Source organism: Nicotiana tabacum, chromosome 2 (genome assembly GCF_000715075.1).
Source record: "Nicotiana tabacum cultivar K326 chromosome 2, ASM71507v2, whole genome shotgun sequence".
Taxonomy (NCBI): Eukaryota; Viridiplantae; Streptophyta; class Magnoliopsida; order Solanales; family Solanaceae; genus Nicotiana; species Nicotiana tabacum.
In genome coordinates this window covers 27010387-27082475 of record NC_134081.1, presented here as the reverse complement: position 1 = coordinate 27082475, position 72089 = coordinate 27010387, and the positions used below count along the sequence as shown (strand labels likewise).

Sequence of the window (72089 nt, the reverse complement as noted above, 5' to 3'; positions counted from 1 at the left end):
GTACGTTTGGCTTTGGATAATAATGGAAGTGGTAGAATTTTAAAAACTTTTATACATTCTGATTTATATGAAACTCTTCTATATTAGAATACTTAAAAAATATTAGGGTTGGCATATTTTGGGCAAACCCGAAATCCGAATCTTTTGAATTTTTGATTTCGATTTTCGGACGACGGATTGGATTTCGGATTTAACTTTTAAAATTTTTGGATTTTGGATTGGATGTTGGATTTGGTATTTCGGATTTTTGGTTATCCGATTTTTTTTATATTTTATATTTTGTTTATTATCCATATGCAAATAGTAATATCTCCAATACCCTACCCATAAGGCATTATCTCATATATTCAATATTAATTACTAAGTTACTGTCATAGTACTTTCTATTTGGATATGATTTTACTATTGTTAATTTATATCGGCCTTATTAATGTCTTTGTTGCATTTTCTTGATGATAATTTTATTATGAATACAATATTTGGATGATTACAACGAGAATGAAGAACTTTTATAGGCAATTTAACATAAATACTTCATTTGGATATTCATTTTTGTAAGAAGAAGAAACATCTCAACATATAGGTTCAAAACCGAAAATTTAAAATATCCAAGCCGATTAATTTGAAACCGAACTTAAAAAGTCCGATCCAATTCGAGCTTATTTGGATTGAATTTGGATCGTCATTTCTTTAATCTAAAAACCGAAGTCCAAACAGAAATTCTCATATCCAATTCGAATTGCCCGAACACCCACTCCTAAAAAATATAAAGAATATTATTCCACTAATAATAGTATTCTATATTATATTTTAGTTTTCAATGCTTTTAAATTAGCAATTACAATTATTTGAAATATTGAGCAGAAATTAATAACAAATTACTCCAAAATTACCAATTATTCTAACAAGATAATTTATGAGATCTTTTAACTCTCTAAATAATATTAAATTTAGCTGAATATAAGCAAGTTTCTTAACTATACTTATGGATTCTTAAAGAACATTTCAATTGTAGACTTTATTTATGGTATAAACTGATTCTTGTTACAAGAAAAATCAAATTATGGTGGATGTCTACTCTTCCTCCACGATCTTCTCAAATGCTTAATAATATATTCAATGACATATTTCTATGCTTAATGACATATTCAATGACATATTTCTATGCTTAATGACATATTCAATGACATATGTTTCTTCACTTTTCATGCCTATATAAAGGCTTTGTAATAGATAGGAAAATTCACACAATTGAAGAAGAAATAAGAATCTCTCTTCCTCTCTTTCTCTCTATATCTTTTAGCTTGTTTTTCCTTGTTCTATATTGTTACTTTGAGTAATATTTATAATACGTTATCAGCACGAATTAGCTTCTACTCAAGTCCGATCCAGCACACACTAGCTACCACCACTCTGCTTTCTGGTATATTTCTTTTAAAGTTGTCATATCATTGTTATTACGTATGGAGAATTTTCTTTTTCCCAAGGTTGATTACTAATCTGCACATATACCAGTTAATTTAGATTGTAAGATCATTATAAAATTGTTATTAAGATATTATAAGAAAATATAGAATACGTATATTAAATCATTTCATAACAAAACTTTGCCATAATTACAGTTGAGCATTTTCCTCTATTTTTTTCTTAATTCAATTAAGATTTTTTCACAAAAATTTTTGGTTAATTTTATTAATTAAAAAATTTGGTGAATTCTGTTTATATAAATATGAATACCATATTACATGACTTTTTTTTTTCTTGTTTCATAATTACCCAAATTGCTTCTAATTTATCTATTTTTTTTAATGATAGTTTTCATTATGTCGAATTTACCAAAGCTTGAATTTGTCACACTTGACATCTCCGGAAAGAATTATTTATCATGGGTCCTTGATGCTGAAATTTACTTTGCTGCAAAAGCTATTGAAAATACTATTATACAAGGAAATAAAACATCAGATCAGGATAAAGCAAAGGCTATGATTTTCCTTTGTCATCATCTCGATGAAGGGTTAAAGACCGAATACTTAATCCTAAAGGATCCATTTGAATTATGGAGCAGTTTGAAGGAACGATATGACCATCTTAAGGCAACGATATTGCCAAGAGCTCGATATGAATGGATTCACTTACGGTTACAAAATTTTAAAACTGTAAGTGAATATAATTCTGTTGTATTCATGATAACTTCCCAACTTAAATTATGTGGGGAAATTGTGAATGATGAGGATTTACTGGAAAAGACTCTTTCTACTTTTCATGCATCAAAAGTGGTATTACAGCAACAATACCGTGAAAAGGGTTTAAAGAAATATTCTGAATTAATCTCATGCCTCCTGGTGGCTGAACAACATAATACCCTTTTAATAAAAAATCATGAAGTTCGTCCCACTGGATCTGCATCATTTTTCGAAGTGAATATGGTAGCAGCTACTCAAAAGTCTGAAAGAAGATAAAATCATTATTGTGGTCGTGGTCGTGGCCATAGTCGTGGACGTAGACAAGAACATGGAAGGGGACGAAATAATTATCGTCATCATGGAGGAAATAAACAAGAGAACAATAAGGATCCTCAAAATAATTCTTTGAAAGGCAAAGTTAATATTTGCCACAGGTGTGGTATGAAAGGTCATTGGGCACGTGTTTGTCATACACCTGACCATTTTGTCAAACTTTATCAAGCATCCAATAAAAGAAAAGATAAAAATATGGAGGCACACTTGACTTTTCAAAATGATGATGATAAAGAAGGCCCCTCAAACAAATAAGATGATACTGATGCAAATCTTGCATATAAAGATGATGATTTTGGAGGCCTTGCAAATATTACTCATTTGGAAGCTGGAGACATCTTTGAGGATATTGACTGAGGAATTGATTATTTTACTGGGGAATAAAGCTTTAAGAAAAGTTGTTATTTTCATATTATGTCTTTATGTAGTTTGTTCTTCTTAAGTGTACTTTCCTAAAGCATCATATATGCTAGTTTCTAGATTCCTCGTGTAATTTCTAATGTTTCATTTATTTATAATCTTTCGTATTTTTTATGATGTACTTTTGTTTATTTATGAAGAATATGAAAATTTCCCGGTCTTCAGTTAGATCCAAGATCAATAAAGATGACATATGTCTTTTGGATAGTGTTACAACACATACTATTTTAAGAGATACAATGTAATGACCCAACCGGTCATTTTAACTTTTAGAATCACGTTCCTCTAAATAAAACTCCTCGTATGTGATTTTATTAATTTATGACTTGCGGGGATGGTTGGTTCGGGATTTGAAAGTATTCGGGTTGAAATCGGAACACTTGGTTCCTTAAGTTGGCCTTAAAATGCTAAGTTTGACTTCGGTCATCATTTTGAGAAAATGACCCCGGAATAAAATTTTGATGATTCCAACAGCTCCGTATGGTGATTTTGGACTTAGGATCATGTTCGGAATTTTATTTGGAAGTCCGTAGTTAAATTAGGCTTGAAATGGCTAAAATAAAAATCTAAGCTTGGAAGTTTGACCGGGGAGTTGAATTTTTGATATCGGGGTCGGAATCCAGTTCCGAAAATTTTTATAGCTCCGTTATGTCATTTATGACTTGTGTGCAACATTTGAGGTCAATCGGACTTGATTTGATAGGTTCCGGCGTCGTTTGTAAAAATGGAAAGTTTCAAATTTATTAGGCTTGAATCTATATGTGATTCGTATTTTTAGTGTTGTTGGATGTGATTTGAGAACTCGACTAAGTTTGTATGATGTATTAGGACTTGTTGGTATATTTGGTTGAGGTCCCGAGGGGCTCGGGGTGAGTTTCAGATGCTTAAAGGATAAAAAAATAGGACTTATATAGCTACTGCAAAAGCTGTTGCAAATGCCCAGAAATCGAGCCCAGAAATTGAGGGCCATGATCGAAGGCAGGCTCGAGGGAAGGCTCGAGGGCCATGATCGAAGACATGTTCGAGGGAAGGCTCGAGGGCCATGATTGAAGGCAGGCTCGAAGGCCCAGGATCGAGGGCTATGACCAAGGCCAATGATCGAAGGCCCAAGATCGATGGCTATGACCGAGGCTGTGATGACCCAAAATATCATCTTTAAATTTAATAAGTAATTATGTATTCTAAGACCTCGAAAAGTACAATTTATCATTCTTCGACTTGCGTGCATAGTCCGTATAATTTTTCGAAAAGTTTTTATGTGAAAAATAAATTAAAATGGGAAATAGAGCTTTAAAACTCAACTGAGTTGACTTTGGTTAATATTTTTAGCAAATAAATCCGGATCAGTATTTTGACAGTTCCCGTAGCTCCGTATCGTGATTTGGGACTTGGGCGTATGCCCGGAATTTAATTTGGAGGTCTCTAGCTCAAGTTATGACCATTTAACGGGACTAGCAATTTAAAGGCTAAATATTCCAAGTTTGACCGCGGGGTTGACTTTTTGATATCGGAGCCGGAATCCGATTCTGGAAATTTGAACAGCTCTGTTATGTCATTTATGACTTGTGTGCCAAATTTAAAGTTATTCCGGATTTATTTAATATGTTTTGGCACGAGATTTGCAAATTTAAAGGTTTAAATCTCAAAGTTTGAATCGGGGTGTGAATTGTAATTTCAGTGTTGTTTGACGTGATACGAGACCCCGAGTAAGTCCGTATTATATTATTAGACTTGTTGGTATATTCGTACGGGGTTCCGAGTACCCCGAGAGTAAAACGGATTGAAATTGGATCAAGAATTGGACTTAAGCAAAATCTATATTTTTGCCTTCTCTGATAATCGCACATGCGGATTTTTGACTGCAGGTGCGAGCTCGCAGAAGTGAGACTTCCATCGCAGATGCGGTCTTCGCAGGTGCGGCCCTTTTGTGCAGAAGCGGACGTCGCAGGTGCGATATTTTTGTCCGCACATGCGGAACCCCGCCTGGCAGCAAATGCGAAAATGCTAGGCAGAATACATAAAATCGTGTCTTAGCCATTTTTACTCATTTTTTAATTTTAAGTCTCGGATTTGGGCGATTTCAAGGAGGATTTTTACGAATTTGAATTGGGTAAATGTTCTTTAACCAAAGGTGATTATATTTCATAAATCCATATCTATATTCATCATTTATCTCGGATTTAGATGGAAGAAATTGGAATTTTTGTAAAACTTTCCAAACACGAAAAATTAAGATTTGAAGGTCCATTTGATATCGGAATTGGACAAATTTTGTATGGTGTAACTCGTATGGGAACGGGTGTTCGAATTTCATGAGTTTTTCAGGAATTTGAGACGTGGGTCCCACTGCCGAATATTTTAATAAATTTCAGATTTTTATCCGAAAAATTTATAAATTCATATGGAATTAATTCCTATGATTAGTATTGAATATATTGAATTGTTTGTGAATAGATTTGAAGCTTTCGGAGGAAAATTGAAAAGAAAAAGCTGTGGTTGAATAATTGATTGAAATTTGCAAAGCGAGGTAAGTGTCGGGGTTAACTTTGACTTGAGGGAATAGAACCCTTAAATTGTTTGTTATGTGAATTGCATGTAAACGACGTATAGGCGAAGTGACGAGTGTCTATACGTCGTCAAATTAATTATTTGCTTGCTTACTTGAAAAATCATAAATTATTTTTAATCATAAATTAGTTATGATAATAATTGTTTCTCTCTTATTCTTTGCAAATATAAATTCTTGAATTCCCGCATTAATTGTTACATGATTTTTGAATTATGTGCATTAATTGTTATTTGACATTTAGTATAATAAATATTAAACTGCCTATTTGCTCCCTGATTTCCATAATAATTTACTATTTGTCATTGTTTGCTTCATAATTAAACCATAATTATTGTATGCTAGTTGTCTCGTAATATTATATTAATTGTTACATTTATTGGGAGCACGCGGCAACAGACTTATTAAAAGTCAATATTGGAGGATCGGGTTGCACGCCACAACAGACTTATTAAAAGTCAATATTGGAGGATCGGGTTGCACGCCGCAACAGACTTATTAAAAGTCAATATTGGAGGATCGGGTTGCACGCTGCAACAGACTTATTAAAAGTCAATATTGGAGGATCGGGTTGCACGCCACAACAGACTTATTAAAAAGTCCATATTGGAGGATCGGGTTGCACGCCGCAACAGAACTGAATGTGGATATATTGTGAGAGCGGGTTGCACGCTGCAACAGAAATAATGGAAATGATAATTGGTTATGACTGCTGAGTTGCCTTCAATTATTATAAATGAATTACCTGATTTATTCCTATTATTGTTGTTGTTACTAATATTGCGTACATGTTAATGTAAGTGAACCGCCTTAGCCTCGTCACTACTTCGTCGAGGTTAGGCTCAATACTTACCAGTACATGGGGTCGGTTGTACTGATACTACACTCTGCACTTCTTGTGCAGATTTTAGAATTGGTCCCAGCGGCGTACCATAGACTTACTCGGATTTCAGCTATGAGGGACTTGAGGTATAACTGCATGGCGTTCGTAGTTCTGAAGTCCCCGTTTATTGTACTTTAGTTGTGTGTTTATTTCCAGACAGTTTTATTTTATTCAGACCTTTATTTATATTTATTCTAGAAGCTCGTGCGCTTGTGACACCAATTCTGGGATGGTATTTAGACACCGTTATTATTGTGGATTATTTTAAAATTGCTTCCGCATTTGCTTTCTTGTTATTAATAAATTTAAAAATTGTTTTAAAAATGGATAATGTTATTCTAACGTTGGCTTGCCTAGCAAGTGAAATGTTAGGCGCTATCATGGTCCGGAGGTGGGAATTTCGGGTCGTGACAGTTGGTATCAGAGAACTAGGTTACATAGGTCTCACGAGTCACGAGCAAGCTTAGTAGAGTCTGAAGGATCGGTACGGAGACGTCTGTACTTATCTCTTAGAGGCTATGAAGTTTAGGAACAATATTACTTCTTTCTTATTCTGTCGTGCGATTTTATTCTATCATCGATGATTGAACCATTCTACTCTTATTCTCTCGCAGATGGTGAGAACACGTAATACCTCTACCGATAGACAGGGACCAGAGCCCTCGGTGGCAACTATGGCCAGGGGTAGAGGTCGAGGTCGTGCTAGAGGCTGAGGCAGAGGCCGAGGTAGAGCTCAGTCCAGAGCTCGAGCAGCTGCACCTGTTGTAGAACCTCAAATAGACCTTCAGGAGGAGGTTCCAGTTCAGAATGTACCAGTTGGACCAGTTCAGGTCCCGGAAGGATTCATAGCCACTCTAGTGCTTCAGGACGGTCTAGTCCGATTGGTGAGTATTATGGAGGGTGTGGCCTAGAATGGTACATTTCTAGTGGCACCAACAGTCTCACAAGCTGGGGGAGGAGCACAAACTCCCACTACTCCTGCTCCGGAGCAGATGGCTCCCTAGAATCAGGCTCCAGCAGCCCCGCCAGTTGGGGTAGTTCAGCCAGTTATTGCGGCACAGACCGGTGATAGGCCCGCTATGTCTTTTGAGGCCTTATTGAGACTGGATAGGTTCACTAAGCTTTTTCCAGTTCACTTTAGTGGTACACCTTCTGAGGACCCACAAGATTATCTTGAACGCTGCCATTAGGTGCTGCGGAACATGAGTATAGTTGAGACCAATGGTGTTGATTTTGCTGTATTCCAGATGACGGGTTCCACCAAGAGGTGGTGGAGAGATTATAGATTGACCCGACCAGTCAGATCACCTACACTTACTTGGGAACAGTTCTCTCAACTATTTCTGGAGAAGTTCCTCCCTATCACACTGAGAGAGGAATTTCGCAAGCAATTTGAGCATCTGCAATAGGGCAGTATGACTGTTACTCAGTATGAGTCCAGTTTTGTGTATTTGGCTCGTCATGCTCTCCTTTTACTACCTATGGAGGGAGAGAGAGTGAGAAGGTTCATTGAGGGACTCACTCACCCTATCAGACTTTAGATGGCCAAGGAGACCGGAGGTGAGATTTCTTTTCAGGCGGCTGCTAATGTCGCAAGGAGGATAGAGATGGTTCTTACACAGGAAAGAGGCAAGAGGTCCGATAAGAGGCCTCGTCAATTCGGTGGTTACAGTGGTGCCTCGTCTGGAGGCAGGGGTAATTTTGGTAGGGGTCATCCTCCTAGACCGTTTCATTCAACACTTCATGTATCTCCCGGTGCTTCAGGGAGTCACGGTCCTATTATGCCTTACTCTGGGCAGCCAGTATTCAGTGCACATTCAGCTCCTATCAGTGCACCACCACTCCAGAGTTACTACAGTGGTTATCCGGCCCATCTGGGTCAGCTTCAGCTTCAGCAGCCACGACATCAGGATGAGTGTTATGAGTGTGGGAACATTGGTCACTTCAGGAGGTATTGCCCTAGATTGGTGAGTAACAGGAGGATCGTACACGGTATATTGTGACACATCTCACATTGGGCTTGGTGCAGTATTAATGCAAGATGGCAAGGTAATTGCATATGCATTGCGGCAGTTGAAAGTTCACGAGAAGAATTATCATTTTCATGACTTAGAATTGGCAGCCATTGTTCATGCGTTGAAGATTTGGAGGCATTACCTCTACGGTGTCTCGTGTGAGGTATTTACTGATCATCGTAGCCTCCAGTATCTGTTCAAACAAAAAGATTTTAATTTGAGGCAGAGAAGATGGTTGGAGTTGTTGAAAGACTACGATATTACCATTTTGTATCACCCCGGAAAGACCAATGTAGTGGTCGATGCCTTGAGTAGAAAGGTTGTGAGTATGGGCAGTCTTGCGTATATTTCGGTTGGTGAGAGGCCATTAGCTGCAGATGTTCAGACTTTGGCTAACCAGTTCATGAGGTTAGATGTTTCAGAACCCAGTCGGGTTCTAGCTTGCACAGTCACTCGGTCTTCTTTATATGAGCGCATCAGAGAGAGGCAGTATGATGATCCTTATTTACTTGTCCTTAAGGACATGGTGCGGCACAGTGATGCCAAACAGGTTGTTGTGGGGGAAGATGGAGTTCTGCGAATGCAGGGCCGTATTTGTGTGCCTAATGTGGATGGGCTTCGTGAATTAATTCTTGAAGAGGCACACAGTTCCAGGTATTCTATTCATCCAGGTACCGCAAAAATGTATCAAGATTTGTGGCAACATTATTGGTGGAGAAGAATGAAAAAGATATAATTGCACATGTAGCTCGGTGTCTGAATTGTCAGCAAGTTAAGTGCGAGCATCTAAACATGGTGGTTTGTTTCAGAAGTTAGAAATTTCTGAGTGGAAGTAGGAGCGTATCACAATGGATTTTGTTGTTGGGCTCCCACGGACTCAGAGAAAATTTGACGCAGTTTGGGTCATTGTGGACAGGTTGACCAAGTAAGCCCATTTCATTCCAATGACAGTTACCTATTCTTCAGAGAGGTTAGTTGAAATTTACATTCGTGATATTGTCCGCCTTCACGGTGTGCCTGTGTCTATTATTTCAGATCGAGGTACGCAGTTTACCTCACATTTCTGGAGGGTTGTACAACGTGAGTTAGGCATGCGGGTGGAGTTGAGTACATCATTTCATCCACAGACAGACGGACAATCAGAGTGCACTATTCAGATATTGGAAGATATGCTTCACGTTTGTGTTATAGACTTTGGAGGTTCTTGGGATCATTTCTTACCACTTGTGGAGTTTGCTTATAATAATAGCTACCAGTCGAGCATTCAGATGGCTCCATATGAGGTATTATACGGAAGGCGATGCCGATCGCCAGTTGGTTGGTTTGAACCGGGAGAGGCTCGGTTGTTGGATACCGATTTGGTACAGGATGCCTTGGATAAGGTCAAGATTATTCAGGATCAACTTCGCACAGCTCAGTCTAGGCAAAAGAGTTATGCCTACCGTAAAGTTCGTGATATTGCATTCATGGTTGGAGAACGAATATTGCTCCGGGTTTCACCTATGAAAGGTGTAATGAAGTTCGGAAAGAAGGGCAAGTTGAGCCCTAGGTATATCAGACCCTTTGAAATTCTTGAAAGGGTGGGTGAAGTAGCCTTTAGGCTTGCATTGCCACCTAGTTTATCAACGGTTCATCCGGTGTTCCATGTGTCTATGCTCCCGAAATATCATGGTGATCCGTCCCACGTGTTAGATTTCAGCTCAGTCCAATTGGACAAAGATTTGACTTATGAGGAGGAGCCAGTGGCTATTCTAGCACGGCAGGTCCGACAGTTGAGGTCAAAGAGTTATCCTTCAGTTCGGGTGTAATGGAGAGGTCAGCCGGTAGAGGCATCTACCTGGAGTCCGATTCGGACATGTGGAGTAAATATCCACACCTTTTCTCAAGCTCAGGTACTTTTTCTAACTTCGTTCGAGGAAGAACGTTTGTTTTAGAGGTGGAGAATGTGATGACCCAAAATATCATCTTTAAATTTAATAAGTAATTCTGTGTTTTAAGACCTCAAAAAGCACCATTTATCATTCCTCGATTTGCGTGCGTAGTCCGTACAATTTTTCGAAAAGTTTTTATGTGAAAAATAGATTAAAATGGGAAATAGAGCTTTAAAACTCAACTGAGTTGACTTTGGTCAACATTTTTAGTAAACGGACCCGGGTCAGTATTTTAACAGTTTCTGTAGCTTCGTATCATGATTTGGGACTTGGGCGTATGCCCGGAATTTAATTTGGAGGTCCCTAGCTCAAGTTATGACCATTTAACAGGACTAGCAATTTAAAGGCTAAATATTCCAAGTTTGGCCGCGGGGTTGACTTTTTGATATCGGAGCCGGAATCCGATTCTGGAAATTTGAACAGCTCTGTTACGTCATTTATGACTTGTGTGCCAAATTTGAAGTCATTCCGGATTTATTTAATATGTTTTGGCACGAGATTTGCAAATTTAAAGGTTTAAAACTCAAAGTTTGAATCTGGGTGTGAATTGTAATTTCAGCATTGTTTGACGTGATACGAGGCCCCGAGTAAATCCATATTATGTTATTGGACTTGTTGGTATATTCGTACGGGGTTTTGAGTACCCCGAGAGTGAAACAGATTGAAATCGGATCAAGAATTGGACTTAAGCAAAATCAGTATTTTTGCCTACTTTGATAATCGCACCTGCGGATCTTTGACCGTAGAAGCGAGACTACCATCACAGATGCGGACGTTGCAGGTGCGACATTTTTGTCCGTAGATGCGAAACCTCGCCTGGCAGCCCCACTTCGCAAATGCGAGCTTTGTCTCACAAATGCGAGACCGCAGGTGCTAAAATATAGCCCGCAAATGCGAAAATGCTAGGCAGAATACATAAAATCGGGTCTTAGCCATTTTTACTCATTTTTGAGTTTTAAGTCTCGGATTTGGGCGATTTCAAGGGGGATTTTCACGACTTTGAATTCCTGCATTAATTGAAGGTCCATTTGATATCAGAATTGGACAACTTTTATATGGTTGAACTCGTATCGGAACGGGTGTTCGGATTTCACGAGTTTTTCTGGGATTTGAGACGTGGGTCCCACTGCCGAATATTTTAATGAATTTCGGATTTTTATCCGAAAAATTTATAAATTCATATGGAATTAATTCCTATGATTAGTATTGAATATATTGAATTATTTGTGAATAGATTTGAAGCTTTCGAAGGCAAATTTAAAAGAAAAAGTTGTGGTTGAATAATTGATTGGAATTTGCAAAGCGAGGTAAGTGTTATGGTTAACTTTGACTTGAGGGAATAGAACCCTTAAGTTGTTTATTATGTGAATTATATGTAAATCACGTATAGGCGAGGTGACGAGTGTCTATACGTCGTCAAATTAATTGTTTGTGTGCTTACTTGAAAATCATAAATTATTTTTAATCATAAATTAATTATGATAATAATTATTTTTCTCTTATTCTTTGCAAATATAAATTCTTGAATTCCTGCATTAATTGTTACATGCTATTTGAATTATGTGCATTAATTATTATTTGATATTTAGCATAATAAATATTAAACTGCCTATTTACCCCCTGATTTCCATAATAATTTGCTATTTGTCATTGTTTGCTTCATAATTAAACCATAATTATTGTATGCTAGTTGTCTCATAATTTTATATTAATTGTTACATTTATTGGGAAAATTTATTCTATAAGAATTGGTAAATAAAAATATTTGAGGATCAGGTTGCACGCCGCAACAGACTTATTAAAAGTCAATATTGGAGGATCGGGTTGCACACCGCAACAGACTTATTAAAAGTCAATATTGGAGGATCGGGTTTCACGCCGCAACAGACTTGTTAAAAAGTTAATATTGGAGGATCGGGTTACACGCCGCAACAAACTTGATTAAAATGAATATGTTGGAGGATCGGGTTGCACGCCGCAACAAACTTGATTAAAATGAATATGTTGGAGGAGCGGGTTACACGCCGCAAAAGAACTAAATGTGGATATATTGTGAGAGCGGGTTGCACGCTGTAACAGAAATAATGGAAATGATAATTGGTTATGACTGCTGAGTTGCCTTCAATTATTATAAATGAATTACCTATTTTATTCCTATTATTGTTGTTGTTACTAATATTGCGTACAGGTTAATGTAAGTGAACCGCCTTAGCCTCGTCACTACTTCGTCGAGGTTAGGCTCAGCACTTACCAGTGCATGGTGTCGGTTGTACTGATACTACACTCTGCACTTCTTGTGCAGATTTTGGAGTTGGTCACAGCGTCGTACCATAGACTTGTTCGGATTTCAGCTATCAGAGGAGACTTGAGGTATAACTGCATGGCGTTCGCAGTTCTGAAGTCCCCGTCTATTGTACTTTAGCTGTGTGTTTATTTCCAGACAGCTTTATTTTATTCAGACCTTTATTTGTATTTATTCTAGAGGCTCGTGCACTTGTGACACCAATTCTGGGATGGTATTTAGACACCGTTATTATTGTGGATTATTTCAAAATTGCTTCCGCATTTGCTTCCTTGTTATTAATAATATTAAAAATTATTTAAAAAATGGATAATATTTTTCTAATATTGGCTTGCCTAGCAAGTGAAATGTTAGGCGCCATCACGGTTTGGAGGTGGGAATTTCAGGTCGTGACAGTTGGTATCAGAGCACTATGTTACATAGGTCTCACGAGTCACGAGCAAGCTTAGAGTCTGAAGGATCGGTACGGAGACGCCTGTATTTATCTCTCAGAGGCTATAAAGTTTAGGAACAATATCACTTTTTTCTTATTCTGTCGTGCGATTTTATTCTATCATCGATGATTGAACCATTCTACTCTTATTCCCTCGTAGATGGTGAGAACACACAATACCTCTACCGATGGACAGGGACCAGAACCCCCGGTGGCAACTATAGCCAGGGGTAGAGGTCGAGGTCGTGCTAGAGGCCGAGGTAAAACTCAGTCCAGAGCTCGAGCAGTTGCACCTGTTGAAGAACCTCAAATAGACCTTCAGGAGGAGGTCCCTGTTGAGAATGTACCAGTTGGACCAGTTCAGGTCCCGGAAGGATTCATAGCCACTCCAGTGCTTCAGGATGCTCTAGTCCGATTGGTGAGTCTTATGGAGGGTGTGGCCCAAAATGGTACATTTCCAGTGGCACCAATTGTCTCACAGGCTGGGTGAGGAGCACAAACTCCAACTACTCCCGCTCCGGAGCAGACGGCTCCCCAGAATCAGGCTCCAACAGCCCCGCCAGTTGGGGTAGTTCAGCCAGTTGTTGCGGCACAGACCGGTGATAGGCCCGCCATGTCTTTTGAGGCCTTATTGAGACTGGATAAGTTCACTAAGCTCTTTCCAGTTCACTTCAGTGGTACACCTTCTGAGGACCCACAGGATTATCTTGAACGCTGCCATGAGGTGCTGCGGAACATGGGTATAGTTGAGACCAATGGGGTTGATTTTGCTGTATTCCAGATGACGGGTTCCACCAAGAGGTGGTGGAGAGATTACACATTGACCCGACCAGTCGGATCACCTGCACTTACCTGGGAATAGTTCTCTCAGCTATTTCTGGAGAAGTTCCTCCCTATCACACTGAGAGAGGAATGCCGCAAGCAATTTGAGCATCTACAACAGGGCAGTATGACTGTTACACAGTATGAGTCCCGTTTTGTGTATTTGGCCCGTCATGCTCTCCTTTTACTACCTACGAAGGGAGAGAGAGTGAGGAGGTTCATTGAGGGACTCACTCACCCTATCAGACTTTAGATGGCCAAGGAGACCGGAGGAGAGGTTTTTTTTTCAGGCGGCTGCTAATGTCGCAAGGAGGATCGAGATGGTTCTTGCACAGGAAAGAGGGCATAGGTCCGATAAGAGGCCTCGTCAATTCGATGGTTACAGTGGTGCCTCGTCTGGAGGCAGGGGTAATTTTGGTAGCATCCTGCCAGACCGTTTCATTCAACATTTCATGTATCTCCCGGTGCTTCAGGGAGTCACGGTCCTATTATGCCTTACTCTGGGGAGCCAGTATTCAGTGCACATTTAGCTCCTATCAGTGCACCACCACTCCAGAATTCTACAGTGGTTATCCGGCCCATCTGGGTCAGCTTCAGCTTCAGCAGCCACGACATCAGGATGGGTGTTATGAGTGTGGGAACATTGGTCACATTAGGAGGTATTGCCCTAGATTGGCGAGTAACAGATCTCGACAAGATTATCGTGTCATCATACCGGCACCGGTTACTTCACCGCCTGCTTAGCCAGCTATAGGTAAGGGTCAGGCAGCTAGAGGCGGAGGTCAGGCCATTAGAGGTGGAGGCCAGCCAGTTAGAGGCCGTCCCAGAGACGCAGTTCAGAGTGGTGGGGCCCAGCCCCATTTTTATGCTTTTCCAGCTAGGCCTGAGGCTGAGTCATCTGATGCTGTGATCACAGGTATTATTCCAGTTTGCCATAGAGATGCTTCAGTTCTATTTGATCCAGGATCTACTTATTCCTATATGTCCTCCTATTTTGCTTTATATTTGGTTGTGCGTTGTGATTCTCTGAGTGCTTCTGTGTGTGTATCTACACCGGTGGGAGACTCTGTGGTAGTAGATCATGCCTACCGTTCGTGTGTGGTTACTATTGGTAATCTTGAAACTAGTGTGGATCTTCTACTTCTTGATATGGTAGATTTTGATGTCATCTTGGATATGGATTGGCTGTCTCCTTATCATGCTATATTGGACTTTCATGCCAAGACAGTGACCCTAGATATGCCGGGGTTACCTCGATTAGAGTGGAAAGGAACTCCTGGACATTCTGCCAGCAGGGTTATTTCTTATGTGAAAGCTTGGCGTATGGTAGAGAAAGGGTGTCTAGCCTATTTGGATTATATTCGCGATCCCAGTGTAGATGTCCCTTCTATGGACTCAGTACCAGTTGTTCGTGAATTTTTAGAAGTATTTCCTGCAGATCTACCAGGGATGCCACCGGACAGAGATATTGACTTCTGTATTGACTTGGCTCCACGCACTCAACCCATTTCTATTCCACCATACCGTATGGCCCTACCAGAGTTGAAAGAATTGAAAGAGCAGTTACAAGACTTGCTTGATCAGGGATTCATTAGACCTAGTGTCTCGCCCTGGGGTGCACCAGTATTATTTGTAAAGAAGAAAGATAGCTCGATGCGGATGTGTATAGATTATCGGCAGTTGAACAAGGCCACTATCAAAAACAAATATCCGCTGCCAAGAATTGATGACTTATTTGATCAGCTTCAGGGTGCCAAGGTATTTTTGAAAATTGATTTGAGATCTGGTTACCATCAGTTGAAGATTAGGGCATCTGATGTCCCTAAGACAGCTTTTCGGACTCGGTATGGGCATTACGAGTTCCTAGTGATGTCATTTGGGTTGACAAATGCTCCAACAACTTATTAAAAGTCAATATTGGAGGATCGGGTTGCACGCCGCAACAGACTTGATTAAAATGAATATGTTGGAGGAGCGGGTTGCACGCCGCAACAGAACTGAATGTGGATATATTGTGAGAGCGGGTTGCACGCTGCAACAGAAATAATGGAAATGATAATTGGTTATGACTGCTGAGTTGCCTTCAATTATTATAAATGAATTACCTGATTTATTCCTATTATTGTTGTTGTTACTAATATTGCGTACAGGTTAATGTAAGTGAACCGCCTTAGCCTCGTCACTACTTCGTCAGCACTTACTAGTACATGGGGTCAGTTGTACTGATACTACACTCTGCACTTCTTGTACAGATTTTGGAGTTGGTCCCAGCGGCGTACCATAGACTTGCTCGGATTTCAGCTATCAGAGGAGACTTGAGGTATAACTGCATGGCGTTCGCAGTTCTGAAGTCCCCGTCTATTGTACTTTAGCTATGTGTTTATTTTCAGACAGCTTTATTTTATTCAGACCTTTATTTGTATTTATTCTAGAAGTTCATGCACTTGTGACACCAATTCTGGGATGGTCTTTAGACACCGTTATTATTGTGGATTATTTCAAAATTGCTTCCACATTTTGTTCCTTGTTATTAATAATATTAAAAATTATTTAAAAAATGGATAATGTTATTCTAATATTGGTTTGCCTAGCAAGTGAAATGTTAGGCGCCATCACGGTATGAAGGTGGGAATTTCGGGTCGTGACAGTTGGTATCAGAGCACTATGTTACATAGGTCTCACGAGTCACGAGCAAGCTTAGTAGAGTCTGAAGGATCGGTACGGAGACGTCTTTACTTATCTTTCAGAGGCTATGAAGTTTAGGAACAATATCACTTATTTCTTATTCTTTCGTGCGATCTTATTCTATCATCGATGATTGAACCATTCTACTTTTATTCTCTCGCAGATGGTGAGAACACGCAATACCTCTACCGATGGACAGGGACCAGAACCCCGGTGGCAACTATGGCCAGGGGTATAGGTCAAGGTCGTGCTAGAGGCCGAGGTAGAGGCCGAGGTAGAGCTCAGTCCAGAGCTCGAGCAGCTACACCTGTTGAAGAACCTCAAATAGACCTTCAGGAGGCGGTCCCAGTTCAGAATGTACCAGTTGGACCAGTTCAGGTCCAGGAAGGATTCATAGACACTCTAGTGCTTCAGGACGCTCTAGTCCGATTGGTGAGTCTTATGGAGGGTGTGGACCAGAATGGTACATTTCCGGTGGCACCAGCCGTCTCACAGGCTGGGGGAGGAGCACAAAATCCCACTACTCCCGCTCCGAAGAAGACGGCTCCCCAGAATCAGGCTCCAGCAACCCAGTCAGTTGGGGTAGTTCAGCCAGTTGTTGCGGCACAGACCGGTGATAGGCCCGCCATGTCTTTTGAGGCCTTATTGAGACTGGATAAGTTCACTAAGATCTTTCCAGTTCACTTAAGTGGGACACCTTCTGAGGACCCACAGGATTTTCTTGAACGCTGCCATGAGGTGCTGTGGAACATGGGTATAGTTGAGACCAATGAGGTTGATTTTGCTGTATTCCAGATGACGGGTTCCACCAAGAGGTGGTGGAGAGATTACACATTGACCCGACCAGTCGGATCACCTGCACATACCTGGGAACAGTTCTCTCAGCTATTCTAGAGAAGTTTCTCCCTATCACACTGAGAGAGGAATTCCGCAAGCAATTTGAACGTCTACAATAGGGCAGTATGACTGTTACTCAGTATAAGTCCCGTTTTGTGTATTTGGCCCGTCATGCTCTCCTTTTGCTACCTATGAAGGGAGAGAGAATGAGGAGGTTCATCGTCTGGAGGCAGTGGTAATTTTGGTAGGGGTCATCCTCCCAGACGGTGTCATTCAACACTTCATGTATCTCCCGGTGCTTCAGGGAGTCACGGTCCTATTATGCCTTACTCTAGGCAGCCAGTATTAAGTGCACATTTAGCTCCTATCAGTGCACCACCACTCCAGAGTTACTACAATGGTTATCCGGCCCATCTGGGTCAGCTTCTTCTTCAGCAGCCACGATATCAGGATGGGTGTTATGAGTGTGGGAACATTGGTCACATCAGGAGGTATTGCCCTAGATTCATCATTTATCTCGGATTTAGATGGAAGAAAATGGAATTTTTGCAAAACTTTCCAAAAACAAAAAATTAAGATTTGAAGGTCCATTTGATATCGGAATTGGAAAAATTTTGTATGGTTGAACTCGTATCGGAACGGGTATTCGGATTTTGTGAGTTTTTCTGGGATTTGAGACATGGGTCCCACTACCGAATATTTTAATGAATTTTGGATTTTTATCCGGAACATTTGTAAATTCATATGGAATTAATTCCTATGATTAGTATTGAATATATTGAATTGTTTGTGAATAGATTTGAAGCTTTCGGAGGCAAATTTAAAAGGAAAATTTGTGGTTGAATAATTGATTGGAATTTGCAAAGCGAGGTAAGTGTCGCGGTTAACTTTGACTTGAGGGAATAGAACCCTTAAATTGATCAGTTTCAGGGTGCCAGGGTATTCTCTAAAATTGACTTGCGTTCAGGCTATCACAAGTTGAAGATTCGGGAGCCAGATATCCCGAAGACTACTTTCAGGACACGGTACGGTCATTACGAGTTCCTTGTGATGTCTTTTGGGCTGACCAACGCCCCAGCAACATTTATGCACTTAATGAATGTTGTATTTCAGCCCTATCTTGATTCTTTCATCATTGTGTTTATTGACAACATTCTGATGTATTCCCGGAGTCGGGAAGATCATGAACAACACCTAAGGACTGTGCTTCAGACTTCAAGAGAAAAAAAGTTATATGCAAAATTTTCAAAGTGTGAATTCTAGATTGATTCAGTGGGATTTTTGGGCCATATAGTTTCGTGCGAGGGGATCAAGGTAGATCCGAAGAAGATTGAAGTAGTGCAGAGTTGGTCCAGACCATCCTCAACTACGGAGATCCGGATTTTCCTGGGTTTGGCAGGGTATTTATCGCCGATTTGTAAAGGGTTTCTCTTCTATTGCTGCACCTATGACCAAATTAACCCTGAAGGGTGCTCCGTTCAGGTGGACCAAGGAATGTGAGGAGAGCTTCCAAAAGCTCAAGATAGCTTTGACTACATCCCCAATATTGGTATTACCTACAGGTTCAGGGTCTTATATTATGTATTGTGACGCGTCGCGTATTGGTATTGACGCATTGTTGATGCAAGATGGTAGGGTGATTGCCTACGTGTCCAGATAATTAAAGATACATGAGATGAATTATCTACTCCACGGCCTTGAGTTAGCAGCTATTATTCATGCCTTGAAGATTTGGCGACATTATTTGTACGGTGTCGATTGTGTGGTCTACACCAATCACCAGAGTCTACAACATCTGTTAAAACAAAATGATCTTAATTTGCGACAGCGGAGATGGTTGGAGTTGCTTAAGGATTATGATATCACCATTCTCTATCATCTTGGGAAGGCCAATGTAGTAGCGGATGGCTTGAGTCGTAAGGCGGAGAGTTTGGGCAGCTTAGCACATCTACCAGTAGTAGAGAGGCCTTTAGCCTTGGATGTTCAGGCCTTGGCCAACCAGTTTGTCAGGTTGGATATTTCCGAGCCGAGCCAAGTGTTGGCTTGTATGGTTTCTCAGTCTTCTCTTTATGATCGTGTCAGAGAACGTCAGTACAATGACCCCCATCTGCTTTTCCTTAAGGATAAAGTTCAGCATGATGATGCCAAGGAAGTCACTATTGGAGATGATGATTTATTACTGATGCATGTCAGGCTATGTGTGCCTAATGTAGATGGTTTGCGTGAAATGATTCTCCAGGAGGCTCACAGTTTGCGACATTCCATTCATCCGGGTGCTGCAAAGATGTATCAGGACTTGATACAACACTATTGGTGGAGGCGGATGAAGAAAGACATAGTGGAGTATGTAGCTCGGTGTCTAAATTGTCAACAAGTGAAATATGGGCATCAGCGAGCGGGTGGATTGCTTCAGAAGTTAAAAATTCCGAAGTGGAAATGGGAGCGGATCACTATGGATTTCGTTGTTGGACTCCCACAGACTCAGAGAAAGTTTGATGCAGTTTGGGTGATTATGGATAGGTTGACCAAGTCAGCTCATTTCATTCCTGTGATGACTACCTATTCTTCCGAGCAGTTGGCTCAAGTCTATATCCGCGAGATTGTCACACTTCATGGCGTACCGATATCTATCATCTCTGACCGGGGTACACAGTTTACCTCACGGTTTTGGAGGAATGTACAGCGAGAGTTGGGTACTCGTGTGGAGTTAAGTACATCATTTCACCCTCAGTCGGACGGGCAGTCCGAACGCACTATTCAGATACTGAAGGATATGCTTCGTGCATGTGTGATAGATTTTGGGGGTGCTTGGGATCAGTTATTACCACTTGCGGAGTTTTCTAATAACAACAGTTATCAGTCGAGCATTCAGATGGCTCCGTAAGAGGCCTTATATGGTAGGCGGTACCGGTCTCTAGTGGGTTGGTTCGAACCGGGTGAAACTAGACTATTGGGTATAGACTTGGTTCAGAATGCCTTGGAAAAGGTTAAATTGATTCAGGATCATCTTCGTACTGCCCAATCTAGAAAGAAGAGTTATGCGGATCGGAAGGTTCGTGATGTTTCATTCATGGTTGGTGAGCGGGTCCTGCTCCGGGTTTCTCTTATGAAGGGTGTGATGAGGTTTGGGAAGAAGGGCAAGTTGAGCCCTATGTATATTGGGCCTTTTGAGATTCTTGAAAGAGTTGGAGAGGTGGCTTACAGACTTACACTACCACCTAGCCTCTATGCAGTTCATCCGGTATTCCATGTTTCTATGCTCCGGAAGTATCACGGCGATCTGTCTCATGTGTTAGACTTTAGTTCGATTCGGTTGGACAAGGATCTATCTTATGTGGAGGAACTAGTGGCTATTCTGGACAGGCAAGTTCGAAAGTTGAGGTCAAAGAACATTACTTCCATGAAGGTTCAGTGGAGGGGTCATCCGGTCGAGGAGGCGACTTGGGAGACCGAGCATGATATGCGCATCTGTTATCCTCATCTTTTCACCACTCCAGGTATAATTCTAAACCGTTCGAGGACGAACGTTTGTTTAAGAAGTGAACAATGTAATGACCCAACATGTCATTTTGACTTTTAGAACCCCATTACCCTTAATAAAACTCCCCGTATTGCTTTTATTAATTTATGACTTACGGGGATGGTTGATTCGGGATTTGGAAGTGTTCGGGTTGAAATCGGAATACTTGGTTCCTTAAGTTGGCCTTAAAATGCTAAGTTTGACTTCGGTCAACATTTTGCGAAAATGACCCCGGAATAGAATTTTGATGATTCCAACAGCTCCGTATGGTTATTTTGGACTTAGGAGCGTGTTCGGAATTTTATTTGGAAGTCTGTAGTTAAATTAGGCTTGAAATGGCTAAAATAGGAATCTAGGCTTGGAAGTTTGACCGGTGAGTTGACTTTTTGATATCGGGGTCGAAATCCAGTTCCGAAAATTTTCATAGCTCTGTTATGTCATTTATGACTTGCGTGCAAAATTTGAGATTAATCGGACTTGATTTGATAGGTTTCGGCGTCGTTTGTAGAAATGGAAAGTTTCAAGTTCATTAGGCTTGAATCTATGTGTGATTCATGCTTTTAGTGTTGTTGGATGTGATTTGAGGGCTTAACTAAGTTCGTATGATGTATTAGGACTTATTGGTATATTTGATTGAGGTCCCGAGGGGCTCGGGTGAGTTTCGGATGCTTAATGGATCAAAAATGGGACTTAAACAGCTACTGCAAATGCCTGGAAATCGAGCCCAGAAATCGAGGGCCATGATCGAAGGCAGGCTCGAAGGCCAGTGATCGAAGGCCTAGGAATGAGGCCTAGGATCGAGGGCTATGACCAAGGCCAATGATCGAGGGTTATAACCGAGGCCAGGATCGAGGGCCATAAAGATCGAAGCCATGATCGATACCCAGGATCGATGGCTGCCTCGGCAGTTTATAAAACTGGGGATTTCGTCCCATTTGCCATTTTTGACGAACTTGAGCTTGAGCAGAAGCGATTTTTGGCAGATTTTCAAGGAAAAACATTTGGGGTAAGTGATTCTAACTCGGATTTGGTCAATATACACGAATATATCATTGTTTTTACCATTTAATTAGTGTATTGAGATGGAAATTTGGAAAAATTTTAGAAATCTCATAAAAATAAATTTTTGAGATTTCGGTGTCGATTCAGAGTCGGATTTAAGTGAAACTGGTATGGTTGGACTCGTAATTGAATGGTTTATCGGATTTTGTAACTTCGCCGGATTCCGAGATGTGGGCCCCACGAGCGATTTTTGAACTAATTTCGGATTTTATTGAAAAATATGGTATTTTCTTATGAAATTGATTCCTATAATTTTTGTTGACTGTATCGAATTAATTATGACTAGATTCGAGTCGATCGGAGTCGGAAAGTCGAGGAAAAGGCATACTACTTGGTTAAATTGGAGCAAGTCGAGGTAAATGACTTGTTTAACCTTGTGTGGGGGAAATTTTCCCTAGGATTGATATTGAAGTGATAAATTAAAATGTGTTAAAAGTCGTGTATACGAGGTGACGAGTGTGTACACGGGCTAAATGTGAAAGATTGTGTTTTTAAATTGTGTAGATCGTTGTTGCATATCAATTAAATAATTTTATTTGTTATATTCTTCATCATTGATTTAAATTTTTATACTTTGAATTTGCTTGACCTTTTTCTTGCTAATTGTTTTACTTGTTTAATTGAAACTTGGTTTCTTTTATTTGGTGCATTATTCGAAGGTTGATTTTCTTTAAATTAAATATTATTAATATGAATTATTTGACATTTTAAATTTAGAATTTACGCAACGTATTAAAATTTTGAAATATTATTTTTGTTGATGGAGCCGTGAGCTCTTTATTCTGGAAAATATTATTGTTGAATTATTTTGGCATGAGCCGTGAGATCTTTATTATGAAAAATATTGTTGTTGATTTATTTTGGTAAATTGAAATATTTGGGCACTTGAGGTGCAAATTGTGATATATTGTGATATTGATACGCATGCAGTGGTATAAGGTTTGGGTGTTGAAACTCATGAGGTGAGATAAGGAAGGCTTGATACGCGTGGCTAGTAGGGAAAAGTACTAGAAGTCATGCGGTATGATAAGGATGGCTAAAACGCGGGATGCTATTTCGTAAAAAATATTTTCTTTAAAATAAATTGTGAAGGCTCCTGCGGTGATATAAGAAAATGAGATATTGTGAACTTATTTATGATTTGGGACTACAAGGTGGTACCTCGGGAGTGCCCTTGTTGATATTGATTTATCGCCGCAGTTGCCTTTGATTATTATTGTGATTTTTCTTAAAGTTGAAAAGAATTATGTTTTGTTTCCACGAGGTATTAATTGACATTATTTGGTGTAATTAAATGATGACATACTACTTGATTTATTTTTATTTTATCTTATTATATTGTTAAACATTTTACCATACCATTATTTATTTTTCATTAGGGCCTGACCTGACCTCGTCTCTACTCTACCGAGGTTAGGCTTGGCACTTACTGGGTACCGCTGTGGTGTACTCATACTACGCTTCTGCACATCTTTTTGTGTAGATCCAGGTATATCTTATCAGATCAGGCATCGGTAAACTAGTTGTACGAGGAGACTTCGAGGTATATCTGCCAGCATCCGCAGACTCTGGAGTTCCATTCTATCTTACTATGTTGTCTTCCTTATTTGCTTTAGACTCTGATGTATAGAGACATAGAGAATAAATTCTTAGAAGCTTACGACTTATTTCTACTTGGTTTTGGGAGTTGTAATTGTTTGAATTGTAGTTTATTTATTTCAGATATCTATTATTATTCCGCATTGATAGGCTTACCTAGTCTTAGAGGCTAGGTGCCATCACGGCCTCCTACAGAGGGAATTTGGGGTCGTGACATACATAATATTTCTCTTATTTGGTGATGAAAGAAGCCAATGTTAATACAATATCTGGCAATACAAGATTAATTGAAGGCTCATGAAGAGTAAATTTATTACTACCCGGAGGAACAGATTTGTTTATTATTGAAGCATTATATTGTAGTAAGTATCAAAGAAGCTTACTAAGTTTCAAAGATATTCGCTAAAATGGATATCACATGAGACTACAAATAATAAAAAGATTGAATATCTTTATATTACTATAATAAAGTCGGTAAGAAATATGTGCTTGAAATGTTATATAATCTTTCCTCCGGCTTATATTACACAAGTATTAACAGGATTGAAACGCATGCCATAGTAAATGAAAAGCTTACTAATCAAGATAATTTTATTATTTGGCATGACCAGTTGGGTTATCCTGGTTTTATTATGATACGTAAAATAATTGAGAATTCACATAGATATTCAATGAAGAACCAAACGATTCTTCAATTTAAGGAATTCTCCTGTGCTGCATGTTCTTAAGGCAAATTAATTATTAGACCATCAACTATTAAAGTTAGGATGAAATCCCCTACATTTCTAGAACGTGTAAATGGTGATATATGTGGGCCCATTCACCCTCCATGTGGACCATATAGATATTATATGGTTTTGGTAGATGCATCTACAAGATGGTCACATTTGTGCTTATTATTAACTTGCAATATGGCATTTGCGAGATTGTTAGTTCAAATAATAAAGCTAAGAACACAATTTTCAGATTATACAATTAAGACAATTCGTCTTGATAATGTTGGTGCGTTTACATCTCAGGCCTTTACTGATTATTGTATACCAACTGGATAATAATTAAGCATCCGGCTGCTCATGTTCATACACAAAATGGTCTAGCAGAATCATTGATCAAACACCTCCAATTAATTGCTAGACCAATGCTTATGAGAACAAAACTCCCCATTTCAGTATGGGGTCATGCTATTTTGCGTGCAGCAGCACTTGTGCGGATAAGGCCTACATGTTATCATAAAAGTCTCCCCATTGCAATAGGCTTTTGGTCAGCAACCAAATATTTTCCATCTTAGAATCTTTGGATATGCGGTATATGTTCCAATTTCTCCACCACAATGCACAAAGATGGGTCCCCAATGAAGGTTGGGGATATATATTGGGTATGAATCTCCTTCTATTATAAAATATCTGGAGCCTATGACTGGAAATTTATTTACTGCAAGATTTTCTGATTGTCATTTTGATGAATTAGTATACCCAACATTAATGGGAGAAAATAAGTAGACGAGAAAGGATATAGATTGGAATATATTATCACTATCTCCTTTAGATCCTCGAACAAATCAAGAGGTTCAAAAGATAATTCATTTGCAAAATATTATAAATCAATTGTCAGATGCATTCATTGACCTACCAAGGGTGACTAAGTCACATATTCCAGCTGCTAATGCTCCAATTCGATTTGATATCCCGGTAGAAAAATCAATTAGAGCAAATAATTTTAAACCACGCTTGAAACGTGGTAGACCAATCGGTTCAAAGGATAAAAATCCTCGAAAGAGAAAATGAGCAAATGATCAAAGTGATCATAATACGGAGGTAGTGGCTCAAGAAGAGCACGGAGACATAACAAATGATAAAACCTCAAGGGAGGTTCATGTACTTGAAAATGATGAAAATGGATAGATCACAATAAGTTATGTCTCAACGGAAAAAAGATGGAATCGAAATAATATTGTTATCGATAACATTTTTGCTTATAATGTCGCTGTTGAAATAATGCAACAAGATGAGGATCTTGAACCAAAATCTGTTGATGAATGTAGACAGAGAAATGATTGGTCAAAATGGAAAGATGCTATCCAGGAAGAATTAACTTCATTTGCGAAACATGAAGTTTTTGGGTCTGTAGTCCAAACACCAAATGGTGTTAAGCCTGTTGGCTATAAATGAGTTTTTTGTACGTAAAAGGAATGATAAAAATGAGGTACAAAGATAAAAGGCACGCCTTGTTGCACAAGAATTTTCACAAAGGCATGGTATCGATTATGAAGAGACGTATTCTCCTGTTATGGATGTTATAACGTTTCGTTATCTCATTAATTTTGCTGTGCATGAAAATTTTGACATGCATTTGATGGATGCGGTTATAGCCTATCTTTACGGCTCATTTGATAATGAGATATACATGAAAATTTCCGAGGGATTTAAAATGCCTGACGCACATAATTTGAAGTCCCGGGAAATATTTTCAATCAAATTGCAAAGATCTTTGTATGGTCTAAAGCAATCAGGAAGAATGTGATATAACCATCTTAATGAGTATTTATTAAAGAAATGTTATATAAATGATACCATTTGTCCATATGTTTTTATAAAGAAAATAACATCGGAGTTTGTTGTACTTGCTGTATATGTTGATGACACAAACCTTATTGGAACTCCTATAAAACTCCAAAAGGCAATTTATTATTTAAAGAAGGAATTCGAGATGAAAGATCTCGGAAAGACAAAATTATGTCTTGGTTTGTAAATTGAACATTTGGCAAACGAGACTTTGTTCATCAATCTCCCTACATAGAAAAGGTATTGAAACAGTTTTACATGGATGGAGCACATACATTAAGTACTCCGATGATTGTTCGATCACTTGATGTGAATAAGGACTCGTTCCGACCTCAAGAAAAGAATGAAGAACTTCTTGGTCCTGAAGTACCATATCTTAGTGCAATTGGTGCACTTATGTATCTTGCTAACACTACAAGGCCTGACATAACTTTTTCAGTTAATGTCTTAGCAAGATATAGCTCTGCTCCTACAAGGAGAAATTGGATGGAATCAAACATATATTGCGGTATCTAAAAGGGACTATCGATATGGGATTATTTTATGGCAATGATTGCAATCCCGATCTTGTTGGTTATGCCGATGCTGGGTATTTATCTGATCCACACAAGGCTCGATCTCAAACAAGCTATGTCTTTACATATGGAGGCACTGCCATATCTTGGCGATCGACTAAGCAATCAATCGTGGCTACTTCATCTAATCATGCTGAGATAATTGCCATTCATGAATCAAGTCGAGAATGTGTATGGTTGAGCTCTATAATACATCTTATTCGAGACAAATGTGGTTTGAAGTGTGACAAACAACCCACAATTTTGTATGAAGATAATGCAGCATGCATAACCCAATTGAAGGGAGAATTAATAAAAGGGAATAGGACAAAGAACATTTCACCAAAATTATTTTTCACACATGATCTTCAAAAGAATGGTGATATCAATGTGCAACAGATCCGTTCAAGTGATAATATGGCTGATTTGTTCACCAAATTTCTACCGACGTCAACCTTCAAGAAACTAGTGTACAATATTGGGATGCGAAGGCTCAAGGATGTGAATTGATGCTCTCATCAGGGGGAGTTAATACGTATTGTACTCTTTTTCTCTTACAAGGTTTTGTCACACTGGGTTTTCCTTGCAAGGTTTTTAATGAGGCAACCAAAAGGTGTATTTCGAAATATGTGTACTCTTTTTCCTTCACTGGGATTATTTTTCCCACAGGTTTATTTCCTAATAAGTTTTTAACAAGGTACAATATCTATGGACATCCAAGGGGGAGTGTTATAAGAAAAATTAAATTATAGTGGATGTCTATTCTTCCTCCATGATCTTCTCAAATACTTAATGATATATTCAATGACATATTTCTATGCTTAATGACATATTAAATAATATATTTTTATGTTTAATGACATATTCAATGACATATTTTTCTTCACTTTTCATGCCTATATAAAGCCTTGTAATAGATAGGAAAATTCACACAATTGAAGAAGAAATAAGAATCCCTCTTCCTCTCTTTCTCTCTATATCTCCTAACTTATTTTTTCTTGTTCTATATTGTTACTTTGAGTAATATTTATAATAATTCTAATATATTTGAGATTTACATAGAATTTTCATTTCTTTTTTTTGGAACATATCATGCATGGATGATTTTCACCTAATCAGTTTTTTACTATTTGAAAAAGAATTCTTTAATAAATATAATTCTTTAATAAATAATTAGTACTTATTATTTAAATACTAATCTCACTTGAATAATGATACTTTCACTTCCCGTTCTAACTTCAGTCATTCTTTGAAATGCATTTTAAAATGTATTATTTGACTGGTGATTGAGTATTTTCGTGAAGCGGATTTATTTTTTATCAACATTTATTATTTTCAAGAATTTATATTTTTATTTTACAACTCAAACATAAATTTTAAATAAATCTGTATATAACTCCTAGGCTAGGATTCTCATTTATCCTTTTTACCATTTTTTGTCCTCTTTCTCATTTAACACCAGAACCGTTACCTTTTTGAAAGCAGCAAATGGTCAAATATACCCCTATACTATGAGAAAATGTTTAACTATACCCTTCGTTATACGTTCGGTCCAAATATACCCTTGCCAAGGTCGACATCCAATTATATATGACACTGACATTTGATGAGGTGGATGCCACGTGACATGCAAAATCAATGCCCCTAACCCATTTTACCCCTCCCTCTATTTGTTTTGTCACAAATAAAAAAAAATTTCCCTCCGCTGCCACCATAACCGCCAGTATTGTTGTGTTCCTTTGATTTATGAAAGATAAACCATTAAAAGAGCCTCTGTTTACGCCAAAGTTGATGAATAAACTACTTCCACAAAAACAAAAATATTGTCCAGATAAATTGTTTCTATTTAGAAATTCATTACTATATAACAGCAGAGGTCAATGGCAATACATCCTTTACTTGCGGAATAATCGCTACAAAGTCTTCTGATCCAGAAATTCACTACATAATTGTTTCTCTTTTTCTTTTTTTTGTTTTCCTCTTTAAGCCACACTAATAAGGAGTTCAGGGCTGGTTCAGGTGTGCATAAAGGGGACAAAATTTGGATCGATTATTCAACCAAACTCCGACAAACTAGCACTGTATCAGATAGTGCTCAACTATTAAGATTAGGAAAAAGAAGAATAAATTAACTAGTTTTTTTTTGTTTCTGTTAAATTGTAAATCTTAATTTTTCATGACTTTTACTCAATTCATTGATCGTTAGTCTACGCACTCAGTAGCAACGTAATTACTAAATTGTAATAGGTTTCATCGCACGATGACCACCAGGTTTCATATTAACACGCAACTAACATAAACGTGATGGAATTTTTGGAATCTCTTTACTCTTAGGACCCGTTTGGCCATGAGTTTTGTCAAAATAAATTTGGGATTTATTTGGCAAACACATGTTTGGCCATAGATTTTGTCCACATTTTAGCAAGATCCCAAATCCCAAAATCACCTCAATTGATGATTTTGGGCCAAAACATGACCATTACATTTTTTAAAATTTTTAAATATTACCCCAAACTTTTATAGTTTGTAAAAGAGCCCACATTTAAATAATCACCTCAATTTCTGCTCTTGCTCCTGCTTCTTTCTTTGTATCTGCTATCGAAAGAAACTGAGATTGATATCTACTCCGAGGAAGCTGTGACTACCCACTTGCAATTTGTCTTGCAAAAACATGGTTTAGTTGATGAAAAATTTTCACCAGCAGTGCCTTTCTTGCTTAACTCCAGCTTTCGCAAGATATTCGCTCATATGACCGAAAAAAATCAAATCGAATGGTTTAACGACTTAAAGAAAAATTGAGCTAACTGTTATTTTTATTTTGTTATGTTGTACTCTAATGCATGAAATGCTGATGCTAATTATTTTAGTTGTACGTTGTGGTATAGGCATGATTGTAATATGAGTAATGACTTCCTATATATAATATGAGTAATGACTTCCTATGTGTAATCTGAGTAATGAAGGTTATGTATATACAAGATAGCAAGTTTGTTTGTTTGGTACTATTGGGTATTTGTGATAATTTTTGGAACTTATGGGTATAAGTCATGTTTCATATTTTTTCAAATAAAAAGTGAAATATGTTTTGAAAAATCATGTCCAAACACATTTTCATCTTCAAATCAAACTTCATCCAAATCAGAATTTTCAAAACAAATTTGGAAATCTATGGCCAAACGCTAGCTTAATTTAAGGTGGTAAATTCGAATGATGGCATTAATAGTGGTAATGGTGGCGGAGAGGAAGGAAATTTTAGCGACGAAAAAAAATAGAAGGGAGGAGTAAAATGGAAGGTGGCATGTCATGTCATGTTACATCCATATAATCAAATGTCAGTAACACGTAAAATTAAATATTTATTTTGGCCAAACTTAACATAAAATGGGTATATTTTAACTAATAATATATTTAAACCTTTTGTCACGTCACAGAGAGTCAAGGTTTCGAACGTTTCATGAACACAGCCTCACCCCGTGAAGTCTATCCGAAACCCACTCCCAGTACATTTACCTTCTACATTTGCTTGGAGGGTTCCGAGGGTTCCTCGAAACTGCGTTTGAGAGAGGATAACAGTGCTGAGATCCGAAAGAGGCAGCGAGTAGAGAGCTTGTCCACTGAAAGGACGGTAGGTGGGTTTTTATATGTTGTAATTTTTCTCAATTTGGGTCTTGTTTACATACTCCATTTGTCTTTTTGATAGGTAAAAATTGGATACTAGAGTTCTAATTAGAGGCTTTTGGCTATCTTTCGTTGCTTAATCATTCAATTTTAAACTATGTTAGTTTTGTTACAACTAATGGTTGAATAGGGGATAATCAGTTTTAATTTTAAGGTGGATCGGCTTCTGCTGTATGATTGTCTAAAATAATTAATTTTTCATCTCGCTGATTCTGATTTATAGATGAATTTTTTCATTAATCAGAAATTAACTATCGGCATGATGCGGTACCCGTGGCAGAGTATAAGTGTAGCTTAGCTGTCAGTTAGTTGGCCGTCAGATTAGTTACTCCCTCCGTTTCACTTTGTTTGTGTAGTTTGACTTAGTACAAAGTTTAACTTGTGATCTAAAATATTTCATAAAATTTGTGTTAGTATAAAACTTTTGAAACTTGTTTTATTATATTTATGTGGCTAAAAAAGTTTAATGTCCAATCTTTTTGGAACGGACTAATAAGCCAATAGTTTCAAACAAAGTGGAACAGAGGGAGTATAATTTAACTAATTGGTTTGCAATACATGATTAGTTAGAGATAGGTTCTGAATAGTTGTATGTGTATATATATCTGTGTTGAGTAATAAGAGAGTTGCCTTATCATTTTCCTCCACAAATATCTTCTTTCTAGACTTCCTCCATTGATGAGCTTGTGAATTCCTTCTCCATAATCCATAATTCATACTTCAGCATAAAAGCTGATTGATCATGTATATTTTTAATCAGAATTCCATCAGTTAGACGTCTCATATTTGGGACTTGATTCTTTGAGTTTGGGGTCGTCCACTCTTTGTGCTGAATTTAATTGTTTGTTTACAGCTTCCACAAACGATCGATGATGTTTTGTCAAATGATACCAATCTGCAGCTGAAGGCTACCAGACAGATTCGAGAATGGCTCTCCATCGGTGTGACTAAGACTGCTTTTGCTGATTTTATTCAGTTTCCGTATTACTTAGGTATGACGATTTGTCTAAAACATTACCTATAACTTTAAATCTGTAACTTATTCATCACTCATACATGTAAGGAATAATCTTTTAACAATCAGGACCAGGTTATTGTACGTGCCATCTTGAATTGCTGGAACTCGGATTTACCTTTAGCCAGAGTTTATTAGTTTATCAGAGGAAGACAAAGCATGGATGATGTTTTAACTTCAATACCACACAAGAGGAGGGTGATTTGTGTGGTGTCCAATTTTTCGCGTGCACAGATCATGGAAGGACCTGGTTCTTCTATGTGTTCCTAATACTACTGTTGCGGAATAATAAATGCAGAAATTAAAGAATACAAGTATTTTACGTGGAAAACGCCTGGCTCAAAAGGTGAAAAAACACGACCTACTTCCCAGTAGGATTTTCCCAAACTCGATACTAAATCACTGAGCCAAAAATTACATTTACAAAACACTTTTGTAAATCTAGGATTAACTCTAATCCCGTTGTGGCAACCAACCTCTAACTGCTGCGACAACTTCAAGTTAACTCTAACTTGAATACTCTGAGTACCTATTACAATTGCCTCTAGATAAAGCTGAAAGGTACAATATGAAAATACCTACTACAATTGAACTAGAATAAAAGACAGACACTTGGAGCTGGTTCTTCTATCTGGTTCATGTAGCTTCAGGTTCGCACACTTGAATCACACACGAACTGCTTGCAAAATGCCTTGCTATTTTGCTCTCAATTCACGTTTAACTTCTGCTTTTGTGCGTCACCTGTAGAATGAGAAATTCCTACGATTTATAGAGTTAGTAGAGTAGAAAACAACTAGAGTTCTAATGCTACTCTTCCTTGGTGGAAGAGTTCTAGTTAATCTCAACTCCTAACTCATTCCTTATCTTGGATAATGTTCTCGTTGAGTAAGAAGTCATTCTCCTTATCAATTATGTAATCTTTTCGATCATGAGATATTTATTATTATACCAGATTTCGTTTATCTCCTGCATGTGCATCTCACGTGCTTTGAATCTGCCCGTGACTATGCTTACCGGTGATGGACCTGGTTCATCCCTGAGTTCCTTTGTCAATCTTCAAAACTATTATTTACTTGGGCCAACAATGGATAATCAAATGCGAACTGAAACTAAGCAATGTTGGAGTCTTCTGTGTCTATTCTTTGATTTGGAAGAAAAAAATCATAGTACACAGAGAGAATCAAGTCTTATACGTTGCTTTTTCAAGTAAAATATTGTATTGTAAGTCACATGTCAAGAGAGTAATTTCAGGGGAACATTATAAAACTTGCTTCTCTTTTCTTACTAGTTCATCTAGATATCCATTCAAATGCTTTAAAACTCATAAAAATTGTTCAAGAAGAGAACAAATAAGGAGACAAAAGTACCACTATGAAATAAGAGTATGAAAACCAGAGGTTATTATGTTTACTAAGGCTGAGAATGAGTAACCATGCTGGGAACTTTTCAAAAACTATAGGCGCATTAGCTTTGGCCCTTAACAGCCAAATAATCACCCACACACATTTTTAGGAAATAATCAGTCCTCTGAAGCAGTCCAACCTAGGTGTACTTGATTAATAGGGATGCTTTGCGTGGTATTGGAAGGACATGTACAAGGGTGAAATCCTAATGCTAAAAGCTTTATTTTTCTGCCTAATTTTTGAATGTGTCCACGTCCTACGTCCCGGGTAGTAAAGAAAAGTGGGATGCTATATTTCCAATAATGGGATTTGTCCATCTTTCAGGATAGTCCTATGCATTAACAAAAATGCAAACCATCATACTGACCAATATGAAAGAGAAAAATGCCTACATACCTATATATAGCAAACAAACATAACCAACCCACGAGGTTTTACCTTTGTCACAATTTCCAAAGTCCGACTCTAAAGTACTCCATCCGTTTCAATTTAGATGAGATAGTTTGACTCGGCACGGAGTTCAAGAAAAAAGAAGAGGACTTTCAAAATTTGTACTCTTAAAAGTTTAAGGGATAAAAGCTTTGTGGGGCCATGACATTTGTGTGGTTATAAAAACTTCTCATTAAGGGTAAAATGAAGGGTTTAAAGTTGAATTATTTTCAAATTTAAAAATGTGTCATTTATTTTGGAACAGATTAAAAAGGAAAGTACCTCATCTAATTTGAAACGGAGGTAGTAACTTGCGTCTATGGTTTAATAACTTGTGCATTTGTAATTATCTTTGCCCTTGATCTATACGTTACTTCTTTCATACAACCCACCAAATTGACCTTCAATTTGCACCAAAGTCAGGACCTAGTTGATAGAATATACAAGCGTTAAAAGATAGCATTACCGTCAACTAAATGTTTACAAATGATAAAACTCTTTCTTTCAAATGAATTTGAATATCTATTACATAGTTCAACCGCCTCTTTAACTGACATGGATGTACATGTCCTTAACAACAATTTTTTGGTTTTCTTCTTAAAATTAGACAGTAATATTTGCAGCGGTAATATTTGCAGCGGCTGCAATTTAAAGCTTTTTGAACAGATGGGTGTGATGTATACACCATATAACTTGTCCAGCACGGAACCTTTAATCTGCTTTACAATATAATAGATGGTGGAGGAGGTGATGATGAATATTTTGCTCTCTCCTCGGCATTATTTTTTTATTTTTTCCCTTTAATATATATGTTGAAATTGTCAAAAGTCCCACATCGGTGGATGACAATTTTGAATGGGAATTTCACCCTATAAAAGGAGGCCTAATGTTTAGGATTTAAACACACCTCTCATTTGCCTTTTATCTTCTTAAGGCATTTGTATCTTCTCTCTTTAGTATTATTTCACTTGTAATTTTGGAGTGGAATAAAATATTGATTGTGTCCGAGGAAGTAGGCAAAATTGGCCGAACCTCGTAAATTCTGGTGTTCTTTTATTGTTGTCTTATTGTCTTGTTTATTATTTAGTGGTTGTCATAATTTTTGGTATAGTAGTTGTGACTCATTCACACTATATACATTTGGCTTCCGCAACAATTGGTATCAGAGCCAAGGTACTGTCTAAGTATGCTCTGTGGTTGCAGCATAGTCTGATCTTCCACATCAGAAAAGATCTATCTTGGTAACTGAGTCAAGGTTCTGTCTGAGTATGCTCTGTGGTTGCAGCTTAGTCTGATCTTCCACACCAGAAAGAAAATAATCTTGATTTGTGTCGTCAGCTACTAAATAATATTTGTGTCAAAATAGGAGACAGTAAACAAGAAAAATCTACATCAAGTGTCAATAATACGTCATCGTTGGCATCTTCGCTTATGACAAAAATTGTGTCAAATGCAAAATTTGCGGTAGAAATTTTTGACGGGTCAGGACATTTTGGGATGTGGCAAGGCGAGGTTCTAGATGTTCTTTTTCAACAAGGGCTAGATCTTGCCATTGAAGAAAAGAAGCCAGATTTTATTGGAGAAGAAGATTGAAAAATTATCAATCGTGTTGCTTGCGGTACCATTCGATCCTACCTTGCTAGAGAGCAGAAATATCCATACACAAAGGAAACTTCTGCAAGTAAATTATGGAAAGCACTGGAGGATAAATTTTTGAAGAAAAACAGTCAAAATAAATTGTACATGAAGAAGAGACTGTTTCGCTTCACCTATGTTCCTGATACCACAATGAATGAACATATCACCAGTTTTAATAAGTTGGTCACAGATTTGCAAAATATGGATGCAACTTTTGATGATGGTGACTTGGCCTTGATGTTGTTGGGGTCACTTCCTAATGAGTACGAGCACCTTGAAACTACTCTACTCCATGGAAATGACGAAATTTCTCTCAGAGAAGTTTGTTCGGCTTTGTACAGCTATGAACAAAGAAAGGGAGAAAAACAGAAGGGCGGAGAAGGAGAAGCACTAATTGTGAGGGGTCGTCCTCAAAATCAAACGAGGACTAAGAAGGGAAGATCCAAGTCGAGATCTAGACCCAGCAAAGATGAATGTGCCTTTTGTCGAGAAAAGGGGCACTGGAAGAAAGACTGTCCGAAGTTGAAGAATAAGGCCAGACATAACAATGGAAAGGCCATTATGGATTCAAATGTAGCTGATTGTGATGATTCAGACTTCTCATTAGTTACAACAGAGTTATCAACATCATCAGACATATGGTTGATAGACTCAGCTTGTAGCTATCATATGTGTCCCAACAAGGACTGGTTCGTGAATTTTCAAGAAAGAGAATATGAAGTCATCCACACAACGGATAACAGCCCTCTTACCTCATATGGCATTGGTTCAATAAGATTAAGGAGCCATGATGGAATGATCAGAACATTAACAGATGTTCGATATGTACCGGATTTGAAGAAGAATCTCATCTCTGTGGGAGCCCTAGAATCAAAAGGGTTCAAAATCATTGCAGAAAATGGAGTGATGAGAATATGCTCCGGTGCACTAGTGGTAATGAAGGCCAATCGGAAGAACAATAACATGTACTGCTATCGTGGTAGCACAGTTATTGGGACAGCAACAGTGACATCCAGTGATGACAAAGAGGCAGAAGCAACCAGGCTATGGCACATGCGCTTGGGACATGCTGGAAGGAAATCCTTGAAAGCTCTATCTAATCAAGGATTGTTAAAAGGCGTAAAGACTTGCAACTTGTAGTTTTGCGAGCATTGTGTCAAAGGGAAACAGATAAGGATTAAATTTGATACAGCGATCCATAATACTAAAGGCATTTTGGATTATGTACACTCTGATATTTGGGGTGCTTCCAAAACACCTTCATTGGGTGGGAAGCACTATTTTGTAACCTTTGTTGATGATTTTTTCCGAAGAGTGTGGGTGTATACAATGAAGATCAAAGATAAAGTGTTGGGAATTTTTCTCAAATGGAAGACGATGGTGGAGAATCAGACAGGCAGGAGGATCAAGTGTATTCGCACAGATAATGGAGGTGAATACAAAAATGATCATTTCAATAAGGTCTGTGAAAATGATGGCATCGTCCGACACTTCACTGTCAGACATACACCACAACAGAATGGAGTGGCAGAACGTATGAACCGGACTTTACTGGAGAAGGTACGGTGTATGTTGTCCAATGCTGGCTTGGGCAAAGAATTTTGGGCTGAGGCAATTACATATGCATGCCACCTCATTAATCGTCTACCATCTGCTGCCATTGATGGCAAGACACCATTTGAAAAATGGTATGGAAAACCTGCTGTAGATTATGACTATTTGCACGTGTTTGGCTCAATTGCATACTATCATGTGAAAGAGTCAAAATTGGAGCCGAGAGCAAAGAAGGCTATATTTATGGGGATTACTTCTGGAGTCAAAGGATACCGCTTATGGTGTCGAGAGACAAGGAATATTATATTCAGCAGAGATGTTACCTTTGATGAATCTGCCATAACAGATAAGGTGACAGTTGAAGATGTCAAACAAACTGGTGGTGCATCAAAGCAGGTGGAGTTTGAGGGAAAATTTATTTTTCCTACACAAGAAGCAGATGAGGAAACTCATGAAGATTACCCTCTGGAAGAAGAGCCAGTAGAGAGGGAGATTCCAACTCAGGAACCTCGACAACAACTTGAATCAATAGCAACCAGCAGGCCAAAAAGGACAATAACGAAACCTGTTCGTCTCATAGAGACGGTTGCTTGTGCAACCTCAATTGTAGCTGATGGTGTTCCTACCACTTATAAAGACGCAATCCAAAGTTCAGAAGAAGATAAGTGAAGGATTGCCATGAATGAAGAAATGCAGTCCCTTTATCAGAATCATACATGGAAATTGGCCAATCTCCCGAAGGGAAAGAAAACAATTGGGTGCAAATGGGTATTTGCAAAGAAAGAATGATTTCCTAACCAAGAAGATGTTCGCTACAAAGCAAGATTGGTGGCCAAAGGATATGCTCAGAAGGAGGGAATTGATTACAATGAAGTATTTTCTCCAGTTGTAAAATATTCCTCCATTAGAATTATGTTGGCTTTGGTAGCACAGTTGGATTTGGAACTAGTTCAGATGGATGTAAAAATGCGTTTTTACATGGAAACTTGGAGGAGGAAATCTACATGAATCAGCCAGAAGGATTCAAAGTTGCTGGAAAAGAAAATATGGTATGCAAACTTGAAAAATCGTTGTACGAATTGAAACAATCTTCTAGACAATGGTACAAGCGATTTGACAAGTTTATGTTGCGGCAAGGGTACAAGAGAAGCAAATACGATCATTGTGTGTATTTGCGCAAACTTAATGATGGTTCCTTTGTATATCTTCTCCTATATGTTGATGATATGTTGATAACTTCCAAGAATTCGGAAGAAATTGATAAGTTGAAGATTCAACTGAAGGAGGAGTTCGAGATGAAGGATCTGGGTGAGGCAAAGAAAATTCTTGGCATGGAGATAATAAGAGATAGACGTTCAAAGAAACTCTGTTTATCTCAGAAAGAATATTTGAAGAGAGTACTACAACGTTTTGGCATAGATAAGAAGACTAAGCCAATTAGTACGCCACTTGCTCCCCATTTTAAGCTAAGTACTACTATGTCGCCAAAGGATGAAACTGAACAGGAGTATATGTCAAGGGTACCGTATGCAAATGCTGTCGGTAGCTTGATGTATGCAATGGTTTGTACAAGACCTGACATTTCACAAGCCGTTGGAGTTATTAGCAGATATATGCATAATCCAGGAAAAGAGCATTGGCAAGCTGTAAAATGGATTCTACGGTATATTCATAGTACTGTAGATGTTGGGTTAGTTTTTGAGCAGGAAGGCAATCGGTCTGTAGTTGGATATTGTGACTCAGATTTTGCGGGTGATCTGGACAAACGAAGGTCAACTACTGGTTATGTGTTTACCTTTGCAAAGGCACCAGTTAGTTGGAAGTCTACTTTGCAGTCAACAGTTGCTTTGTCTACAACAGAGGCAGAGTACATGGCTATTACAGAGGCTGTGAAGGAGGCAATTTGGCTTCAGGGGTTGCTAAAGGAGCTTGGTATTGAACAAAAAAATATTACAATTTTTTGTGATAGTCAAAGTGCTATTCAATTAGCGAAGAACCAAGTTTATCATGCAAGGACGAAGCACATTGATGTTCGGTATCATTTCGTACGAGAAATCATAGAAGAAGGTGGAGTCACGGTGAAGAAAATTCATACTACGGAGAACCCTGCTGATATGCTGACAAAAGTGGTGACTGCGGTCAAGTTTCAACATTGTTTGGATTTGATCAACATTGTTGAACACTAAAGATTAAAGATGAAGACACAACCAAAATTTGTTATTGAGAGAAAATTGAAGATGTGGAATTTTTCCAAGGTGGAGATTTGTTGAAATTGTCAAAAGTCCCACATCGGTGGATGATAATTTTGAATGGGAATTTCACCCTATAAAAGGAGGCCTAATGTTTAGGATTTAAACACACCTCTCATTTGCCTTTTATCTTCTTAAGGCTTTTGTATCTTCTCTCTTTAGTATTATTTCACTTGTAATTTTGGAGTGGAATAAAATATTGATTGTGTCCGAGGAAGTAGGCAAAATTGGGGCCGAACCTTGTAAATTCTGGTGTTCTTTTATTGTTGTCTTATTGTTTTGTTTATTATTTAGTGATTGTCATAATTTTTGGTATAGTAGTTGTGACTCATTCTCACTATATACATTTGACTTCCGTAACAATATAAGATTGAAATTTTATTCGCAAAAGACATCGCTAAGATGGTGCTGTAAGTTGTACAACTAAACCAAGAGTATAGTTCCTTTGTATTCTGTAGGGACTTTTCCCCTATTTATCTTACATCTTTGATGTCTATTTTAAATTCTCTTAGCGGCTAATTTGGCCCGAGTTTTTAGATCTATGTTCAAACATTGACCAAGTAAATCCACATACTCAAGAAAGCTTTATTTATGAAAGAAGCCAGAAGTGCGAACTAAGAAACGATAAGTTGAGGGAAATAGTACAGAAGAAAGGGGAGAAGGGACTGATTACTCACACAAGATAAGGTTTCAGGAAGTAAAAAAGAAGAATTACTCCCTCCGTCCCACTTATGCGAGACGATTTGGAGTACATGGTCAGACTATCTAATTTTTCAGTGTAAATTCTAACTTAGAATCTTCAATTTTTTTCAAATAAAATTTTATATTTTTTCTAAACTGCACAAAAAGTACTATAAGTCCCAATAATTACAACAACAAACTCAGTATAATCCCAAAAGTTAGGTTTGGGGATAAGTCACAATAATTAACAATTTAAAATATTTAAAAGGCATGTGAAAAATTCACGGTCAAAGAAAAATTCCTTTTGACTCTCCAAATAGTAACGGTGCCACATAACGTGGGACAGATGGACTAATATATATCTTGTTCAGAAATTTATCAAATATTTGAATTTTAGCAAACCATGACTAATAATTAACCCAAAATCTAAAACGAAATAGCATTTCCAAATATCCAGACAACAACAACAACAACATCCAATATAATTCCACATGTGAGGTCTGGACTCTGGAGAAGGTGGTGAGTACACAACCTTACCCTTACCTTGTACATGTAGAGAATAATATCCACAAACAGACATAAAAAAATGTTATACCAAATTGAACTTATGCAGGCACAGTCACGGCAGTGGCAATTCTGCTGCCAAGCCACAACGTTTCTGATTCACAATATGTGAGGAATCTCTAAGTCTATGCAAATCGGTGACAAATTAAACATTCATGTCCCAATTGCGGCTGATAAATAGAAAAAATAAGATATTTCTTAAAGAACCCAAGAAAACAATCACCAAATCATAATCATCGTTATGAAAAGTTAAAAGTGTAATCTCAAAATTTTTAATAGTACTCTCAAGAAGTGAAAAAGTTCATTCCTTACCTCTCATTTTGATTCACATGAAGGAATTCTGGTATTGAAAAAATTATAGAATACGTTGTTCCTCAATTTGTTGAGTTTCTAAAGAGGGAACATTCTCTGCAACTCAAGGTAGAGACTAGAGAGTGATGTTTGATTACCTTTTTGTGCCTTCTTTAGCATATTGTGGTTGCAGCTTCACACTTGCTTTATCCTTGTGGTTTTGCATTCACAGACTGAAGCTACTTGTGTTCTCAAAAAAATTGGTTTTCATACCTGGCGGAGTACTGATGTGGCAATTAACCGTCAGCTGGTTCCAATTTCTCAAAGGTTTCAGGGTGATAATGTTAAGGTGTGTTTTACATTTGGCAGATCTCTATGCTGTATAGACTGAAGATTATGTTCATTAGCATGCTGATTGTATTTTCTTTCCAACTATAGGCTAAATGTTTTGAATGGTAATTAATTGTTGGTTTACAGTTAGATCTTCCATTATTGGTCGAGGGTGTTTGTTCGGATGATAAGAATCTACAGCTAAAGGCGACCTCACGATTCGAAGGAATGCTCTCTGACGGTATAACTAAGCCTGCTCCAGCTTCATTTCTGCTAATTTTTTTCAGTTTGCGTATCACTTATGTGCAAATTTGATTCATAGAAATGTTTCCGATTGTCCTCATGCATCTCCAGGTAGAGAGTGATGTGTTGATTAATTTGTTGTGCCTTCTTTAGTGTATTGTGGTTGTGGCTTCACACTTTCTTTATCCTTATGGTTTTGCGTTCATAGCGTGCCGCTGCTCAGATTCTCATACGAATTATTTCTAGTACCTCGTCGGAAATTGGTGAAAATTCTTTTGAAGTTTTTGGATTCTTCAAGTGATGATATTCGTGAGCAGGTGTGTTTTAAAATTGTCAGACCCCTATGTTATATAGACTGGAGCTATGATTAGCAAGCTGATTGTATATTCTTTCCAACTACAGGCTATGAAGGAACTGCGAAGTGTTGCTCATACCTGTCGTGGTCGTGATCATCTCCTTGAGAAAGGGGTTTTGTGATGGTAGGCTAGAAATCCGTGTTTTAGTCGTAGTATTGCACTCTAATGATTGCATTTTACGTATGTTTGAGCTTAATTGATAGTAAATTATACTTATTACGTGTTTTATGCCTTGTAGGAAATGATTCCGAGCTATTTAGGTAATTTGGAGCGAAATCGAACAAGTTGGAGCTTTGAAGTCTGAGTAGAAGCCCAAGAAATTAAGTCGGGGTCACGTTCGGGGATCGAGGACCAAGTCCGGATATCAAAAAGTGAACACATGAATTTACTCTGAGAAAAAGCCACTACTGCGCCGCAGTGCAAAAGTAGTCTGACAAGCAAAATGTGAGCTCTCTGGATTTCCTCACTAGCACGCCGCATGGGGCGGCGCGGCTGTGCAAAATTGTCAGAGTGATTTCCAAGTTCGGCTAGGAATGAGTAGTTTCGCCCGGGCTTATTTCTACACGGCACAAAAATATCAAAACACGATTTTGAAGGGACTTTTGACCTACGAAAGATTGGAGAACCAACCAATTAGCCAAGAAGACTTAAGAATTCATCAATATTATAACTTACAATCGGTACAATACGGGAGTTTGTATCAAAATCATTAGCTTTGATATTTTCTTTGTTCTTAAACTTATTTGAGATGCATTACTCCATTGTTATGGAGCAATTTCCATTAGAGTATTGACAGATACGATGTTTCGATAACGTGATTAGGATTCGATTCTTGATAATTGTTAGAATTAATTGCTGGAGCTTTAATTTGTATTGTGAGTTATTTGTTGTTTTGCTTAATCGAAAGAGGAGTTTGATATTGAATTTCTTCACATCTTATGCTCTAGTTTAAATTCGTGATTCAATTAGGTAATCGAAAGAGCCTATTGAATTGTTAATCGAACTAGAAAATAGAAAAATATTCGTGAGAAGCTACCCTTTAGATCATAACCATCATTTGATTGTTGCAATTGTTTACCGTGCTTCAATTGGATTAATTACTGAATTAACATTTAATCGAAAGAGGAACATTAACTTCCAGTGCAATCTGATTATCGGTTGAATTCGTGAGAATCAACCGTATTATAGAGTGAATTAACTCAAGAATTGAATCTCGAGTCGGTTATCTTTCACCTATCTAGTCAAATACCCTTATCCCTCTCATTGATATTTCTTTGTTGCTCATCTGCTGTCTTTTGTGATCAATGCTAAATTGTTATTTGCTTAATTTTTAGTAGTTCACCGTAGTAACAGTTATCAAATCAAGAGTTAATTTTCCTGGATAGTAATCAACTGGAGATTATTCGAACACTGTTTAAATCCAATCCCTGTGGAGACGATAATAAATTTATATTATCTTTGACTAACGAGCAATAATTTTGTGTTGTGTTTTGTGCTAGTCAAATTTTGGCGCCGTTGGCGGGGATTGGTAACTAATAGTGTTTAAAATAGTTTTTAGTACTAATTCAGGAACTAATTTTTACTTTAGTTATTCACGTTTCTTACTTGTGTGCAGGATACAGGTTTGATTTCTCTGGTGTATGACTCGACCGTCTTCAAAGGAAGTGATACCCTACGAACCAGAGTTGGAGAAACATCTGCGACAACTGAGAAAAGAAAGAGACTTAACAGAAAAATTCTTGGGTCAAATTTCGACTCAAGATACCATGGCAAACAAAGAGAATGATGGAGTAGACTTAGCTACAAGAGAGGCAGCACAACTAGAAGCTGCACGGAGAATTGCTGATGAGACCGTCAACGATGATGGGGGTCGAAGATTCAATCTAAACCGACCCTTGGTTGAAGACCAGTTTGAGCATGCAACACCCAGCCCTTGAAGATCATTGGGTGACTATGCTAGGCCAGTCTATAATCAAGGACTATCAAGTGTCAGACCCTCACCCATAGTAGCAAACAACTTCGAATTGAAGCAAGGCTTGCTTCAAACTATCCAAAACAACTGCACTTTCAGAGGGAAGGTGAACGAAGATCCTAATACTCACTTGATGGACTTTGAAGATATCACGAAAACCTTCCAATACAATGGAGTATCAAAGGATGCAGTCTACTTAAGGGCATTCCCCTTTTCATTGAAAGAAAACACAAAGCAATGGCTTCGTAGCTTACCCTCAGGTTTTATCAGGACATGGGAAGATATGACCAAGAAATTTCTTGACAAGTACTTTTTAGCTGCAAAAATAAACAGGGAAGTTCAGAAGGGAAATCCACAATTTCTGCCAGAAAGAGACATAAACAGTTTTTGAAGCTTGGGAACGATTCAAGGAGATAGTCAGAAAGTGTCAGCACAATGGAATCAATTTGTGGATGCAACTCCAGAATTTTTGGGATGGACTGACACCGTCCTCGCGACGAACTCTGAATACGGCATGTGGAGGTCCACTAATGAAGAAAACGCCGGAGGAGGTTGTCTTAATCCTTGATGAATTATCTAAGGATGCTAATCAGTGGCCGGCTGAGATTAATGCCAGAAGAAAATCAGTTCGGGTTCATCATGTGGACTCTAACACATCCATGCAAGCCCAGCTAGACACCGTGGCCAAGGAGATAAAAAATCTCACATTCACAGGAATGTTTCCGATTGATGAAGGTTTAGAAAAGGTGCTACAAAATGCATGCTTGGCACTTTCTTACCTTTCTGATCATAAACATGGCAATACTAGGGCCGTGTTTGACATGGGTGTTTGTCCGCGGCTGGTTGAATCTACATTTATTGAGAGCAGTCTTCTTAGTGCTGGACCTTTCTATTCAGCCAGACACATGAACCATTATTATTTTACTTTTTGCATCCTAAATCCAAGTGACTATCCAATCTTATGCTTATGATTGACGCACCCCTACCTGTCCCACCCTTCCAGCATCATGAAATTTCCTCCCGTCCACCTACGCCCTTCCTATAAAACTCTAGTTGCCTGGTCTTTTTATCGGAAAATCTTAAAAGAAATCTAGTATATCTCCTAACGGAGACACTTCGATTATATTTACCACCCCAAAACTTCCCCTGCCTAATTTTTTAATAGCCTCCCATTTGGTAAAGCTGCCCAGACAAGATTTTAAAAGATTTCTTCCTCCTGTAAGGTGTGAATATAGGTTCTTTTCCATCTTCAAGTCTCCAGCAAGTTCCTCCCAGCTTCAGTGGCCATCTATGCCACATTCTTTTTGTTACATTATTTTTTATTCCCTCCGTTCACTTTTACTCGTTACATTTCATTTTTCCAGAGTCAATTTGACTCATTTTTGAACCTAAATTGCATTAGATTTTCTTAATATTTTAAAAATAAAATTAGATATTCGGAAACTATACGAAAAATACTATAATTTATAATTTTTCTCATATCAATATGGTGAAAAAATACATGTTAAAATGTTGGTCAAAGTTTACATAGTTTGACTCTCGAAAAGCGAAACAAGACAAGTAAAAGTGAATGGAGGGAGTAGTTTTTTCGTAACTTAGCCTTTTCAGATCTTGATTTGATGGCTCAACACAATACCTATTGATGTAAGTTGGTAATAAAAAAAAAATGGAAGTTATCTAGATATAGGCTGAAAAGTATCTTCAAATACTCAAATATAGTGCTTTAACACTCCCAAATGGGGCCTTGTACTTTCTAAATATCTTAAGATGCTATGGAGAGGTCTGAATCACAATGCTTTCCTATAGGTGCTTCTAGCAAAGTTTCTTTTGCAAAATATGAACTTGAAGTTATGTGATATTGATTGAAATACTTCAATTGGTACTTGGAGAGTTTTCTTTAGTCGCTTGACTTTTTGCTGCAACTTTCTTGTTGATGGGTTGTGTGCCCCATTTGATGTTGTTGTACACATCAAGTTCTTGCATATCACAGATTTTCAGGTGTGAAAAGGGAAAGATACTAAGATAGTTTGACTCGCCCTTGTAAAATTGCCACTATCTTAGGATTGGTTTGCTGGAGATGTTCAATTATTTGTCTTCCCTTGCTGACGTGTTAAGCTACTATAACATCATCCTTCCTTCAATGTGCTAAAATAGTTGGGTGAGTGCATTTTGCAAAGACCACACTGGAAAACTGGATCTTACTTTTTTTTATCATTCTCAAAAAAAAAAAAAAAAAAAGATCTTTTATTTTTTTCTTTAAATCTTTTGCTAAATTGTAACTTAGACATGCACATTACTTTATTTTTTTTACTAACATCAACTATCTTCACAACCCAGCACATTGTTGAGCATGGCCCTCTTCCTTGTCTGTTGCACTTGCTAACAGAGGGCAGGGAGGTTGAGGAAGTCTGCCGGATTATAGCAAATATTACTGCTAAAGGTATGTCTTCAAGCAACCTCTTTTCTTTTAGTGATGGACTTTTCATTTGATGAAACCTCCACCGTATAGCCAAATATGAAAATATGAAACCAAGCTTATGGCTGCGACTGCAATTTTATATGCTATTAACAGTGTTGATTGTGAGGCTCATATTAAAGAAAAACAAAGAAAAAATGAGAGGTGCCTAACTTTGTTGAAGAAAATGAGAGGTGCCTAATTTTGTTGACAACTTTGTTGAAGAAAATGAGAGGTGCCTAACTTTGTTAAAAAATTATAGGACTAAATCAACAACAAGACATCTTCTTTGTAGTAGTTGAATGACATCTCTTACTATAAATAGAGGCCATCATTCTTCATTTCAATCACACTAAAATAAGAGAGAAGCAATAGAAGTTAGAGAGAGTAATCCACAGATTGTAGTTTGTGAGATAAATAGTGAGTGTGAGTAATATTGTTGTGAAATATTTTAAATAAAGAGTATTATTTCTTTCAAGATTGTAGTAGTCTCTTGACACTACTAAGTTGTAATATTATAGTGGTTATATTGCTCCGCTCGGGCATTATATTTTACCCATTAAAAGAGTTGGTGTCGTTGTTACTCTCTTGTGTTATTATTATTTGTCGTGAATATTATTCATGGGCGGGATTATTATTTTTCCCAACAACGTGGTATCAGAGCCATGTCAAATAATAGTACGCTGTCTTTTCAGTACCACCGTCTCACAAAAGATAATTATGAGAAATGTTGTCTACGTATGAAAGTCATTCTTGGCTCTCAAGATGTATGAGAAATCGTAGATAGAGGGTATGCAAAACCCGATAATGAGGAAGTTCTGTCTCAAAATAAAAAAGATGTCTTGGCAAAGACAAGGAAGAAGGATCAACAAGCCCTCACGTTCATCCATCAATGTCTGGATGATGCCATGTTCGAGAAGGTGGCAGATGCTACCACCTCAAAGGAAGCTTGGGAGATTTTATAAAATTTTCTTCAAGGAGTTGACAAGGTGAGGAAGGTAAAACTTCAAACTCTAAGGGTTGATTTTGAAGTTTTAAAAATGAAAGAATTCGAATGCATTTCAGATTATTGTTCAAAAGTGAAGGTTGTTGTAAATCAATTAAGAAGATATAGGGAGGACATAAAAGATATCCGTGTGGTAGAAAAGATCCTTCGAACTTTAACACCTAAATTTGATTTTGTGGTGTGTGTTATTGAGGAGTCTAAAGATTTAGACTCTATGATGGTAGAGCAATTGGAGGGTTCTTTACAGTCCCATAAAGAAAAGATCAAGAGGAGACAAGAAGTGCCATTGGAGCAACTTCTTAAAACTCAAGCATCCTTCAAAGATTATGGAGGTGAAAAGAGCTATCGAGGGAATGGACGGGGACGAAGTCGTGGCAGTCATGGAAGAGGAAGAAGCAACGCTAACAACTTCAACAATGAAGTTAAAATCCACCAGACATTCAGAGGTCGTGGTCGTGGACATAGAGGAGGAAGAGGACGTGGCTACTACCAAGAAAATAATGGACAAAGGTATGACAAATCAAAAATTGAGTGTTATAATTGTCATAAATTTGGCCATTATTGTTGGGAATGTCGTAGCAATATTGAAGAAAAAGCTAACCTTGTTGACGACAAGAAAGAAGAAGTTGAGTCAACGTTGTTGATGACACTCACGGAAAAAGACAAAGATGATTGCAGCTCGTGGTATTTGGACAATGGAGCAAGCAATCATATGTGTGGATGCAAAGAGAAGTTTGTGGAGATCAATAAAACGGTGAGAGGTAATGTGTCTTTTGGATATACCTCAAAGATTCAAATTGAAGAGATATGTATGATTCTGATCTCTTGTAAAGATGGTAGTCACAAGTTAATTCAAGATGTTTATTATGTCCCAAAATTAAAAAGTAATATTTTGAGTTTGGGCCAACTTCTTGAAAAGGAATATGACATCTACATGAAAAATATGCATCTTTGGCTTAGAGATTCAAGAGGAATTCTAATTGTTAAAGTGCATATGGCTAAGAATAGATTATTCTCTCTGAATCTTAAGACAATTGATGCAAAGTGTTTGAAGGCTAATGTGCAAGATGAATCATGGTGTTGGCACATACGATTTGGGCACTTAAATTTTGAAGCGCTCAAATCAATGAGAGAAAAGAACATGGTGCATGAGATACCATCAATAAGCCATCCCAATCAATTGTGTGAAGTTTGTCTTCTTGGAAAACATGCAATAAAGAGTTTTCAAAAGGAGGTCATGTCAAGATCAACCAAGCCGCTTCAGCTTGTTCACACTGATGTGTGTGGATCAATCAATCTACCTTCCTTTGGTAAAAGTAAATACTTTCTACTTTTCATTGATGACTTTAGTAGAAAGACTTGAGTTTATTTCTTGAACCAAAAATCTGAAGCTTTTGCTACTTTTAAAAATTTTAAAGTACTTGTAAAAAAAGAAAGTGGCTATGAAATAAAAGCTTTAAGGTCCGATAGAGGAGGCAAATTCACTTCCAAAAGAATTTAATGACTTTTGTAAATTTCATAGAATTCGTCACCCTCTAACGGTACCTTATTCACCCCAATAAAATGGAGTTGCAAAGAGAAAGAATCGAACGATTCTTAATATGGCTAGATGTATGTTAAAAGCTAAAAATATGCCCAAGAAATTTTGGGCAGAAACTGTATCTTGTGCAGTTTATTTGAACAACAGGTCTCCAACAAAGAATGTTAGAGATTAAACCCCTCAAGAAGCATGAAGTGGAAGAAAGCCAAGTATCAAGCACTTGAAAATCTTTGGGAGCATAGCCTATACTCATGTGCCACATCAAGGGAGAGCGAAGCTTGACGATCGAAGTGCCAAGTATGTGTTTGTTGGCTATGATACGAGTTCAAAAGGCTACAAGCTATACAACCCAAGTAGTGGCAAGATGGTGGTAAGTCGCGATGTTACATTTGAAGAATTGGCATGGAACTGGGAAGTTTAGGAAGAAACTTCATATGATTTTCTTCCATACTTAGGTGATGAAAAAGAACCAGAGACCATGGAACCTATGCAGGATACAACTCCACCTCCTTCTCCAACAAATGTTGCATCTCCCCCTTCTCAAAAAAGTTCAAATGAACAACCGCAAAGGACAAGTAGTATTCAAGAGCTCTATGAGGACACAGAAGAAGTTACTAATTTTGATTTTTTATATTGTCTCTTTGCTGATAGTGAACCAATGAACTTTGATGAAGCCGTTGAAGACAAAAGGTGGAGACAAGCCATGCAGGAGGAGATTGAGTCAATAGAGAAGAACAACACTTGGGAGTTAACAACTCTTCCCAAGGGTCATCGTGCAATTGGAGTTAAATATATATACAAGGCAAAGAAGAATACTGATGGAGATCTGGAGAGATACAAGGCACGACTTGTAGCTAAAGGCTACAAGCAAAGACAGTGCATAGCGAAGAAGGAAGTCAAGCTCAAATATGTGAAGTTGCATGATCAGACTGCAGATATCTTTACAAAACCTCTTAAGTTTGAGAATTTTTAGAGATTGAGATCAAGTCTTGGAATGAAAAAGAAAAATCAAAATTAAGAGAGAGATTTGTGGGGCTCATATTAAAGAAAAGAAAAGAAGAAAATGGGAGATGCCTAACTTTGTTGAAGAAAATGAGAGGTGCCTAATTTTGTTGACAATTTTGTTGAAGAAAATGGGAGGTGCCTAACTTTGTTGACAACTTTGTTGAAGAAAATAGGAGGTGCCTAACTTTGTTGAAAAATTATTTGACTAAATCAACAACAAGACATCTTTTTTGTAGTAGTTGAATGACATCTCTTACTATAAATAAATGCCTCCATTCTTCATTTCAATCACATCAAAATAAGAGAGAAGCAATAGAAGTTAGAGAGAGTAATCCACATATTGTAGTTTGTGAGATAAATAGTGAGTGTGAGTAATATTGTAGTGAAGTGTTTTAAATAAAGAATGTTATTTCTTTCAAGATTGTAGTAGTCTCTTGACACTACTAAATTGTAATATTATAGTGATTATATTGCTCCGCTCGGGTATTATATTTTACCCATTAAAAGAGTTGGTGTCGTTGTTACTCTCTTGTGTTATTATTATTTGTCGTGGATATTATTCATTTGCAGGATTATTATTTTTTCCAACACTGAGATAGACAGATCCAGTATCAATATGTAATCTCTTTTATTTTATGGGGTAATCATCTCTGCGATATCGATGATATTCTTTCTAAATACGATGTTTTGTTGTGCTTTTTGGCTTTAGGTCTTTGGTGGATATGTAATCTGTGTGATTTGCCTCTGTGTGATTTGCTATGAGATAGATATTGTCACAGCAAGTCTACAAGGATTAGACTTGAAGGTTGGGAGGGAAAAAAGGAAGAGTTTGGAGGCGTTAATGTTTATGCACAACTGATTGAAAAGTGTGGGTGGGTTGGGGGGTTGGAAAAGATAAAACACCTTATAATGTAAGTTAGAGTTTTTAGTCAAAATTATCCCTTATCTTTGAGAGTAGGTCTAATTTTGTCCTTTAACTATTCTCCTGAGTATTTTAATCCCTTAAGATTGCTAAAGTAGAGCGCCTTTAGTCCTACTAACAGAATTTGGTTAACTCTTGTAAAAACTAACGGTGATTCCATGAGCATCTCACGTGACCAGTAAAAAAAATAAAGACAAGCAGTAAACATAAACTCGTTTCCTTATTCGTCACCCCAATTCAGCCAGTCAGAATCCTATTCCGAAGAAGAAAAGCTTCATCGAGCGGAGAATCAAAAAGAAAATTGAAGTATCCAAGGAACCCTACGGATTCGATTCGGTCGAAGCAACAACGTGGATTAAATTGAGATGGCAGTCGAAGTTTTATGATACCATGACATGCCAATTGACAATGCCATTGAAGACATTGTGATACTGCCCCTGATGAATATTTATTGTTCGCATTTTATGTGTGTTTTCTCTGTGTTTATTGATGTGTTTATTTGGATGAGATTGTGGCACTGATTTTGTGTGCAATCTGGCTTTCCTTTTTAAAAATTTCCTTTGATTTAAAAATTTCACACACCTATATATAGATTTTAGTACCACCGCCTAGTTCAGATTCTATGACAATAGATTGTTTGTGTAGAAATAAGTTGAAATAGAGTTTTTGTATGATTGTAGATGGACAACATAAATTGTACTTAAAATTTTCTTGCCTTTTCCTTTAATCCACGCTTTTCTTCAGAGGTATAGGATGAATGGTAACTATAAAATTGGAAAAATCGGGAATGAGTTTAGTTGTTTCACTGTTTGGCTTTTAACAAGAGTTACACGATTGGCATGTGGTATGGTGATAGTCACCGTCAGATTTTTTACCAAATTCTGTTAGTAGGACTAAATGTGCTCCACTTTAGCAAACTTAATGGATTAAAAATGCTCGGGAGAATAGTTAAAGGACAAAGTTAGAACTACTCTTAAAAATAAGGGACAATTTTGACTAATGCTCGGGAGAATAGTTAAAGGACAAAGTTAGAACTACTCTTAAAAATAAGGGACAATTTTGACTAAAAATTCAGGTAAGTCACGACTACGAGGCTTATGAAATATTTAAGGCTATCAAATCGGGGAAAAGGAAAGAGACAAATTTCTGAATTCTATATTTTCATATATACTTGTGAACTTGCTGTGCTTTCTGCTGTTGCGTCTATAGCACATAACAACTTGCTGTTCTAATAATCCAATTCGGTAAAAGGAAGGCCATTTGTTTCCTTCTTTCAGTATCCAAACATTCAATATCTAAATGAGATATGTAAAGGTCGTTGCAATATCTAGAATTGGGGTTGGATCCAATCTAGTGCAAGTGTGCAACTGAGTTGGTAGAGATTATATCACAACATATTTCTATGCTTAATGATATATTCAATGACATATTTTTCTTCATATTTCATGCCTATATAAAGGCCTTGTAATAGATAAGAAAATACACACAATTGAAGAAGAAAATCTCTTCCTTTTCTCTATCTCCATTTCTTGTTCATGTTTTACTAAATTGCTTTTATTTCATAACAACATGTCTTGTTCATGTTTTACTAAGTTGCTTTTATTTTTTAACACGTTATCAGCACGATGCCATAATCAATTGAGTTATTTACATCTATAAAATTATCCTACATCATAAAAGGCATGTTCCGGCCATGTCTAATATTCATCTTGAAGAGATAAGCTTTTCTTTCTCATTAAGCAATTTCAAAGAATGGTATCAAACATAACTGAAGTAACAATAAGGTTGAGGAGACCAGTACACTGTGATAAGGCATATAATGCTAATGCTAAGATACGTTTTCTAATCTTTTTTAATTAATTCATTTTCTTATTCGTTTTTCTCGTAGGTTCTTTATTTGTTATGAAAGTTTCCAATGCTAAGTATTTTCTTCTTACAAATCCATTCATATTCTTAAGTGTTTTACTTTATAAAGAAAAATATTTAAATTTAAACTAATTACTACTCCATGTTTTACTTATTTTATTTTGTTGCATTATCAATATCCATTTCAATGAACGAGTTTCTAATATTTGTTGTAAGTTTGATCTGATCTCTTTCATCTCGTATCCTGGTTATATAGATCTTATTATAAGAATTAGAAGTATATAATGATGCAGATAAGAGTTACGTACTAAACCAAAGACCAAAAAAAGTACAAGAAATTGGGGAGCTACTACAGCTTTTGCAAAGTCATTTGAGGAACTTTGGTTCCTTAGTTAAAAAAAAAGCAAGAACCTTATGTAAAGTTTTCCTTAACTAAATATTTTTCTATAAAATATATGCTTGACCATCATGCGCCATTCTGACTTTTGAAAAGGTAATGTGAGGTAAGTTTCTCTCAGGTAATCTTAATAGTACAACTAGCATACGTTATTGATAAATAAATATACGATCCAAATGAAAAAAAAAATTGAATTAGCATTGGCCGATCAAAACTTTTAATTCTCGTATATTGAAAAATTGAGTGAGTTTGTATCTCTGCAACCCAATTTTTCATTATTTGTACACGATATTCTTAGTACACTCCATTAAATAAAATAAAAAAAGGTTTAGTTTCTTGTGACTTAAAATACATAACTGCTCCTATTTTATAACTGATGTGGGAGGCAACAAGATGGTAGAGTCATTCCAGTATTGACTTTTTCATTAATGTTAAAAATATTGTCAATAATTTTTTCAATTAAAGGTTCTGCTATATCTCTTTGTTTTTCTAGAGAGCATAATATTTAGTTTCCATAAAAGTGCATGGTAACTAGTAGTACTATATTATTCTATTTGATACATTATTTTTCTTTAATGTTCTAGTCATATCACTTTCATCTTGAAGTAAGCTTATTGCAGCAAAGACCACACATGAATTTTTAATATTATTTTGTATTTTCATATATCTGTTTGACACTAATTACTTAACTGATTTGAGTAAACGAAAGTCTATTGTTGAGAATTGTATCCAAATGACATTATGAATAGTTTAACTCAAGAGGTAAACATTGCCTTCACAATAATAATAATAGTTCTTCAAAATGTGAAGGCAATGTTTACCATCAAATTGGTATACAAAATAATAAAGCACGCCGCCGATTATGATACATTCATTAAACAGAATGTGACTTGTGATAAGCATTGAGAATGCAGACCCATTCCTAAAGGTGAATGTTGTAATATGTGATAAAAGTAATGAATAAAGACATGCAATACATGATTGGATAAATACCACACAACTCATCTCTGAGGGAGGTTTGAGTAAAATAAAGAGAATAAATATTATTGTGTGGTTACATGAATATGTCATTGGTCGCGTATATGTGATACGCTAAAAAATATTTTGTTGTGCCTTATAGAAGGTTATTAAAGGCAAAATTAAAGCAAAAATATGACTTTGCTTATGATGATTTTGACAATGACAATTTATTATGATATAATTTTTTCCATGAAGGAGACATTTACTATATGAATGGTGTGACAAAAGATCTTGCAGTACAAAAGTTGTTAAGAGCTCCGAAAAAATTAATTTGTTACTACCCGGATGAATAAAAATATTCACGATATTGATATTGTAAAGTCTCAAAAGAAACTTTTTGAGTTTCAAATGTATAAGTCAAAATGGTTGGCATATTGAGACTATAAATGAAAGGAATATTGAATATTGAATATTTCTATAATCATAACGGATAAATATGAAAGATTATCCGATTTTCTTTCTATTTGTACTACACAAATATAAGCATGATGATGGAATCATATTTCACAAGTAAACTAGAGGTTTACTAAAACAAATATTAGTTAGCACGACCGGTTGACCATCTCGATTTAATTATAATGCGAAAAATTAATTGAGAATTACACTAACATATATTGAAGAAATATAAGATTCTTCAAGAATTCTCTTGTGCTGCTTATTCTCATGATATATCAATTAAAGTTGAAATTGAATCCTTTGATTTCTGGAACTAATAAAAGGTAATAAATATATGGGCCCAGTCACCTGCCATGTCGACTATTTACTATTATATGATTTTAATAGATGCATCTATTCTTTGGTCACATGTGCATTTGTTATCAACTTGCAGTTTGGCTTTTGCAAGATTGATTGTTCAAATTATTAGAGCACAGTTTCAAAATATAAATTATGATTATTTATCTTGATAATACTGGTTTAAATCCAAGTTGGTTTAGTAGAAATTGTATGCCTCAAATTATAGCTAAACCATTAGGTATGAGAACAAAATTGCTAAAATAAAATTTGGTATGTGATGTATTATTTAATATACAATAACACTTGTACGCATCTAGCCAAATTAAGATAAGTTCTCCCTATCACAATTGGTTCAGGGTCAGGAACCAAATAATTTCCATCTGGAAATATGAATATGCTATATGATTTAATTATTCCACCACAATGTACAAAGATGGATCCCTAAATAAGGCTAGGGATATGTGTCGGTGATCCCAACAATAGGGGGAGAAAATGGGCAGCTGAAAAAGTAATGCATGTAATGAATTATTATGAGTACATCTAGATTCTCGTATGAGAAAATGTGAACTTGAAGTTCAAGGGATAATCCATTTGCAAAATATTGCCAGACGTATTTGCTGACCCAAAGTTAAATATCATATTCAGCTGCTAATGCTCTAAATAAAATAAAATTCATAATTAATAGAGTCTATTGCATGCATGAAGCATAATAGACTAATCGGTTCCAAAGATAAAACTCCTTGAAAAAGGAAAGGAGCAAATGTTTAAGATGGTCATAATAAGGAGGCAAGTGCTCTAAAAGAACACCACGACATAACACTTCATAAGACCTCATGGGAAAGGCTCAGGTACCTGAAAATAATAAGATAAAGAGATCTCAATAAGTTATGTCTTTATTGGGTAATAGTAGAATCGATATAAAATGATCGTCGACGATATTGTTAATATAATGTAGCACTCAATATTATTGATATTGACGAGGATCTTGAGCTCAAATCTATCATAAAATTTGGACAGATAAATGATTGGCCAAATGAAAAATACGCAATGAAAATTGATTTCACTTGAAAAATATGAAGTTGGATGGATAGTCCCAACACCTGAAAGTATAAAGCCAGTGGAGGTATAAATGCATTCTTGTGCGAAAAAAAAAGGTCAAGTTGATAAACATAAAGACGACTTGTGTCACAAGAAAATTTGTAAATATCCTGGCATTGATTATATAGAGACATGTTCTCCTGTGGTGGATGTCGCCATTTCAGGTTTTAATCTGGCAATACAAGAAAAACGTGATATGCGTATAATGAAAATCATTGAAGGATTTAAATTGTTCTGAAGCATATTAAGGTTTCCAAGAAATTTATTAAATAAAGCTTCAAAAATCCTTATACGGATTGAAACAATCATGGCGCATGTGGTATAGTCGCCTGAGTGAGTACCTGTTGAAAGAAGGGTACAAGAAGGATTCAATTTGTCCTTGTATCTTTATAAAAAGATCTGGATCTAAATTTGTTATAATCACCGTGTATGTTGATGATTTAAATATCATTGGAACTCCTAGGGAGCTTCCTAAAGCAGTAGAGCTTCCTAAAGCAGTAGACTATTTAAAAAAAGAATTTGAAATGAAAGATCTTGGAAAGACAGAATTTTGTCTTGGTCTACAAATTGAGTATATGGATAAAGCACATCCATTCCGACCTCATGAAAATAATGAAGAGCTTATTGGTCCCGAAGTACCATATCTTAGTGCAATTGGTGCACTAATATATCTTTCTAACATTACAAGGTCTGACATAACTTTTTCAGTTAATGTCTTAACAAGATATAGCTTTGCTCCTACAAGGAGACATTGGAATGGAATCAAATACATATTGCGGTATCTAAAAGGGACTACCGATATGAGATTATTTTATGGCAATGATTGTAGTCCCGATCTTGTTGGTTATGCCGATGCTGGGTATTTATATGACCCACACAAGGCTCGATCTCAAACAGGCTATGTGTTTACATATGGAGGCACTACCATATCTTGGCGATCGACTAAGCAATCAATCGTGGCTACTTCATATAATCATGCTGAGATAATTGCTATTCATGAAGCAAGTCGAGAATGTATATGGTTGAGGTCTATAATACACCTTATTCAAGACAAATGTGGTTTGAAGTGTGACAAACTACCCACAATTTTGTATGAAGACAATGCAACATACATAGCCCAATTGAAGGGAGGATTTATAAAGGGGATAGGACAAAGCAAATTTCACCAAAGTTATTTTTCACACATGATCTTCAAAAGAATGGTGATATCAATGTGCAATAGATCCGTTCAAGTGATAATATGGCTAATCTGTTCACCAAATCTCTACCGACGTCAACCTTCAAGAAACTAGTGTACAAGATTGGGATGCGAAGGCTCAAGGATGTGAATTGATGCTCTCATCAGGGAGAGTTAATACGCGTTGTACTCTTTTTCCCTTACAAGGTTTTGTTCCACTGGATTTTTCTTGCAAGATTTTTAACGAGGCAACCAAAAGGTAAATTTCTAAACATGTGTACTCTTTTTCCTTCACTAGAATTTTTTTCCCATAGGGTTTTTTCCTAATAAAGTTTTAACGAGACACATTATCTATGAACATCCAAGGGGGAGTGTTATAAGAAAAATCAAATTATGGTGGATGTTTACTCTTCCTCCATGATCTTCTCAAATGCTTAATGACATATTCAATGACATATTTTTCTTCACATTTCATGCCTATATAAAGGCCTTGTAATAGATAAGAAAATATACACAATTGAAGAAGAAAATCTCTTCCTTCTCTCTATCTCCATTTCTTGTTCATGTTTTACTAAATTGCTTTTATTTCATAACAACATGTCTTGTTCATGTTTTACTAAGTTGCTTTTATTTTATAACATAGTTAAAATTTTCTTGCCTTTTCCTTTAATCCACGCTTTTCTTCAGAGGTATAGGGTGAATGGTAACTATGAAATTGGAAAAATCGGGAATGGGTTTAGTTGTTTCACTGTTTGGCTTTTAACAAGAGTTACGTGATTGGCATGTGGTATGGTGATAGTCACCGTCAGATTTTTTACCAAATTCTGTTAGTAGGACTAAAGGTGCTCCACTTTAACAAACTTAAGGGATTAAAGATGCTCGGGAGAATAGTTAAAGGACAAAGTTAGAACTACTCTTAAAGATAAGAGACAATTTTGACTAAAAACTCACGTAAGTTACGACTACGAGGCTTATGAAATATTTAAGGCTATCAAATCGGGGAAAAGGAAAGACAAATTTCTGAATTCTATATTTTCATATATACTTGTGAACTTGCTGTGCTTTCTGCTGTTGCGTCTATAGCACATAACAACTTGCTGTTCTATTAATCCAATTCGGTAAAAGGAAGGCCATTTGTTTCCTTCTTTCAGTATCCAAACATTCAATATCTAAATGAGATATGTAAAGGTCGTTGCAATATCTAGAATTGGGGTTGAATCCAATCTAGTGCAAGTGTGCAACTGAGTTGGTAGAGAATATATCACCTCCTAAGTAATGCCAAACACTTTTCAACTTGGGTTTGTAATTAAAAATCTACTAAAGATAAAAACTATTCTAAGAAAACGGGTAAAATAGATCAATGGCTCACAAGATAGGGAAATTACGAGATTGGAACTTAGAATTTCTACTCGCTCAAATTCAACAAGTGTCCTAATCTAATCTAACTAATCAAGTCTAGGTTAATATCATTAGCCTTGGAAATCAATTAAATGTTTCTTAATCACTAATAGAATCTTGACTACCCATTAATTGTTTTCCAATAAATTACCGAGTCTACCTCAGTTGATTCTCTCAAATCTAAGTAGCATTAAGGGTGTGTTGGATACGAGAAAAATGTTTTCATGTAAAATGAATAGTTTTATCACTTACTTTTTCTTGTTTGGTTGGTGAGTGGAAAACTGTTTTCGCAAAATATTTTTTAGTGTTTGATTAGAAAATAGAAATATTCTTTTTGGAAAATATTTTTTTTATGCTACTCTCCTCACCCCCTTCCCCCAAGTCCCCATGTTTCCTTGCCCCCCCTCCCCCTCCCCTCCCCCCCCCCCACAATACCCAATATTTTTAGGACTCTATTTTCTTCAATAATTTAATTATTTTTTTAAAAGTTCACACAAACCCAAAAGAACTAATATGTTGCTTTACTTTTTTACGCAAAACAACATTGAAATTTATGTTTTATAACTAAAAAAAATGCTCCTTTTTTGTTGAAAAAGAAAGTACTCTTTCTACAAAATAAAAATAAAGTAATTATTTTATTGAAATAAAAGAAAATAATTTTTCTATATCATGAAAAGAAAATACTCATTTTGTTGAAATGAAACAACAACTTTTTCGACATCATGAAAAGAAAATACTTTTTTTGTTGAAATTAAAGAAAATACATTCTCTACATCATGAAAAGAAGGTACTTTTTTTGTTAAAATAATTTTTTTTATATCATGAAAAGAAAATATTCATTTGTTGAAATGAAAAAAAAAAATCTATCTATAAAATGAAAAGTAAGTACTATTAATAATTTTTTTATTTAGGGTGGAGGTGGGGGGCGAGGTTGGGTTGGGGGTTGGGGTGGGGTAGGGTAGGTTAAGGCGTGACCTAGAAAACGGAAACAGCCTGGGGTCTCATCGAACGAGAAGTTCGAAGATGAAGACCAGGTTCGACACGAAATCACAAAGGTTTGAGGACCCGTTGGTCAAAGGAAAGGAAAGATCCTGCTTTCGAGACGGAGCTTCCCAAGGATTTTTTGGGGAATCTGCTCCCATGCTACAAACAGTCAAATCATAACAGAACTCTGTCACTCTTCTTTCTCCGAGCTAATTACTACTTGAATCACGAAAGGCCTAGATAAACTACCCACCTCGCAGTTTCCCGCCTCCCCCAAATGATCGGTGCAACTATCTCTCTTCTCCTTCGTCACTCAACCATCAAAATATGGTATATAATTAACAAACTCTTTTTTTAATATTTACTTAAAACTGGCAACCCCACCAATACTTAAGGGCTCAAAGTGGGGTGGGAGGGGTAGGGTGGGGTGGGTAGGTGGGGGAAGGGTTGGTGGGGATGGAGGATAGGTTGGGAAAGGTTGAAAAAGAGTTTTGGAAAATGTTTTCCCTTCTCTTGATAGGGAAAACATTATCCTCAAATTGGAAGAAAATGAATTTACGAGGAAAATATTTTTCAAAATATTTAAGTCAACAAAACATGAAAAAATTGGAAAATATTTTCCTTTCGTACCAAACACACCCTAAGCACATACCAATTCTAGGCTACACGCGGGAATGGGTTATCACTAACATTTACCGCTACACTAGGTTCAATTAATCCCTTATATTTACGGTAATTCCTAATTTCCTTTTTCATGGTAAATCAAACTAACTGGGGGAAGTCCTAGGGAAAGTTACTCCCTTTTGAATCAATACAAAGCAAGAATCATCAAATGAACAAAAGTTTCAGTCATTCCTAAGCAAGAATTCAATAATTCATAAGGTAAAAATCAAACTAATCAAAACCTAATCAACGATGTTTTCAGACAAAGCTGTCCGACCACAAAATTACACCAAATTTATTAACACAAAATAAGAAAATAAATGTTGTTCCTTGTTAGCAAAATAACCCTGAAACCAAGCAAAATACATAAGATTTGCTAATAATTATCACTTAAACACATTAAAAATAGTTCGTAATATAAGACATAGTGAGAAAGCTTATATGTATTTAGAGAGCTTATATCTCAATTTTGAGGGAGTTCCGTGAAGATTTAAGGTTGTTTTGGGTAAAATTCCAAATTTGAGTGTGAGGTATTTAAAGTTTAAATAGATTTTAATGGTGTATATTAAACGATCTAGATGTGTTTATGTTGCATTTCCTTTAATAGATTTTAAATAACTCTGTATACGTTATTTTAAATTGTACTGATTTGTTATAAACTGAATATAGCATCGATGATGGGTTCATTCTGAATATTCCAGTGAATTAAAAAAAATTTAATGCTCTACGAAAACCCAAAATTATTCAATGTCGAAAAAGAGGAGGAGGAATATTGGCTATTTAGATGTAAACGAGGTGAGATATTCTCGTTATGCTAATTTTTAAGAGAAAGACAAGTGTATTTGTCACGATCCGGAATTCCCAACCTCGGGATTGTGATGACGCCTAACATCTACTTGCTAAATAAGCTGACGTTATTAAATTATTAACCAGTCTTTAATAATTAACACCGAGTAATGATATTTAATGATTGACAAACTCAGGATTTAACAGTGTTAATAGAAATAACGCGATGTTAACTACTACCAGAAATCCGGAGTCACAAGTACATGAGCAACTAGAATACTACATATATGGTCTGAAATAAAGTACAACCGTTTGAGACTAAATAAACAGTAAAATGGATAAAGAAGGGGACTTCAGGGTTGCGGACGCCATGCAACTATACCTCAAGTATCCAATATAGTTGAATCCGAGTAGAAACACCACTAGACGCCGCTGGGATCAACACCAGTATCTGCACAAAAAGTGCAGAAGTATAGCATAAGTACAACCAATCCAATATACTCCTTAAGTGTCGAGTCTAACCCTAACGAGGTGGTAACAAGATTATGACAAGATACCTACTTAAAACATGTACAGATTTATACAAAGAGCAACAAATTAATAAGTAGGGCAATAAAAAACATTATCTGGGAAGGGACATGCGAAAGAGGGATATCATGAGAACAGCAGTACGAAATCACCAAATAACATCTTTTCGAAATAAACAACACTGCAACCAAGTAAATAACCTATCCAGGAACCAAATAAGGCAATGAAATAATAATGGCACGACATCACCCTTCATACTTTTACTCTCATCCTCATCATGTAATATCATAAATAAAATGGAGTGGCATCATCTTTTGTGTTTTTACTCTCTTCCTCACATGATGTGATAAGTGATAATAATCAGTCAATTGCATGACATCACCATTCATGCTTTAATCCTCCCAATCTCTCGTATAAATGATATTGTATGAAAATAAGGTACGACAACACCCTTCGTGCTTTTTTGTCGTCCTTCCCAAGCAACAACATTAATCCAAGATAGCAAAATAAGATGGGAAGCAATTTCACTTCAATCATAGTATAATGATACTTCAACTCAATTTTCAAAATCCCAATAACTTCAAAGTAAACAATAGATATGAAGGAGAATAATTAAAGAAATAATATTCTATCTATGGCATGGAACACATAGTCAATGAGTTAATAAAATACAATAAAATAATTTCCATCTGCATGCTTTAACCCAACAACAACGCATATATACTCGTCACCTTATATATATACCGTCCCCACACATAATTCATGTAGCAAATAGACTAACTAGTACTAATTCCCTTAAGTCAAGGTTAACCACGATACTTACATCACTCTCCAACCAAATCAATGTTCAACCGTAACTTTTCCTTTAGAATTAGCCTCCTAACCAATCAAATCTAGCCAAATATAGTTCAAATAATTCAAAATAGACTTTAGAAACTACACACGAGTGAAAAAGATTCAATCATTAATAATTTTGGAAAAAGTCAACAAAAGTCAACCCTAGACTTGCTTGGTCAAAACTCGAGATTCGGACCAAAACTCAATTACCTATTCACCCACGAACTCGGTTATGTGATTTGTTTCAAAATCTGACCTTAATTTGAGGTCTAAATCTTAATTTTACAAAAATCCCCAATTTCTACCAAAATTTCTAATTTCTACCATGAAAAATCCTAGATTAAAGGTTAAAATCTGTAACGATCCGACTACTTGTTTTGCTTTCTAGATTCCGATTCTCATATTTAAGACTCTCCGTATATGCTTTTACTGTTTTATGACTTACGGGGATCGTTGGTTTGGTTTTGGAAGGGTTCGGGTTGAAATCGAATCACTTAGTTCCTTAATAACGGCCTAAGTTGGCCAAGTTTGACTTGAGTCAATATTTTTAGTAAACGACCTCAGAACTGTGATTTGATGGTTCCAATAGATTAGTATGATGATTTTGGACTTGGGTATTCGGATCGAGTTTGGGGTGATCCGGGAGCGTTTTGGCCCTTAATGTTGAAAGTTGGCGTATTGAAGGTTTTAGAGTTTCTTAAGTTTGAAGTAGACTTTGGTGCTATCGATATCCATTTGGGATTCCAAGCCTGGGAATAGGTCCGAATGGTAATTTATGACTTGTACGCAAAATTTGGAGGCATTCCGAGTTATCTAAGTATAATTCGTCACGTTCGGAGCTAGTTGAAAACATTTGAAGTTCATAAGTTGATTAATTTGGTTTTAGGGTGCGATTCTTAGTTTCGGTTGTGTTTTGAGGCTTCGAACAGTTCTGTATTATATTTATGAACTTGTTGGTGCATTTGGACAGTGCCTCGTGTGGCTCGGGTGTGTTTCGGACCACCCGGAGTTAAGTCAAAAATTACAGAAATTCTGCTTCTGGTTTCCTTCGTCACAAACATGGGGAAAGCCTCGCGTTTGCGATGAAGGAATTGGGGATCGGGACTTTCCTTCTATGCGTTCGCAAAAACAAGGTCGCGATCGCGAAGCTTTTAGATACTGGCCTCCATGTTCGCAATCGCTTTGTTGCATTCACATAGTAGGGCCAGGGTCTGGGGGCTGGGAAAGTCAATGCCCTTTGCGTTTTCGAAGGGCGGGTCGCGTTCGCGATGAATGGAGGGGCTGGCCTTTGCGATCGTGTCACGACCCAAAATTCCACCTCAGGCGTCGTGATGGCACCTAGTCTCTAAGACTAGGTAAGCCAATTTTAATTACATTTCAAGCCATTATTTTTATAAGTAATAAAAACTAATAACGTAAATAAATATGAATACAACAACCACCCAAGACTGGTAATACTGAGTCACGAACTCTAACTGAATACATGAAATGATCTCAAGGATCGAATACTCAATACTGTTTGAATAATAATTAACAGTACAATAAAAATGAAAGGACTCCAAGGAACTGCGACGATCAAACAACTCTACCTTGAATCCTTACGATCCTACTCTAACTCTTCCCGAGTCTAATATCTTCAATACCTGGCTCTGCACAAAAATGTATAGAAGTGCAGTATGAGTACACCATAGTCGGTACCCAGTAAGTATCAAGACTAACCTCAGTGGAGTAGAGATGAGGTACAGTCAAGACACTCACTAGTCTAATAATCTGTGGAATATAGTATACAAAAATAATAGGAAACAAATAACAATAAAGGCAACACAAATCAACTAGTGATATGCCCGGCATGGCAACAAAAATACTATTAATATTGCTCAATAAATAATAAATACAAATACACCCAATTAAATCAAGTTCTTTAAATAAATATCTTTCACATATAATTCTTCCAAATAACTTTCTTTCAAATATAATTTCCTCAAATAAATATTTTTCAAATATTACTTTTTGAATAAAAATCCTTCCAAATAATTATTTTGAATATAATTCTTTCAATTAAAAGTCACCATGTGACACCTCATTTCATAATCATAGAAATACGAGTCTTAGCTCTTTTCATATTTTTCATGGCACTTCGTGCCCATAATTAAATCATCATATTTTTCCGGCACCTTGTGTCCATTTTTCATATCACATCTGCACGGACAGCTCACGTGCCATTAATAAAACCATCATATTTTTCCCGGTACTTTGTGCCCAAGTTTCATACCTCAACTGCACGGACAATTCACGTGCCAATATCATCATTATTTACTCACGACACCTCGTGCCCACATTTCTTTTCATAATCTGCCTGGCAATAGCCACATGATCTCAATTTCAACATAAATCATACTATTATCAATTTACCAACAACAAGATAAATTGCACAAGGTATAAACATAAACACAAGGAAAATCACAAATTCACATAAAATCATCAATGCAACCACTCCACATCATCACATATCATCCCTGACAATAGCCATCATTATCTCTCCTATAACCACCCTTATCACTCTTATAATATCCTCCCTTATCCCTCCACTCCGACAATATCAATAGCCACCCTTATCTCTCCTATAGTCACCCTTATCGCTCCGTCCAGACAATGTCCCAACACACATCACAACAGTGAAATGACAACCTTATACCCACATAATATCAACAGTGAAATGCCACCCTTATATCCTCAAAATAATAACTCAACAATTTACACAGAATATTGTCACGACAATATAACAAAAATCAATTCATAATACAATTTGCCCAATGGCCACAACCAATTCCAAAGATATAACAAATTAATTAATTTCACAACAAATAGCCGAAGGCTCTACACAATGTGTATAAGACCTCAAAAACAATCAACAGAGATAATAATTACTCAGCATAGGGCAACACCTTCATTAATCCAAATTCTCAATAATTATATAAACACCTCTTCTTAAGCTCATTTAATTAATTATTTGCAGAGGAAAAATCCATAATGAGATTAAATTCCAAGAAATATCATACCAACAAACTCACGGAATTACATAAATATTCAAATAACAATCACATCAAATTGTCATATAAAAATAAATTCAACAAACAAGGATTTAGGCATGGCAAATAGATGATTAAATAAATGCCAATAATTATTCAATTTACTACACAATATGCCTAAGACTTAAACCCAATATATTTTGCACATATAAGCCCGAGTAGGTACTCGTCACCTCACGTACATGACTTTTCACATTTCACAAACGGCACATAAGACTCGATGCCTAAGGGGTAATCTCCACACTCGAAGTTAGGCAAGATACTTACCTTTTTGAAGTTATGCCGATATTACAAAATTGCCTTCTTGCTTGAATTGACCTCCGGACCGCTCAAATCCCGTAGTTTTCCTTGAAAAACTCCCGAAAATCGCCTCATCCCGAGCTCCAATCCGTAAAAAATAGAATTTTTTTGAGAACTTAAACTCACTGCCCAGGCTTTTACTCTACGCGATCGAGAACATTCACACGCGATCGCGAAGCACCGTTTTTCATTGCCCAGGTTTAACGCTATGCGATCGCAAATAATGCCACGCGATCATGATGCACAGAGTTCCCAGCTCTGGGCGATCGCAGACCTCTTCATGGGATCGCATAGAGCAAATGCATGATCATCACTTCTGCTCCATTATGTATGCGAATGCAACCATAGCTATGCGTTAGCGAGTCACAAAATCCCAGAGCTACGCGATCGCATCCCTCTTCACGCTATCGAGTAGAATAAAACTCAGCAGCCCACCAATTAACCCTACGTGATCGCAGATATCCCCACGCGATTGCAGAGAACAAAACTCCACTGTCCAACTAAGCCTACGCGATCGCAGACACATTCATGCGATCGCGTAGAAGGAAAACATAATAAGATATCAGAAAATTCCAGCAGCTATTCAAGTCCAAAAAACTTTTGATCCGTTAACCATCCGAAACTCACCCGAGCCCCTCGAGACCTAAACCAAATATACAAACATGTACCAAAATACAATACGAACTTAGTCGAGGCTTCAAACCATGTCAAACAACGCCGAAATTATGAATCGCGCATCGAATCAAATTTTGAATTTTCAAATCTTCCAACTTCTATATTTTATGCTGAAACATATCAAATCAATCCGGAATGACTTCAAAATTTTCACATAAGTCATAAATGACGTAATGGAGCTATTCCAATTTCCGGAATCAAAATTCGACCTCGTTATCAAAAATTCAACCTTCGGTCGGACTTTCCAAAAGTCTTCCATTTTCCAATTTTTTCCAAAATACATCGAATTGTCCTACGGACTTCCAAATCCAAATCCGAACATACGCCTAAGTCCGAAATTACCATACAAAGCTATTGACATCATTGAAATTCTATTCCGGGGTCGTTTGCTCAAAAGTCAACTTCCCGGTCAACTCTTTTCATTTAAGCTTCTAAATAAGAATTGTTCTTTTAATTAAATTCTGAATCTTCTTAGAATCAAACTCGACCATACCCGTGGGTAATAATACATATTACGAAGCTGCTTGGAACTTTAAGTCGTTGAACGGGGCGTTAATGGTATATCTCGCCAAACTGGATAAAGCTATTATTCAAATCTAGACTCTAAAAGAATATGTATGTTGATTCATATCAATTAATTTAAGCATACAAAGCTGCCTACTCATTGCTAGTGAGAAAGCAACAACATAGATATGTTTACGAAGCCAAGAGCCACTCATCTAAGCCAGCGGATTCGAATTCTGCTATGCCGGTGCGCAAAGCAAGGACGTAACGACTGCGTAAATCTTTGGTCTGCATATCATTGTCAATGTTGGGCTGACTCCTTTTTTTAGGTAAGAGGACTTCTTAAAATGACAAGTCGTGTTGTTACAGATCGCGTGGACCCTGTAGAGATCGCAAAGAAGTTTTTTTAGGGCCTTCACAGTTTTGCCTTTGCGATCACGTAGGCATTTTCATGATTGCGAAGAAGGATCTCTGGGCAGTAGCTTTGTTAAAAAAAGGGACTTAGGCTCATTTTCTTCATTCCTCTCAACTCTTGGCCGATATTAGAGCTCGTTGGAGAGGAATTTTCACCTAGCATCTTAAGGTAAGTAATTTTTACATAATGTGAGTTTAATACATAGATTAATCTAATAGTCAAATTATAAACTTTTGAGCATATATTCATTAGTTTGTATGACATTTGACTAGTTTTGATTGTTCGACACCGATTTGGCAATTAGTGTGGTTGAAGAGTCGAGTACTGAACTTGAATGTAAGGTAAGTCTCTTGCCTAACTTTCTAAGAGGTAATTATACCCGTAGGTGTTTAAATTGCTATTTGTTAATAATTGTGGGTACTATGTACACACAAAGTGACGAGAGTCTATACGTAGCTAAAATCATGCTTATATTCGGGTAGACCTAGGGCTTTACCATGCCATACTTGTATTATCTAAACTTGACTTGTTAGTTTAATTACTTGAATTTATAATTGAATTTGGATTCGGGATCTTGTGAGACCGAGCTTCATTATCTTGAGTTTTGGCGGAATACTTGATTGTTGGTGGAAATTATGCCTTCTTTGAGTACTATTCTTGTGTTATATTTGTTGACCGTAGTTTGTAGAGTTTCTCTTTTCCTGTGGATCGGACCAAACGCCTTAGTAGTATATTTGATATGTATCTATGGTTCGCACCATTCGACCCTCGACAGTGTACATGATTATTCTGGATCAGTCAGTACGACCTCGGCATAACTTCTTCGTAATATCACTAGGAGTTCAAATATATATGATATTTCCTTCATGACCTGAGAGTTTATATCTTCTTGATTGTTCTTATTTGTGGAAATGGCATGTGATATTTGGGAATTTTAAATTGATAATTTATTAAAGGATCATGTCATTTATTGTTTCTTATTGCATTGTTACGGCTGTATTCCTTGTCTCTTTTGCGATTCTTGCTCTTTATTTATTGACCTCTAGTAAGTGTCGATGTCGATCCCTCATCACTACTTTTTCGAGGTTAGACTAGATACTTACTCGGTATACATTATTTATGTACTCACGCTACACTTCTGTACTAATCGTGCAGGTTCTGAGGCAAGTACAAATTGTGGCCATTCAGGTACGCATCCCCGTTAACTGGAGACCTCGTGGTGAGCTGCTTCATATGCTCCATTCTGCAGCACCCGGAGCCTCCTCCTTGTTGTATTTATTATTTTTATATATTTTATCTCAGACAATAGCTATAGAAATTTTGTATATTCTACTAGATTGCTCGTGCTCTTGTGACACCAGATTTTAGAAATTTCTAGTAGATATTTATGGTTTTTGCCTATTAATATCACTACTCCACTCTTATGTTTTATGTTATGCTTTATATCACCATGGACATTTATTCTTAGTTTCTAGATTACAAAATTCATGATTTAAAATAAATAAAATGAACAATTAAATATATAGTTCACCGTTGGCTTTCGTAACGACGACGTTGGGCGACATCATGGCATATAGTGGAAATTGGGTCGTGCTTGCTTGGTATCAGAGCACTAGGTTCACATAGGTCTCACGAGTCATGAGCAAGCCTAATATAGTCTTGCGGATCGGTACGGAGACGTCCGTACTTATCTTCGAGAGGCTATATGGTGTTAGGAAACTTCTCTTTCTTCATCTCCTATCGTTCAGTTGATGTTGTGCTAAGTATCTTTCTTTTATTCTCTCACGGATGGTGAGAACGCGTACCCCAGTAGTACCTGACAATAGAGGGACCGCTACCCCAGCCGTCAGAGGTAGAGGCATATGCCGAGGAAGGGCCGCAACTCCTGTTAGAGGATAAGGGTATCCTAGAGTTGCTCCCGTTGTTCCACCAGTGGATCCAGTGGAGAATACTGTTATTGAGAAGAAGGATGAGGTGCTTGCAGCTGAGCTGGCCTGGGTGGATTTTATGATTACACCAGGATTTCAGGAAGTCATGGGTCGTATGCTGTGGTTCATGGGTTCTATGACCCATGACAGGCTATTTCCGGCAGATCCGACCACATCTCAGGTGGGAGAGGGAGCACAAACCCCTATCGCTCAGGCTCCAGGGCACACTGCTACTTTATATCAGACCCTAGATGCAGTACCTACGGGAGGGGGGGAGAGGCAGCTCAGCCAGTTTCCGTGGTTATACCAGAGTCCAGACCAGCCGCGACTGTTGAGCAGTAGAAGTGGTTGGACAGGTGGACCAGGCTACATCCTTTCGTCTTTGGCGATGAGCGACATAATTACCCACAAGACTTCATAGATCGTTGTAGGGACATTCTGCATAACATGGGTCTATTGGAGTCCAACGGGGTGGACTTCACCATATTTCAGTTGGAGGGCAAGGCTCGTAGGTAGTGGCAGTCTTATCTCTGTAGCAGGCCAGCAGGTTCACCTCCATTTACTTGGGACAAGTTCACACGTCTCTTTTTGGATAGATATATTCCATCCTCTTAGAGGGAAGAGTGACAGGGTCAGTTCGAGCGGCTTCAACAGTGTCAGATGTGGGTCTCCGATTATGAGGTGAGGTTCTCTGAGTTGTCTCACCAAGCACTTATGATACTCCCCACAGATGCAGAGAGAGTGCGGAGGTTTATTGAGGGCTTGCATTATGGTAGCTAGGTTACTATGGACCGAGAGGTTGAGATAGGGATTTTTTACGAGCAGGTTGTGGAGATAGCTCAGAGGATCGAGGGTATCCACAGCTAGAGATGATTGCATGCACTGAGGGATGAGTGGCCTCGATATTTTAGAAGATTCAGTAGTGCTCCTTCTGGGTGTAGAGGTCAGTTTGTGAGGGGCCAGTCTAGCAGGCCCAGGTATTCAGCACCAACGCCTTCTCAGGGTGCTCCAGCACGGCCATACTTCAGCGCCATTCCAAAGAGCACCTACTGTCCACCAGCTATTCAAGGTTCTTACAGTGGGTATTTAGGTCAACAGGGTCAGACCTAGGGTCAGTCATCTTGTACATCGAGAGGTTGCTACGAGTGCGGGGAGCTTGGTCATATGAGGAAGTTTTGCCCCAGGCTTCGGGGCAAGGAAGGACAGTAGGGTCATCAGCCCATGATCACGGCACCAGCTTCCACACCGCCTATCCGGCCGAAAAAAGGAGAGGGAGGTGGGTAGGGGTAGCCTTGGAGGTGGAGGCCAATCAGGTGGTGCTCCGCTATGTTCTATGCCTTTCCATCCAGACCAGATGTAGTAGCCTCAGACGCCATGATCACATGTATTATTTCTATCTGCAGTAGGGATGCTTCGGTACTATTCGATCCAGGGCCTAATTATTCCTATGTGTCTTCTCTATTTTCTCCAAATATGGATGTCTCTCGTGAGTCCTTGGGTGCTTCTATATATGTTTCCACACCAGTGGGTGATTCTATTAATGTGGATAGGCTTTACCGGTCCTGTGTTGTGACTTTCTGTGGTTATGAGACCAGAACAGATATTATGTTGCTTGATATGACCGACTTTAAGGTCATCTTGGGCATGGACTGGTTGTCTCCGTATTATGCCGTTCTAGACTATCATGCCAAGACTGTTACCTTGGTGATGCGAGAGTTGCTTGGATTGGAGTGGAGGGGTTCATCTATCAGTACATCTAGTCAGGTTATCTCTTTCTTGAAGGCTCGACTTATGGTCGAGAAGGGTTGTTTGGCCTATCTGGCTTATGTATGGGATACTGTCATGGAGACTCCCACGATTGATTCAGTGCCCGTGGTGCGGGAGTTCTCTGATGTATTTCCTTGTGATCTACCAGGCATGCCACCAGATCATGATATCAATTTCAGTATTGATTTAGCGCCAGACGCCCAGCCTATATATATTCCACCATATCTCATAGCTCCAAAGGAGTTGAAGGAGTATCTTAAAGAGTTGCTCGCGAAGGGGTTCATTAGGCCGAGTGTGTCGCCTTGGGGTACACCGGTATTGTTTATGAAGAAGATAGATGGGAGTATGCGGTTATACATTGATTACCGCCAGTTGAACAAAGTTACCATTAAGAACAAATACCCATTGCCATGCATTGATGAATTATTTGATCAGTCATAGGGTGCTAAGGTGTTCTCTAAGATTGACTTGATGTCTAGGTATCATCAGCTGAAGATTCATGCTTCAGATGTTCCAAAAATGGCTTTCCGGACTAGATATGGGTACTATGAGTTCTAGTGATGTCCTTCGGCTCGACTAACTCCCCAGTGATGTTTATGGATTTTATGAATCGGGTGTCAGGTCATATATTGACTCATTTGTCATTGGCTTCATTGATCACATATTGATCTACTCGCGTAGTATGGAGGAGCACGAGCAGCATTTGAGAGTTGTGTTTTAGACCTTGCGGGAACAAAAGCTATATGCTAAGTTCTCCAAGTGCGAGTTCTGGTTAGATTCTGTGGCATTCGTAGGACATGTTGTATAAGATGAGGGTATTAAGGTAGATCCCAGGAAGATCGAGGCAATTCAGAGTTGGCCTCGTCGTACCACATCGACTGAGATCAGGAGTTTCTTGGGGCTAGCAGGTTATTATCATCGGTTTGTGGAGGGTTTTGACCAATTTAAAAAAATTGGTTTAATCAGTCCAGAGATATCAAAATAAAATTGGGGGGGGGAGTTGCAGCACCGTTGACTAGATTAACCCAGAAGAGTGCTCCATTCAGATGGTCCGATGATTGCGGGCGAGCTTTCAGAAGATCAAGACCGCATTGACTACAATACCAGTGTTAGTGTTGCCCTCCGGTTCAAGGATGTATAATGTGTATTGCAACGTTTCACACATTTTCTTGGGTTGTGTATTGATGCAGGAGTGGCGAGATATTGCATATGCTTTACGTCAACTGAAGCCCTACGAGAAGAATTAGCCCGTACATGATTTGGAGTTGGCCGCGATAGTTCATGCTCTCAATATTTGGAGGCATTACCTTTATGGGGTGTCGTGCGAGGTTTACACCGATCACCAGTTTACAGCATTTGTTTAAGCAGAGGGATCTTAATCTGAGGCAGGGCAGGTGGCTTGAGTTACAAAATGATTATGATATTACTATCCTGTATCATCCGGGCAAGGTGAATGTGGTTACGGATGCCTTGAGCTGAAAGGCTGAGAGTATGATTATTTTGGTATTAATTTCAGTGGGGGAGAGGCCATTGGCTTTGGACATTCAGTCCTTAGCTAATAGACTTGTGAGATTGGATATTTCGGAGCCCAGTCGAGTTCTTGCATGTGTTGTATCTCCGTGATCTTTATTTGAGCAGATCAAGACTCGTTAGTACGATGATCCATGCTTGCTGGTTCTTAGAAAGACGGTGCTACAGGGTGGGGCCAAAGAGGTTACTATCGGTGATGATGGTGTTCTGGACTCCATGATCTCTAATTTATTCCTAATGTTGATGGCCTGAGGGAGACAAATCTAGGGTAGGCACACAGTTCATGCTATTTTATTCATCCAGGTGCTTCGAAGATGTATCGTGACATGAGGAAGCATTACTGGTGGCACCAGAT

At 37.5% G+C, this 72089-nt stretch overlaps 1 protein-coding gene, 2 long non-coding RNA genes and 1 other non-coding gene across 4 annotated transcripts; 3 read left to right on the top strand and 1 right to left on the bottom strand.

Moving 5' to 3' along the window:
- Positions 1 to 1823: 1823 nt before the first annotated feature.
- Positions 1824 to 2459, top strand: LOC107793924 (uncharacterized). The gene has a single exon (XM_016616372.1). It carries the CDS (start codon positions 1824 to 1826, stop codon positions 2457 to 2459), a length of 636 nt encoding a protein of 211 aa, XP_016471858.1.
- A 27674-nt stretch (positions 2460 to 30133) lies between these two features.
- On the top strand, positions 30134 to 32361 carry LOC107814444 (uncharacterized). The gene is made up of 3 exons (XR_012698235.1): positions 30134 to 30331; positions 31238 to 31376; positions 31469 to 32361. It is a non-coding gene; the product is annotated as an uncharacterized LOC107814444 (long non-coding RNA).
- An 8634-nt stretch (positions 32362 to 40995) lies between these two features.
- On the top strand, positions 40996 to 41964 carry LOC142168258 (uncharacterized). Its single transcript, XR_012698234.1, has 3 exons — positions 40996 to 41098; positions 41184 to 41260; positions 41376 to 41964. It is a non-coding gene; the product is annotated as an uncharacterized LOC142168258 (long non-coding RNA).
- A 1480-nt stretch (positions 41965 to 43444) lies between these two features.
- On the bottom strand, positions 43445 to 43551 carry LOC142174112 (small nucleolar RNA R71). Its single transcript, XR_012703446.1, has one exon. It is a non-coding gene; the product is annotated as a small nucleolar RNA R71 (small nucleolar RNA).
- Between the last annotated feature and the right edge of the window lie 28538 nt (positions 43552 to 72089).

Coding starts and splice junctions, on each gene's coding strand:
- LOC107793924 (XM_016616372.1), top strand. CDS start 1,824: ATGTCGAATTTACCAAAGCTTGAATTTGTCACACTTGACATCTCCGGA.